This window comes from Physella acuta, unplaced genomic scaffold, assembly GCF_028476545.2.
Source record: "Physella acuta isolate Inbredline_101_S28 unplaced genomic scaffold, ASM2847654v3 ptg001633l, whole genome shotgun sequence".
NCBI lineage: Eukaryota > Metazoa > Mollusca > Gastropoda > Physidae > Physella > Physella acuta.
The window spans coordinates 1-58,860 of record NW_026733147.1 but is presented as its reverse complement, the minus strand read 5'-3'; the positions used below and the strand labels follow the sequence as shown (position 1 = coordinate 58,860).

The window sequence follows — 58,860 nt, the reverse complement described above, 5'->3', positions numbered from 1 at the left end:
AGAGTTTCTTCAAGGCATCTCTTCAGAAGCCCCCACCCCAACACCCGAAGAAAGTCTACCTCCCCAACCCCCGAAGAAAGTCTACCCCCCTAACCCCCGAAGAAAGTCTACCCCCCCCCCAACCCCCGAAGAAAGTCTACCCCCCCCCCCCCCCCCCAACCTCCGAAGAAAGTCTACCCCCCAACCCCCGAAGAAAGCCTACCCCCCCCCCCCAACCCCCGAAGAAAGTCTACCCCCAACCCCCGAAGAAAGTCTACCCCCCAACCCCCGAAGAAAGTCTACCCCCCCCCCAACCCCCGAAGAAAGTCTACCCCCCCAACCCCCGAAGAAAGTCTACCCTTCCCCCCCCCCACACACACACACATATACGACCAGAGGCGTAGCGACCCTTCCCGGCGCCCGGGGACAAACTTTCGATTTGCACCCCCTCGAACTTTTGATTTGCACCCCCCTCCCCCTCAAACTTTCAATTTGTTTTTCCAACCCATTTTGCCCCCCCCCCCCCTACGGTCGGCGCCCGGGGATATATGTCCCCCCCTCGCTATGCCTCTGTATACGACACCCACACACTAACCACACACACACACACACCAACCTCGCACATACCAACATTACACACACACCACCACCATAACACACCCACACCAAAAGACAGAGCCACATCACACCTACATATCTAATCAGAATTTCATCTCTATAAATAGCCCCGATAACAGACTCGAAAGTTGCGGGTTATGTTGATCTAGACCCCGTGTACTTTACTCATGTTGCGATACGTAACACAATACCTGTCTGGAAACCCCCCCCCCCCCCTCCATAATCCCCCCTACCCGTTAATAAAACTATGACACTATAATTACTTTGAGCAAACAATCTATTTTTTAAAACAAAAAAAAGAAACGATTATCTCGAAAGTTCCACTTCGCCTACATAATTTTTCAACAGTTTAAAAAAAAATTATCGTCACCCACGTACGTCACAAACAGTAGCAGGTAACTCTCAAAAACAGACAATAGTTCTCATAAACAAGCTTGATAGTCGCCCTTTTAAGCTTTAGTTTTGAGTCCGTTCTTTTATTTATTTTATTTCTATGTTTGTAAAGTATGGACACGTAATTATCCACTTTCATACAAAATTACATTGTTATGAACAACTTATTTTCAGTTTTTATAAATTAATATTGGTTTGTGAAGGGATATTGAATTTGGCAAAACGTTTGCTTTAAAACGTGTAAGGTTAAAAAATAAAACTTTATTTGATAGTCGCTTAATACAAATTTATAATAAGATGTAGGCATGTAAAATATAAAAGACATTTTTATTTCAATACAAATTTCAACATAATTTTTAACACGTTTTTAACACGTTTTTCTTAACTCAGCTTCGCGTTTGTGTGTTTGTGGATTTGTTTGTTGTTAAAATTGACATCGAAAATTAGCCCACTTCTGATTGCTCTAGAGATCTGAAATTTAGCATGCATGCTACTTTCGCCTAACAATTTCAGATGCAATCATAAAAACTAGCAATTAGAGACCGTAATTAGCTTAATTTAATTACGCCCCAAGGACCATAAAATTGAGGACATGATTTCTAAAGATACCGACAAGACTGGAGGCCTATTGACACAGTTACTTCGGCCCCAATCGATGTGAGCGCGCTGGCCGTGATCGTATAGTGGTTAGTACTTCGCGTTGTGGCCGCGACAACCCAGGTTCGAATCCTGGTCGCTCAAGATTTTTTTAGTCCGTGTATTTATAAACACTTAGTCAAGTCATACTTAATCAAGTCATTAGATAAAGTAGAAAATAAACTATATAAAAAACTTTTTTAAAAACCACGTTTTTCATGTGTAGCAACGGACTAAAAAGGAGAAAATAAAATACTTAAAAAAAACTTTTTAAAAAAACACGTTTTTCTTGTGGACTAAAAAGTAGAAAATAAATTTTTCTTTTGTGCTTCCTCGAGCTGTGCAGGTTCTTGTGATGACTGACAAAAAACGTGGGTCGGGCAGATGGGTCGGGAAATTTGATGGTGAACGTACCCACGTTTTTTGTCAGTCATCACAAGAACCTGCACAGCTCGAGGAAGCACAAAAGAAAAATTTATTTTCTACTTTTTAGTCCACAAGAAAACGTGGTTTTTTAAAAAGTTTTTTTTAAGTATTTTTTCTTAACTCAGCTTCTCGTTTGATTGTGGGTTTGTTGTTAAAATTGACAACGAAAATTAGCCCACTTCTGATTGCTCTAGAGATCTGAAATTCGGCATGCAGGCTATTTTCGCCTTACAATTTCAGATGCAATCATAAAAACTAGCAATTAGAGACCTAAATTAGCTTAATTAAATTACGCCCCAAGGACCCTAAAATTGAGGACATGATTTCTAAAGATACCGACAAGACTGGAGGCCTATTGACACAGTTACTTCGGCCCAAATCGACGTGAACGCGCTGGCCGTGATCGTATTGTGGTTAGTACTTCGCGTTGTGGCCGCGACAACCCAGGTTCGAATCCTGGTCACGGCATGTAGGCTGCTGTGGGTCTCGCGCTGCCAAGCTCAAATAAGAATTTCAGATGCAATCATAAAAAACTAGCAATTAGAGACCTAAATTAGCTTAATTAAATTACGCCCCTTCTCTGTTTAAAGCCTATCGGCCGCTCAAGATTTTTAGTCCGTGTATTTAAAAACACTTAGTCAAGTCATACTTAATCAAGTCATTAGATAAAGTAGAAAATAAACTATATAAAAAACTTGTTAAAAACCACGTTTTTCATGTGTAGCAACGGACTAAAAAGGAGAAAATAAAATACTTAAAAAAACTTTAAAAAACCACGTTTTTCTTGTGGACTAAAAAGTAGAAAATAATTTTTTCTTCCGACCCTAGGGGATCTACCAATGACTGCTCGTAGATTTTGTGCTTCCTCGAGCTGTGCAGGTTCTTGTGATGACTGTTCATACATTTGATGACAAAAAACGTGGGTCGGGCAGATTTATGATTAAAGCGAAAAGCACACAACACACGAATTTTGGAAATTTGATGGTGAACGTACCCACGTATCTATGAGCAGTCATTGGTAGATCCCTTAGGGTCGGAAGAAAAATTTATTTTCTACTTTTTAGTCCACAAGAAAAACGTGGTTTTTTAAAAAGTTTTTTTAAGTATTTTATTATTTTATGTCTAACAAATGTACAAAAGTTGATAGTGTAAAAGACAGAACATCATGTCTCGAACAGGTCAAAAAGCACAGCTTCACATTGGTTTAATAAACCAAGGGATATAACTCCCCTTGACTCCATAAAAAATTCCTGCACTTAATTAAACAGTAGGGAGTTGTTCTCCATTTCTTTTGTCTTGTATAGGATAAGTGAGTGTGGAATATAGAAATAATATATAACACTGTCCTTGGTGTTCTTATATTAGAAAAATTCCGACTATTTATAATGGTTTGTTAAAATAACATTATATACTTTCATATTTTAATATAGATTTTGGAAATAAAAAGTTGCAAACGTATTCTTACAAAGATGCGATTCACCTTTGTTTCTGATGTCCACACTTTTAAAAAAATTGCTTTATTATTTGTGAGAAAAAAAAATGGCTGTATGGCCTATACTATACCAAATGTGTAACCGTTGAAGTGATTTATAACATTATTAGCAGTTTGGGGGAGGGGGTACGAAACGCCCTATTTTTGTGGTACATGTAAAACTACAAGTCGTTACATTATATGCATGTCTAAAACACACGCACTTAAGATAATGGATTTTTAAAGTAATTAGACTTTCAATTACAAATAATTAATGGCTATTTAAAACTCTAAATGTAATGGCTATTTAAAGCAACTGATGAAATAAACTCTTTTAAAAACCAATTAGCTAATTAGATTTAAACACTATGTTGTCAAAACAGAAAACTTGTTTCGGTTTTATCCCGTGTTACGGCGTGGCTGAGTGGTAGAGCTCTCGACTGCTATCCCAAAGGTCTTGAGTTCGGATCTCGGTTCGGACCTGTGACTGTTGGACGTCCCTGAGCCTACTGTTACGTTCCGGGTAAGTTTCAACTGAAGAGACGATTCGTGTTTACTTCAATACCTTTATTTAGTCTCAATTCTTTACACATAACAGAGCAGCCCTCGTCCTAACCGCTACCAACTAACCGCTGACCCCCTACAATCGTTCACTCCCCCTTTTATACCCGCATTCGACCTTGGGATTACAATACATAAACATACAAGGGTAACTACACAGTAGGGTGAACTCAACTCACACACGCACTCTCCCCTAAGCTCGAGACTATTCTACCCTATTCTACCCAGGGGCGTAGCGAGGGGGGGGGTGCGGACCGCACCGGGTGACACCATTTAGGGGGGTGACACAAGGCAAAAAATAGCAAAATATATAGAGAAAAACTTGAGGGGGGGTACAAATCGAAAACTTGAGGGGGGAGGGGTGCAAATCAAAAGTTTGAGGGGGGGGGGTGTGCAAATCGAAAACTTGAAAGTTTGTCCCCGGGAAGGGTCGCTACGCCTCTGGGGGGTGACACCATTAAGTGCCGCACCGGGTGACACCCGACCTCGCTACGCCACTGTTCTACCCTGACCTCAAATGACCCGTAACAACTACCCAGCTCTGATGGGTACCTGACTCACGTAAGGAAAAGTAAAGGCGACTGGGCATAGTGCTGACCACACCATCCCGTTATCAAGATCAGTGGCGTAGGCAGGGGGGGGGGTTAGGGTGGGTCATAACCCCCCCATAGACCCCTCGGTATATATAAAAAGTATGAGGGGGGGGGTGCAAATCGAAAGTTTGAGGGGGGGGGGTGCAAATGGAAAGTTTGTCCCCGGGTAAAGATTGGAACCCCCCCTTGAGACGATCCTGGCTACGCCACTGATCAAGATACATGTGATGATTAGGTCTGGGAGGGGAGATTTACTTTTCTTATTATCTTTTATTGCCCACATTTATAAACGTGTGCGAATAACAAGGTATAACTTGTTCGTTCTTAATTTTTAAGTGTTTGAATGGATCCTATCCAACACAATTAAGTATACGTGTCAACTGATTATGCGGCATTGAGGCCATTGACTCCGATTTCAGCCTGCTTTTCTTTTTTTTGGATTTGCTTCCATAGCCTTTGTCCAACCAAGAACAAACTACAAGACTTTACATTTTAGCAACCATGAGCTTTACCGACTTGACCACGCCGACCCATTAGGTATAATTATGAAACAAAGTTTTCACCATGAAAATCACCATAAAACCGAGGGTGGTGATACCAACCCGATAGCTCTGAGCGCTCACTGAGTTACAGGTACGAAAATCACGTGGTCACTAAATACTCAAGCACGTGATTCCTAACTACCGAAAGTAAACACAAAACGTGATGATGCTTTAGTTTTTCAGAATGTAGACTTTTTTGTCGTCTATTTGAAATTCTCCTTTTCCTCTTTATCTATATTCACTTTTATTATCTAATACGGTGGGAGTATAGATATCCTAATTAATTAACCAGGTACTGATTAAAAACAGACCAAAGTGTACCTAACATACTTTAATTAAATACATTTCACATAAAACCGTATTCAAATCACCCCCCCCCCCCCAACAATTATTTCTAATGAAACAGTCGGGTTACAAATCAACCTACTTAAATGTAAACAAAATGTTGTTTTTCCAATCCACGACAACACAATGACGTAATGGGGTGATCCACTTTATAACACCTGAGGGGAAACATGTGGTTGTGGGTAGCAGTTGAACTACATTTTTTTTACAACCCTTAATTTGTGTTAACTGGCGCTCCATTATCACCACCCCCACCCCAAGGGTAGTTTCTTCAACCCCCTCCCCAAGTCCTCACACGTAGCATCACGTGACACCCAATCACGACGACGCCAACACGTCACGTGACGAACACACCGTACATTTGTACTTCCGGTCTTTTGCTGACGTCACTCAGCACTGACCAAATGGTGGACGTGACTTGCGTCATTGGCGTAGCTAGGGTGGGGTGGGATGGGGCATGGTGACGGGAGGGGGGGGGGGTCTTTGCTTCTCACAACCCAAATCTATTGAAAAATTAAAGCCAAACACACAAAAAAACCTACCGCCTTCCCCACAACCCACTGAGAGCAAAAAAAAAGCCATGTATAAAGCCTAGGTCCATGCGTACTAAAACAACCAAAGCCATCAATGAAAACCAGAATATTCACAAAACCATAAAAACAAAGCTAAAGCCATTTTTCTTGTAAAATACATTTTCATTATTTGTATCACTAGTACCCAAGATAAACGGGCATTTGAAATCTAGCTTAGCTGTTTCAGAGGCGTCTTCCTACAATCGGTCTTTGTATGTCTTAGCTAACTCATACACCCATCACGGCTGGATGGACCCTGGGACGTCCAACTATCTCCATCCCCCGGGATCCAACTTTTTTTTTTCTACTGTGGAGCTGGACTGCTAACCCGTAAGTCTCAAGTTTGAATCCGGGTTCCAGTCAGTAGACCGTCCCTGAGTCCACCCAACTCTGATGGAAAAGTAAAGGCGGCTGGGCATAGTACTGACCACACTATCTCATCATATGCCGAGGTCACAGAAACAAGTGAACTCTACTTCACTTGCTCCATTGACCGTCAGGTTTGAAAGGGAACTTCACTTTACTATGCGACCACGCCATCCCTCCAAAATATTATATCTAACAGTGGTTCTATTTACATACAAGGTTTAGACTATCTTTTAAAAGTGCAACCTATTTTTTTTTTATTAAAAACGCATGTAAAAGAAAAATACGCACTTAAAAAAAAAAAAAACATTACTTAAAAATTCACTTTTATTATTCGTAAAGTGGGATGGCCATAACTGACGCGCAGATTTTTTTGCAACATATTTTCCCATTATATTAATTGGCAATATAGCGAGGGGAAAAATAGATGGAAGGAATATATGATGATCTTTAAAATATAATTAGAAAATTAATTTCTTAATGCATGCTGTTAATTAAGATGTGCCTGGTTTTAGAGGAGGGTTGCGGAGGTGTGTGTTAGCTTCTGAAAACTTGAGATCACGTGTTAGAATGGACGTGTGCATGTGTGTGTGTGGGGAGGGGGGTGATTGAGGGGAGGGGGGCGCATGTTAATGTGTTCTGTGGACTAAACTGCGATGGCATTGTGTAAGAACCTAAATAAACAGAAAACTAATTTGTGCTTTTTGTTGTTGTTTTTTTTTTAAATTTGATTGATCAGTTTGGTTAGAGGCGATGAGAATCAGCGTCAATAGTGTTTCGTAGTATCTAGTAGCTACTGTCATTACAATTTATGTTTTCTGTATCTTTGTCTTTGTAAGGACTAAGAAATAACACTGTAATTCCCTATTAAAATTTCAAGGCTAGGGTTTTACTGTTTTATGTTTCGGTAAGGGTTATAATAAGTTTATTAATATTCTTCTTCATCATCATTTGTTCCCGTTCGTGGCCAAGACACATGGAGCAGATGAAGTAGAGTTCATCTGCTTCAGAAACCTCAGCACGTGAAGGGATAATGTGATCAGCACTATGCCCAGCCGCCTTTGTTTCCCTAACGTGAGTTAAGTACCCATCAGAGTTGGGTGGACTCAGGGACATTATAGTGACTTGAACTCGGATTCGAACTCGAGACTTTCAGGTCAACAATCTAGCTCTACACCTTTATTCAGTAGCAGCTAAATGTTGAACGCCTTAGTTAACAAACACACTGAGCAATGGTTGTCTTTTACTTCTACAAACTTAAATGTTTGTAATAGAATAAATAAATTTGCATTTATTAACAGTATACTTCGATATGTTTATCAGTTAGGGGCATTCAGGCATTTGTCGCATTCGAGCAAGTGTCCATTCGGGCATTTTCGCATTCAGGCATTTGTCGCATTCGGGCAAGTGTCCGTTCAAGCATTTGTCACATTCGGGCATTTGTCGCATTCGGGCAAGTGTCCATTCGGGCATTTGTCGCATTCAGAAAAAAGGCCTTCGGACAAGTGTCTTCGGGAATTTATCGTGGATCCATAAAGTATTACATGGGTCGCGAGTCAGGTAGTGTCACAGTTTATCTGTTACACCTGTCTTCTCACCTGGACTGAGGCGTCAGTTCCGTCATGCTGCCGCTACAGGAGGACAGGACGCTGCTGGTGCTCCTGGACCGGATGGAGTCGCCGCGGTTGATGAGGCCCTTGGGGGTGGTGATGAAAGACCTCAGGGGTTGAAGGCTGTGATGAACATCATCAGTAAAATATAGCAGAAATATCTTTCATTAATTCATAACGTTCACGTTTGCGTGCCAAGAAATAGTTTGGCCCCTAAACCAAATTTATACCGTGTATTCAATAAAACTGAGTTGGCTCAAATAAATGGCTACATCCCAAGAAACATTGGAATGCCTAGCCTAGAAAATTAAACACGGCACCTAACTCCCACATTGAGTTAGATGACTTTTATTACACTTTTGGCTACCTGTCCTTTTCTAACAATAAAAAACCCATTTGAACCTTACGGTTCATGGGGCATGTGAAGTAGAGTTCACCCTTTCCAGTGACCTCGGCATATGCAAGGATAGTACGGTCAGCACTATGCCCTGCTGCCTTTACTTTCCTTAACGTGAGGCAGGTACCCCTGCTGAGCTGGGTGGATTCATGTACGTCATACAGACTCAATCCCTGGATCCGAACTCGAGACTTTGGGATTATCAGTCGAACGCTCTACCACTCGACTGTTACGTCTGGGTTTTGATCAATGCAGAAAACGATCCGAGAAAATGTTCAATACTTTTATTTGTTCTCATCTTTACACATTACACAGCAGCCCTAGTCTCTAGACGCTACCAACGAAAAGCCCCCTTTACAATCGTTCACTCCAGCTTTTGTACGTGCACTCGACCTTAAGATAACAATACCAAAACACCCCTGGGTTAACTCAACTCAACTCACACGCCTCTACCCTACGTTCTACACTATTCTAGCCTACTCTAATCTAACCTACAACTGATACGTAACATATCACATCGTCAACCGCCCCCATTTTTCTCCTGCTGTATTGCCTTCTTCTTCTTCGTTCTTAATTTAGTATACGATGGAGGATTTAAACAACAAGCCATACTTCGTGTATGACCTTGCCCCAGCAACAAAACTAGCACCCACCTGGGACGGAGTGGTCTAGCGGTAGAGAGCTGTCTTGCTAACCAGTAAGTCTCGAGTTCGAATCCGGGTTCTAGTCAGTAGACCGTAACTGAGTCCACCCAACTCTGATGGGTACCTAATTCACGTAAGGAAAAGTAAAGGCGGCTGTGCATCGTGCTGACCACACTATCTCTTCATATGCCGAGGTCACAGAAACAAGTGAACTCTACTTCACTTGCCCCATAGACCGTCAGGTTTGAATGGGAAACTTTTTACTATACCTGTTCTCGTGATCTGTGATGGGAGACAGGTACCGCATGCCTGGCCGGATGATGTCGTTGCGTGTGGGCAGGGACGTGGTCCTGGGCCGCATCTCCTCCAGCTCCACGTTCTCCAGCCGGCGGCGGGGCTTCTTCAGGGAGGAGGATCTGGGCTTCGTTCTCGGGCTCACGTGAAGGGCCGCCATCTTGCGGGTCACGTGACTGCACCGTGTTGACGTCACGTCTGCTAATTCTAAAAATAAAAATAAAAATTATAATGAACATACGTGTATTTATAGATATGTATTTATATAGGCCTATACATGTGTGTATATAAATCTCTCTCTCTCTCTCTCTCTCTCTCTCTCTCTCCCTCTCTCTCTCTTTGTATATATATATATATATATATATATATATATATATATATATATATATATATATATATATATATATATATATATATATATATATAACAGGGATGGAGTGGTCGGATTGTATAGCTCAAGACTGGTAATCTGAAAATCTCGAGTTCGGATCTCGTGCTCGGGTCTGTAGGGCATCCGTGAAGGACCCAGCTCTTATGGGTACCTGACTCATGTTAAGGAAAAAAAACGCAGCTGGACATAATGTTGACCACACCATTATCTCCTCGTATGTCGAGGTCATTATAATGCAATCTTCCCCATGTGTCTTGGGAACGAACGGGAAAAGAGGATGATGATTACTACCTTAATGTCCTATGGTAACTAGACATATATAGTACAGTCATGACTTTATATATAGACATGACAAGAAATATATAGTAAAGTTACCCTCACAGATCGGTGGGTCACTACTGCAGATAAAGTAGAGTTTTTGTTTCCGTCCTCGCCCAATGAACGGATAATACGGTCAGTTCTATGCCCAGCCGCTCTTAACATTACCCGACTTAGATTTGGTCGGACTCTGGGACAAGAGCTTAAATCGAATTAGAGATCTTCGTATTGTAATCAAACGCGTTACCGTTCGACCATACTATATAATGTTATATTACACTATATCACACTCTGTCATATTGCTCAGTACTTAACCCAAATCCTTAGCCTAAACACTAATTATACCTTTAATCCATCCCCAGCCAGAACCTAATCTAAACTTCTAACCTTCTTCTAGTGTTCTTCTGAATCAATTGTATCTAAAACTAGTATGCAATCTACGAAGATCTTTCATGTTAGAAACATGTTTTAAAAATCCAATTTTCTTAGAAAAACAAAAGAAAATTAACTTAATTAACTAAACAAAGGCATTAAATCGAAATATTCTATCGAATCACTTATAAAAATGTTACTAACACATAGCTTTCAAAATTCGTTGTTGCGAACGTTCAGATTAGGCTTATAGGGAAACATTTATGTCGACGACTTACTGGCGTCGCAAGGCGGGTGAGGTTGGGGGGGGGGGGGGGTCAAAACCTGTCGCCCCGAAACCGGTTACTTACACCATTTAGGGAATGATGTCATGACGAAAAATCTAAAACTACAGTCAAAATAATGATTATCCAGTTAAGATAACAGAATGGTAGAGGGAGGGTGGTAACACCGCGCGGACAATACCAAATTGTTGGAGTTGGGTGGGGTGACAGGGTCAGTTGCATCGTTGCAGCGACACCCGACATAGCGGCACCACTGCAATAACATTACAACTTTTAGCAGTCGAACGCTCTACTAATTGACCACGCCTTTCAATAAAAACATTCCCCGTGTAATTCGTATACTAGGTAATAAAAACCAACAGATTTTACTTCTAATGAAGTACTAGATTTGTACTGAAAAGGATCGTGTGATAAAAAACATAGTTCTTGTATCTTTAGTAACAACAGCAGGTCTTTTTGTCATAAACTGTTGTGTTTCCTAATGTAAGAGTTAATCCAATTTCATGTTTTAAAAGCGAATAAGACAAGTGTATATTTACATATTAAGTAAACAGATTTGTGTATATTATTTATTAAAATTTGCAAGCTTTAAGCTATTTTATTATTTTTAACTCTTTCGGATTAATTTTACGCTTTGTCGTATTTTTTTCTCTCTGTGTTTTTCTATTTAAAAAAAAATGAAACAAAAAATTCGCATTTTTTATAAATCAACAATGTTAATCGTTGCTGCGTTGTCAGACGCCATTAACGAGCAAATTGCAGGTGCTTCAAGGTCACCATTCCTCCCCTTGTAACATTAAAAACTCTAACCCACTATTCAACACGTCATCATCCTTGTGATAAATAGACGGAACAATCCGCTGTTGGCGACACACCACAAACAGAAAATTTCCATAGCAAAGATGAAAACTGTTCACGATATTCACTTTTGGGAATACCCGAAGTGTGCGATTGCGTCATGAGTAAAGATCCACAGGGATATTTTTTGGCAGACACATCGCATACAAAAAAAATTAAAATGATAACCACACAAATATAGCCTACATTACACATTTTCCAAATCGTTTTTTTAATCTCATGAATTGTGTAATGTGGTTTACAATATATAAGATGACGCAGGTTTGCAATGTGGGTAAAGGAATGAAAGCTGGTCCTACCAACAACTAAAGCCGTTGAATGTGGTTTTAACAGAAGTTAAAAATAAATATCATAATAATTGGCAATAAGTAGCATCCGAATAAAAGTAAATATCTGTACAATTAGCAGAAAGTAGCATCAGAATAAAAGTAAATATCTGTATAATTAGCAGATAGTAGCATCAGAATAAAAGTAACGATCTGTTTAATTAGCAGATAGTAGCATTAGAATAAAAGTAACTATCTGTATAATTAGCAGATAGTAGCATCAGAATAAAAGTAACGATCTGTTTAATTAGCAGATAGAAGCATTAGAATAAAAGTAACTATCTGTATAATTAGCAGATAGTAGAATTAGAATAAAAGTAAATATCTGTATAATTAGCAAATAGTAGAATTAGAATAAAAGTAAATATCTGTATAATTAGCAGATAGTAGCATTAGAATAAAAGTAACTATCTGTATAATTAGCAGATAGAAGCATTAGAATAAAAGTAACTATCTGTATAATTAGCAGATAGTAGAATTAGAATAAAAGTAAATATCTGTATAATTAGCAAATAGTAGAATTAGAATAAAAGTAAATATCTGTATAATTAGCAGATAGTAGCATTAGAATAAAAGTAACTATCTGTATAATTAGCAGATAGTAGCATTAGGATAAAAGTAACTATCTGTATAATTAGCAGATAGTAGCATTAGGATAAAAGTAAATATCAGTATAATTAGCAGATAGTAGCATCAGAATAAAAGTAACTATCTGTATAATTAGCAGATAGTAGCATTAGAATAAAAGTAAATATCAGTATAATTAGCAGATAGTAGCATTAGAATAAAAGTAAATATCAGTATATTGGTAGATAATTTTAGTGTTGGAAGGGGTCCCCCTCCAACACAATTAAAGATACGTGTCAACTGGTTATGCGCTATTAAGGCAATTGACTCCGATTTCAGCTTGCTTTTCTTTTTGGATTTGCTTCCATAGCCTTTGTCCAACCAAGAACAAACTACAAGGCAGCAGTTGTTTGATTTTGGAGCTGTCTCTCCTAGACGAGTGGCTGTCCCCAGCTAACGAGCCTTATCTGCCCGGTGGCAGATGAGGCTTTACCGACTCGACCACGCCGACCCCTGTGTGTAATCAAATTTAATATGACACCGATAATTTTTTTATAAAAGCCGTTTTCCGGATGTCATTTTTTTTTACCTACTAAAGCAATGTCGCTATGACAGCTAATGCATTAATAAAATAAACGTAATTGATTCCAGTAATAAAAACACATTCTGTTTTCCCAAGTCTATTTCAGTCTCTGGTCCAAATATTTTGACAATGATGAATTGCCACTCTGGGTTACGAAGCGTAGGAATTTTCCTCTCTCCTGATAGTTCCATGTTTGCGCCATTCAATGAAGAATTCCCGGGTTCAATTTATAATTTTTTTTTCTGGAGTTATTTTTAAGCTACCTGTGCTGTTTACTGCAATGACAGTTTAAATATTTCTTGCTTGTTTAGTGAGAGTTGATATTATGACTTCTTCGCTTTCGTTCTTAATTGGGGGGGGGGTGGTGGGGGGTGGCCGGGCGCTCCCTCTACAGCCCCCCCCCCCACGAAATGGAATTTATATAGAAAATATATACTTTTAACAGTGTCCGCCCCCCCCCCCCCTCTCCCGGATATTTTAGTCCGCTCCCCGAAAATTTCAATTGCCCCCCCCCCTCCCCGGAGAAAAAAAAGTCTGAAAGAAACACTGTCATACACGCACCCATACGCACCATATTACAAATCTCTGAAATAGATCTTCATCCCATTCCACATTCTCCTACCCCTCCCCCCTCTCCCAACATTCACGGACCTTAGAAATTAGGCAAGAACCGAACTCTGGGCTTTGAACTCCAGCCACGTAATGCTCACCTCTGTAGCACCGCTCCAGGGTGCCATTAAACCTAATAGAATCTCACAGCTCGAGATTTGCTGCCGCGGATTGAGTCCGCTGAATGTTGACTCCTCGACTCCTGGAGTTTAATTAAAGTCCATTCCTGACTCACATTTTTTTTTACCAAACGCACGAGAATAGTTTTTGACGTGTTTATACTTATTTTGTAAAGCTACTGGGAAAAGTTGTAATAACAACAACTCCCCTAACGGCTGTTATACTAATATACAAATAAGTTCAGAAATGTTATTGATAAACTGTACAGAAAGTGGGAAGGCGTGGTCGAATTGTAAAGCATACCCCTGCTAAGCCAAATGTATAGAGTTCAAATCCGGGTCCAAGTCAGTAGAACTTTCTTAAATCGGTAGTTCTAAAGAGGATTCTTAACTTTTTTTAAACCACTTATCCTGATTTATTTATAGTCGTAACACTTACCCTAATCTTGTCCCTAATAATGTAAGCGGTACCGATTAAAGACTACCCTAACCTCGACACAGTAGTGGGTTACTGGCAGTCATAGTAATGCCACTCTTCCATTTGCATCATTTTGCTTTACTTTCTCGTATACAAGGTATAGCGGAAGTATTGCAATCGTGCAAAAAAAATCGAGATTTTTGCAAATCTCGACGTTTTACACGTCCCTGAGTCGAAAAAAAACCATAGTTTTGCAATTTTGTCCGAATGTCTGTGTAAGTGTGCACGATTACAATACATCCTCTATGCTTCGTATACGACAACGTAAATATTCGAGAAAGTCTATTTTGTATGACACACCCTTTACACTATTTTATTAATTTACCACACTTTTCCCATTTTCACTTCTATATTTTAATGACACTCTTCCCATTTTTGACACTGCTAAAAGCCTTCTTCACCTTCTATATACCCAGACTGACAGTTTGTATCTATTTTGCTACCGTTTTTTTTTACGCCTTACCGCTAGTAGATTCCACAAACAACTTAATTATTCAGACCCCAAGTTATAGCCTGCCGTTCCGCCTTGGCTGACTTAGAACTCTTTTAATATTGACGTGGGGAGTTTTTTCCCCTGTTAAATGTTTAATGGTTTAAAAGGGTTCATTTAAGAGGTGAGAATTTCTCTGTGTGTGTGTGTAGGGGGGGGGGGGTCGTCGTTGTAAGTGGGGAGGGGGTCGTCGTGAGTGGGGCGTGGGGTTTTGTGTGTGTGTCTGTAGGGGGGGCGTTGTAAGTGGGGCGTGGGGAGGGGGTCGTCGTGAGTGGGGCGTGAGGTTTGTGTGTGTGTGTGTGTGTGTAGAGGGCGTTGTAAGTGGGGCGTGGGGTTTTGTGTGTGTGTCTGTAGGGGGGGCGTTGTAAGTGGGGCGTGGGGTTTGTGTGTGTGTGTGTGGGTGTGTGTTGGGGGGGGGGCGTTGTAAGTGGGGCTTGGGGAGGGGGTCGTCGTGAGTGGGGGGTGAGGTTTGTGTGTGTGTGTGTGTGTGTGTGTGTGTGTGTAGATGGCGTTGTAAGTGGGGCGTGGGGCGTCGTGAGTGGGGCGTGGGGTTTGTGTGTGTGTGTATGTGTGTGGTGCGAAACTCGCGGATTGTCGTATTCTGAGCGCTGGGATCGTATTGTGTGGTACGTCTGGTTTGTGTGTGTGTGTGTGTGTATGTCTGTCTGTCTGTGTGTGGCGCGGGGATTTTTGTATTCTGTGATTGTGTTTTTTTATGTGGGGTGCAATGTTTGTAGGGTACAGGGCGCGGACGCCGTTGCGTTGTGGGGTTGTTGTGTGTGGGACGCGGAGAAATGTTCAACAATAGCTTCAGTCTATCAGGCCTAGCTTATCATTAAATTTGTTGTTAAATAATGCTTTGCGCTGTAATAGGTTAGGGGAGGGGGCGACACAGTTGATACAAGGCGATGTTATCACGGGGAGCCATAGTAGAAATCCTCAGTTCAATCAACAATTAGAAAGCAATTGTGCGACGGTTTAGTAATCAATATCATCATCATCATCGTTTCCGTGGAACTTTTGTGGATCATAGGGTCTCAACCACACCTCTCTATCGTACTCGGTTCTGGGCTATTCCTCCAAGTTGGGTCCACGATATTCCGGCTGCTTCGGCTTCTCTTACAGTTGATTTTTTTCCAAGTTGGTTTTGATCTACCAATTTTCCTCTTTCCCTGCGGATTTCAATATATCTATTGCTATAGGATGAGCGTGTCTAGTTTTATCATGCTTTGTCCCAACGACGATACCTTATGAAAACTTTTCCCTTATGAAGGACTATACCTTTCCACTTATATTACACGAGCCGACCCAGGGCGTAGCATACACCGCTATTTACTTGTGTTATTTTCCACATTTCAGTAATTCATAATTTGTGAATTTGACACTACCCTCCCTACCCCTCCTCTTCCCTGTGAATGCTTACAGACGACAATGAAAACATCAAGCATAACTTGTTACCTCCTCTTAGTTTCAAATTATCTGCCCCTACTAGCCGTCATTAATTAGACTCGGCTCTACTTGTAAACATTTGGAGTGAACTACAGCTCACCTGCTATATGCTTAGAGAGCGGGGGAGTAAAGGCGTGCGTTTACGTGGTGTCTAGCATGCGTGGAGTCTCGAATTGTCTCCATGAAGAAAATTATGAACAGACGAGCCGACCCGCGGCCAATCATACGCGCTATTTAGTTGTTTTATTTTCTGAAAATATTTGCTTTAAAACACAAAAACCCTCTTTTCCCCCAACCCCTCCCCCCACCACCGTGAAAGCAGCCTCCTCTTAGTTACCTCACCTAAATTTAAAATCGGTTCAAACTACATTATCTGCCCCTAATAGCCGTCACTAAACCCGGCTCTACGATTGTAAACATTTAGCGTGAACCACAGCTCACCAGACCATGTGGGTTGGGGTGGTTGCGATATGCCTAGAGAGGAAGAGAGGCTGCTAGGAGTCGCGCTTACAGCTTGGTGTTTTCTATGGTCTCCAAGAAGAGAATTATATATAGATAGATAGATAGTCTATTTTGTAAAAAACTGCACGTACGATGATGGACTATACATTTCCCCTAATGTAATATACTTTATGAAAACGGAATGTCTCAAGAGGTTCTATACTTTTTCCAATTATATAACACTGCCTACTTCATGGGGGTGCTAAAACAGTATAATTCTCTGTACTCGTTACACAGTATTATTTTCTGCACTCTTTGAATATATTTCAATGATTAATATAAGCATTTGTGAGATTAATAAGTCGCAATGCCTCCTCGGGTTCCTGGCTTCCATTCTGTTTACCAAATCTGTCGCTTTCTAAAGAGGTGATATTTTTTTATTAGGGATCGTCCATAAATGACGTCACACTATAGAGCGGCTGGAGGGGGATTTCAGAAAGTGTGACGACACGCTTTGCATTAATGTTAGAAACCTAAATAAAGCCGTTGCTTCACGTAGGTAATTATTTTAAAAACTTCAAACGAAAACCAATCGAGGACTGTTCAACGCTGTCCATGCTCAATAAATATTTTAGAATATTTTTTTAAAAATTAGTTTTGAAATGTGACGGGAATATGACGTCACATTTCAAAACTAATTTTAAAATTTTAAAGTAATATTCAACCTGTGAACACCAACATGGACCCGAACTTATCGCCCCCCCCCCCCCCATCCAGTACACAAGCATCCACAAAAGTCGATTTTTTTCGACACCCCCTCCCCACTACCCCCACCGTGTGGACTTCATCAACGGATGACCAACTACACGAGGAAGCTTAAGAATTAGATAGATCACTGCTGCTTTATTTAACTTAATGTTATTTTTTTTATTTAAAGGGAAATAACGTTTAAAACAATACTTGCTTGAACATAAAAACACGATGATCATAGAAGTGAACACAGGAATACCTTGTTTGTCGTAAATTGTATGCACATTATTTTACAAAGACTTTTTATAAAAAAAAATTTATACATCATCAAAGGTTATATGTAGTTTAGTATTTTATATTTAGATAGCCAATTTTAAAACGTACTATTAAATTTGTAAAAATATTAATATTTATAAAATAGTTCATCATGAATCAGTAATCCATGGGCATCGAGGATGGACTTTTTTTCAAACGCCTTTTTAATAAACCGGGAGTGATCTCCCCTAAACTTTCTCGAATATTTTTATATAAAATAACAGGGGATGGGAACTCGGGCTATAGACATGATTTTTAATCAATTTTAAATACTTAAAGTTTTAAAAATAGAATAAAATCTCGTAGACAAATTAATTGCACACCAAGTGAACGCGAAATAAAAAAGCGCATAATAGTGCGCAATATTATTAGTACTTTTAAAATTTACATTAGTTTTTTGAGAAATCGGAAGTAGCGTAAATTACTACTTCTGGTCAACGGAAATTACTCAAAATTTAACAGAAGGTAGAGAATTAGATATTTTACTTACATGTGAAATTTCATTTATCTATCTGAAATAGTACTCAAGTTATAGGCTTTTGAAAAATTCAAAGTAGAAAAAGTACCACTTCCGGTTATCAGAAATCGCTCAAAAGTTGATACGGATCTACGATTTTGATAAAATACTTATATTTGAAATTTCATCAACCTAGCAGTAACGGTACTCAAGTTATCGTGTTTACACACGGACACACAGACAGACACACACACACACACACAGACATACGGACAAGATTGCAAAATTATGTTTTTCCGTATCAGTGAGGTGTAAAACGTCGAGATTTGTAAAAATCTCGATTTTTTTTTTTTTGCACGATTACAATACTTTCTCTATACTACGTATATACGAGAAAGTAAAAAAACGCAACTGTCGTAACTGTAAAAATTTTAAAACATGAATGCTTGTAAATAGTTAATATTTGATTTTCTCTTTTTCATTAATCATTTATAATCAGAATTGTTTATGATGTGTCTTATAAATGTTTTTAATAATTATACATTCAATATATTTTGCAAAAGTATAAAACATTTTAAAATAACATGATTATGATTGTTTCAACAAAAATTGTTCACATAATTAAAGTTTTACTGCATTTAAATTTGTTCATTTCTTGGTTATTTCTTTTTTACTTATAATTCTCATCTCTTCTTTAAATAAATCTACTTTAAGTCTGCTTTAGTCACTGATTCAGAAAGATTAAATAAGTCTAAACCATTTTGTGCCTATACTGTAGCACTGTGTTAGCAACAGAATTTTTACATTACTGTATATTACAATTCTTATTAAATGCAAATAAACAAAAAAAAAGCCTTTTTAAAAAAACATTTTTATTTAGAAATAAATAACATGCAAGCTTGTAAACAAAATATACAATAAATTGATGAACTTATTTATTTAGATTGGATATTAATACATAAAGCGAAGCAAACACTTGCGAAAATATAAAAAAAACACCAATCAAACAGCCCCCACAAATTAAACAACCACACTGAACTTAATTAACACAACTAGAAACCGAAGACAAAAACAGACAAGTAGCAACGGCTAATTGTAGATCGACTATATAGGAACAGAGGCGTCGCCGGGCGGGGGGGGGGGGGGGGTGAGGACTACACCGGGTGACACCAATTAGGGGGGTGACACCATGTCGTAATAAAATACTTTAAAAAAACTTTTAAAAAAAACCACGTTTTTCTTGTGGACTAAAAAGTAGAAAATAATTTTTTCCTCCGACCCTAGGGGATCTACCAATGACTGCTCGTAGATTTTGTGCTTCCTCGAGCTGTGCAGGTTCTTGTGATGACTGTTCATACATTTGATGACAAAAAACGTGGGTACGTTCACAATCAAATTTCCAAAATTCGTGTGTTATGTGCTTTTTGCTTTAATCATAAATCTGCCCGACCCACGTATTTTGAATACCTAATAAGTCCATTAATAACTTACATTGAAAACGATGTTTTTTTCCACATGAATTAATAAGTGGATTGATATAATGTGCACACACATTGACGCCATTATAAAGGCCTATGTAGACTATATATATATATATATATATATATATATATATATATATATATATATATATATATATATATATATATATATATATATATATATCCTTTTTATAAGACTCTGAGTCACTGACCAAAGTACTAGTCCCGCATCTAGTTCTCTAAACCTTCCAAAAATTCTGGTTTTACTGTCCTAATCTAAGACGCTGTACACCTACTTTACACCCATGGGCGGAGGACGTGAAGTATCGCCAGAAAGGAATCTAATCGACATGCCGGATAAGCACAGCAATCGATCCCGTCATGTCGTGATCACTATTTAGTAATCAACACGTTTTACAGTTTTGAAGTGTGACGTCATATCGGGTGTTGGGTCGTGGCTTTTAATGAAGATTAGTAACGATTGGTAGGGAGGGGAAGTAAAAATCTTTAAATATCTTGACGTTGCTTATTTTGTAGATGACCCCGGTGTAGGTGTAAATCCAGTGCTTTATTTACACGCTGCGATGTTGTTGTTTTAATTTGACGTTGTACATGCAGGGTAAGAGTTTTTTGTTTGTTTTAAACTGTTAGCACGTCGGTGTAATATTAGAGGCGTAGCGACCATTCCCGGCGCCCGGGGACAAACTTTCAGTTTGGCGCCCCCCCCCCCCCTCGGGAGCAAATTTTTAATTTGCACCCCCCCCCCCTCAACTTTTCGATTTGCACCCCCCCCCCCCACAAACTTTCGATTTGCACCCCCCCCCCCTCAAACTGCAAAAATGCAACTAAATTGACATTTTAATTTGTTTTTACAACCCATTTTGGCGCCCCCTAAGGACGGCGCCCGGGGACATATGTTCCCCCCTGCCACCCCCCCCCCCCCCCATCGCTACGCCTCTGTGTAATATTCAACCTGTGAACACCAACATGGACCCGAACCCCTCCCCCCCCCCATCCAGTACACAAGCGTCCGCAAAAGTCGATTTTTTTCGACACCCCCTCCCCCCTACCCCCACCGTGTGGACTTCATCAATAAATGACCAACTACACGAGGAAGCTTAAGAATTAGATAGATCACTGCTGCTTTATTTAACTTAATGTTATTTTTATTATTTAAAGGGAGATAACGTTTGATAAAATACTTGCTTGAAAATAAAAACAATATGATCGTAGAAATGAACACAGGAATACATTGTTTGTCGTATATTGAATACACATTATTTCACAAAGATTTTTTATAACAAAATATGTATACATCATCAAGGGTTATATGTATTTTAGTTTTTTATATTTAGATAGACAATTTTAAAAAGTACTATTAAATTTGTAAAAATATTAAAATATCTTTAAAATAGTTCATCCTGAATTAGTGTTAAATGTCTGAAATAATTGGACTGATTTACAAACACTTTTTTAAATTAAAAATAAAATTAATTTAGAAATGAATAACAACAGGGGTCGGCAACCTGCGGCTCGCGAGCCGCATGCGGCTCCTTTGATATCAAGATGCGGCTCTCCAGCTCCTTGCACAAATACTAATAATCTTAATAAAAAAATAAAATGTTTGAAATAAAATAATGTTAGTGGCTCTTTAAAACCAAAGAAATTTTGAAAATTGTAACTTTTGGCTCTTCCGCTTCAAAAGGTTGCCGACCCCTGGAATAACATGATAACTTGTAAACAAAATATACAAGAAATTGATAAACTTATTTAGTTAGGTTGGATATTAGTACGTAAAGCGAAGCATAACACTAGCGAGAATAAAAAGAAACACCAATCAAACAGCCCCCACAAATTAAACAACCACACTTAACTTAATTAACACGACTAGACAAACAACAGAAGACGAACACAAACTAGTAGCAACGGCTATTTATAGATCGACTATATGGGAACAGAGGCGTCGCCGGGCGGGGGGGGGGGGGGGGGGAGGGGGGGTTGAGGACCACACCGGGTGACACCAATTAGGGGGGGGGGTGACACCATGTTGTAAAAAAGAAAAATATATAGAAAGATTTATGAGTTTGGCAGTTCAAATAATGATTAATAAGAGTTAATCCACCTGTATTAACAACTGAATATAGAAATACATCTTTACTATTAACCGTAAACACATTAAAATTGTCTGGAAGAGAGGCAGTGGCGTAGCTAGGATTTTTGGGCCCCTATGCAAAATGTGTTAGTGGGTCCCTCAGAGGCGTAGTGACCCTTTCCGGCGACCGGGCACAAACTTTCGATTTGCACCCCCTCCCCCCTCAGACTTTCGATTTGCACTCCCCCCCCCCCCTCAGACTTTCGATTTGCACCCCCCCCCCCCTCAAACTTTCGAAAAAGGGCCCTTATTTGCCTTGGGCCCCTATGCCTTGCTTACGCTAGCTTTACGGTAGCTACGCCACTGGAGAGAGGGTGGTGTGACACTAACTGCAAAATGAACAGAAGAAAATACACGTTTGTTGAGTATTGTGAATACCTAATAAGTCAATCAATGACTAGGGGATGGGTGACACCAAAATCTAATAACTTACATTGAAAACGATGCTTTTTCCACATGAATTAATAAGTGGATTGATTTTATGTGCACACAAATTGACGCCATTATAAAGGCCTATGTAGACTATATATATATATATATATATATATATATATATATATATATATATATATATATATATATATATATATATATATATATGTGTGTGTGTGTGTGTGTGTGTGTGTATCCTTTTTATAGGAATCTGAGTCACTGACCAATGTACTAGTCCCGCATCTAGTTAACTAAATCTTCAAAAAATTCTGGTTTTACTGTCCTACGCGAAGACGCTGTACACCTACTTTACACCAACGAGCGGAGGACGTGAAGTATCGCCAGAAAGGAATCTAATCGACATGCTGGATAAGCACAGCAATTGATCCCGTCATGTCGTGATCACTATTTAGTATCGAGACGGCCCATCACCGCGTCCGGCAGCTCGCGGTGGGTTAGCGAGTTAATTAAACGATACTAATGAAACGATACTAATGAAACGATACTAAAGAAACGATACTAATGAAACGATACTAAAGAAACGATACTAATGAAACGATACTAATGAAACGATACTAATGAAACGATACTAATGTTGACAAAAGCTGAGCACGGTGGGTTCACGAAGCTTTTTATCGTTTATTTCCGTTACATTGAGCGACCTCCGGTGGGGTTTTCCGCTAAATTTAGCAGCCGTTGATTATGCATCAGCTGTTTAGCCAAGCTTAAATGGAGATGAGTTCAGTCGACGGTAGAGATGGTGTGTTTTTAAACTAAAGCGATGAGCCGCTTTTTGTGAATTATAATTGTGTATATTTTTTTTGGAATATTTTCCAAACGGTTTTGTATGTTGGTTTGTTAGCTCAAGGAATTACTTTAGTTTACATCTATCCTAATATATAATTCCCCATGTGCGCACTTCTCTCTCTCTCTCTGTCTGATCGTAGAAATGAACCCAAGAATAAATTGTTTGTCGTATATTGAATGCACTTTATTTAACAAAGACTTTCTATACCAAAAATGTATACACCATCAAAGGTTATATGTATTTTAGTATTTTATATATAGATAGCCAATTTTAAAACGTATTATTAAATTTGTAAAAATATTAATATTTTAAAAATAGTTCATCTTGAATTTGTGTTATTGTCAGGCAGTGAAATGGACCTATTTTCAAACACCTTTTTAAAAATTAATTTTTAATTTAGAAATAAATAACATGCAAACTTGTAAACAAAATATACAAGAAATTGATAAACTTATTTATTTTGATTGGATATTAGTACATAAAGCGAAGCAAACACTTGCGAGAATAAAAAAAACACCAATCAGCCCCCACAAATTAAACAACCACACTTAACTTAATTAACACGACTAGACAAAGAACAAAAGACGAAAACAGACTAGTAGCAACAGCCATTTATAGATCGACTATATGGGAACAGAGGCGTCGCGGGGCAGGGGGGTGAGGACCACACCGGGTGACACCAATTAAAGGGGGGGGGGTGACACAATGTCGAAAAATTAAAAAAATATATAGAAAGATTTATGAGTTTTAAAAGGGCACAATCTGAATGGTAGAAAGTGATACACACCCCTGCCCCCCCCCCCCATACTTCTCCCCACCGGACTGGCGGATAAATCAAGGTCAGCGTACGCTCATCCACAGAGGTCAATTTTGTGTCATGGAAAATTTTGGAATGATAGATCAGTAAGAGTATTACAAAGACCCTTCTCCCACGATCGTTTCTGTTTATGGCCATGGGTGGCTACAATGTGAACTTATATATATATATATATATATATATATATATATATATATATATATATATATATATATATATATATATATATATATATATACATATATCTAGTTCACTAAACCTTCCAAAAATTCTGGTTTTACTGTCCTACGCGAAGACGTTGTAGACCTACTTTACACCCATGGGCGGAGGACGTGAAGTATCGCCAGAAAGGAATCTAATCGATACGCCTTTGCAGTCCCCTCTCTTCCTCTCTATCAATATCACTACCACCCCCACCCCACCCCACATGATCTGGTGAGCGGTGTTCACTCTGTTTACATTTTACAATCACAGAGACGGGTTTGGTGACGGCTATTAGGGGCAGATAATTTAGTTTGAAACGATTTTAAACTTAGAGGAGGTAACTAAGAGGAGGCTGCTTTCACGTGGGGGGGGGGGGGGGAAGGGGGGTTTAGTGTTTTTAAGCAAATATTTTCAGTGGCAGCATTGGTACTGTCGAATTCACAAATTATGAATTACTGAAAAGTAGAAAAAAAAACAACTAAATAGCGGCGTATGATACGCAGCGGGTCGGCTCGTATATATAATTCTCTTCATGGGACCATAGAAGACACCACGCAGCTTAGCCACCACCCCATTCCCACCTGTCAGGTGAGCTGTTGTTCACCCCGAATGTTTACAATAGATGGGGTCGGGGAATAAGTGACGGCTATTAGGGGCAGATAATTTAGTTTCAAACGATTTGAAACTAAGGGGGGGGGGGGGTATTAAGTTCTGCTTGATATTTTCATTGTCGTCTGTAAACGGCTGCTTTCACAGGGCGGGGTGGGGGGGGGGGGGTTGGTGTCGAATTCACAAATTATGAATTGTTGATAAGTAGAAAATAAAACAACTAGATAGCGGCGTATGCGACGTCGCGGGTCAGCTTGTATAAATGTATTCGGTAAAGCCTTACTGCTAATACATATACTGCGAATCAAACATACAGTTCCCTTTCCGTCCATGGGGCGGGTGAAGTAGAGCTCACCATTTTCTGTGACCTCGACATTTGAAGGGATTGTGTGGTCAGCATTACACCCAGCGCCTATGTTTCCCCTAAACGATTCAGGTACCCATCATAGCTGTGTGGCCTCATGGGCGTTTTACGAACAGAAGCCCGGGATCCGAACTCGAGACTTTTAGGTATGCAGTCGAACCCTGTACCATTTGACCACACTGCCTAATTTTGTCATGATTTAATTTAATTTAATTTAATTTTAATGTATTAAACTAACACAAGTAGCTGAAAAACGATTGCTGTGAATTTTTCTGTTCACCCGTTAATCTGTCTAAATGATGATAAAAGTTTACTCAACTTTGAAAGACATTTTAAAAAGAAATACAACTGGAAAAATCTGAGCACATTTTTATTTTCCTGAACTTATTTCACTGCGCATGTTTCTCGCTGCTTCAAAGGTCATAACCTCTTGACCTAAAATAAACCCGAAGGTCTTATCAGAAATTTCTGACTGTCGGCAGCGAGACGCACCTGAGATAAAAACTCACGCGATGCGCGTGCGGGCATGGCGTGTACAAACACATTACAGGTGAGTACATTGTCGGGTGATAAAACGCACAGGTTTACTCACACCTTGCCAGGTATCTGACCCCGCTCGCGTGACGTCATCGTCGGTAAATAGAATGTGATAAGCAGCTCACAGAAACGAATACACTAGCAACACTTGCATGCCAGGCAATCTTATCACGCTACATGCCTAGTATGTTGAACAAGCATCATTGCTTCACCTAACTAACAATACATCTTCTTCGTTCTTAATTGTAAGGTTGGATTGGATTTTCTCTATCCCCATTAAGTGAGGAATACTTGTCAATATTTGTCAATATTGATTTTTTTTTCAACACAAATTAGTATTATGAGTCAATTTGTTATGCGCCATATAGACTCCGAATTCAACCTGCTTTTCTTTCTGGATTTTGCTTTAGTAGCATATATACACTACATTTTAAAAAAAATCTCTTCTTGATGGGTTGTTTTCCCCAAGTAGCCAGACTTATCTACCCGGGGGTTCGAACTAGGGACTTATAAATTCCCTTCATCATTTTTGTTAACCTTTACAAAGTATTATCGTTTTTCTTATACTCAGGGCAACACGTTGAAATGTACAAGCACTTGTACCACACCCCAAAACACCCCCGCTCCCCTCCACCTTTATCTACATGTAGCAAATCTTCACAAACAAAACATCCATCACCACCTAGGAAATCTTCATAAACCAAACATCATTCAATAACAGCTAAGAAATCTACACAAACAAAACATCATTCATCACCACCTAGGAAATCTTTATAAACAAAACATCATTCAATAACACCAAAGAAATCTTCACATTCAAAACATCATTCATTAAAACATACAAATCTTCACAAATAAAACATCATTCATTAACACATAGCAAATCTTCACAAACAAAACATCATTCAATAACACCAAAGAAATCTTCACATTCAAAACATCATTCATTAAAACATACAAATCTTCACAAATAAAACATCATTCATTAACACATAGCAAATCTTCACAAACAAAACATCATTCATTAACACTAAGCAAATCTTCACACACAAAACATCATTCATTAACACATAGCACATCTTCACAAACGAAACATCATTCAATAACACCTGGGAAATCTTCACAAAACAAACATCGTCAAGGCTATGGAAGCAAATTTAAAACAAAAAAGCCGGCTGAAGTCTATGGCGCATAACAAATTAACACATAATAATTATTTGTGTTGAAAAAAAATCATGTCCAACTATTAATAAAGAAGAAAAGAGGAAAAACGCCTATAAAATCTTCACACAAAACGATGTTCATCAACCCTTAGCAAATCACCGCCTACACAAAATAAACAACATATTTAGAGCTTTTTTTTTCACTTTTCCGAAATTCTACCGCTCGATTATTGCATTTCTCGTCAATCAATCTTAATGCTCATCCCCTCACGACACCCCCCCGGACTCACTCTACATCTTATTTACCACATATCCAAACCATTTTCTATGTACTGATTCACCTCATAATGAGGTTACTTCATTAACACATTGTATGTACTCATAAGTATTCGAGTGTGTACTCGAGTGTAGCTGTACTCGATTACTGGTGTACATTTGTGCACTCCTTTGTGTTAGTATGTACTCATAATTCTATTGTGTATTCGAATACACTCTGGAATCCTACAGTTAAAGCAAAAACTAGTGTGCTATAGCACATACGTATGTCCTCTTAAGGGCCAGAATCTCTTGCACCAAATTTATTTCCCCTTTTTACATGGAATTTTTCAGCTTTCTTTTTTATTTTTTTGTTGTTGGGAATCTGTTATGCAGCTAATAGAATTTTAAACAAAAAAATTATTCTCTAGCTCTTTTCAACGTCTAGCCAAAAACTATATAATTACAGAAAATGTGGCTCAACATGGCTAATTCCTCCCTCTCATTCCTCAACCCTTGCACCCCCTCCCCCCCCCCCCCCCCATCCCCCCACCCCACCCCAACAAAAAAAAAGCTACGGGTTTCAGAAACAACATGTCAAAAGCACGTGCTTACAAAATCGGAAAATCCCAGAAAAGAAAAAAAAAATCAGAGAAATCTAAAACAGAAAAATTATTTCTCTCCGATGTCTATTCCGTATCATGCTATGTGTTTCAGATTTTCAGATGCTAGCTTAAAAAAAAAGAAAAAAATAAAAAAATTTTTTTTTTGGAAATGTGGATAATTTTTTTTTAACACCGGATTAGATCTATCAACGAGCATTAAAAATGGAAAATCGCAAATAATTTTTATGGGTTGGGGCGTGCTGTCATTAATTATACAACAGCGCTTGCTCACGTGGGGTTTTAGCACGTGCTGACGAGAAAATAACCTGGTCGGCAGAACTCAAGCGTCGTTACGAGCCTGGAAGGGGCCCCATCCCCTGTGCCTAGACTGGAACCCATCCCATGAGCCTAGACGGGGATAGACGGGAACCCATCCCATGAGCCTAGACGGGAACCCATCCCATGAGCCTAGACGGGGATAGACGGGAACCCATCCCATGAGCCTAGACGGGAACCCATCCCATGAGCCTAGACGGGGATAGACGGGAACCCATCCCATGAGCCTAGACGGGAACCCATCCCATGAGCCTAGACGGGAACCCATCACATGAGCCTAGATGGGAACCCATCCCATGAGCCTAGACGGGAACCCATCCCATGAGCCTAGACGGGAACCCATCCCATGAGCCTAGACGGGGATAGACGGGAACCCATCCCATGAGCCTAGACGGGAACCCATCCCATGAGCCTAGACGGGAACCCATCACATGAGCCTAGATGGGAACCCATCCCATGAGCCTAGACGGGAACCCATCCCATGAGCCTAGACGGGAACCCATCCCATGAGCCTAGACGGGGACCCATCCCCTGAGCCAGGCCCGGGCCCATTCTCGTCCCATCTAGGAAGAGCTTTTTTTACCGGGTATTTGTTTTGCAGTTACAGAGTCAAGGTAGAAAACAGTTAAATCAGTATGTAAAGGCTCGTAGCCGTTACATTTCTTGACTTTGTTAATAATTCAAAACTGCAGCTAAAATGAGCTTTTAATTTTTTTTTCATTTGTATAAAAAAACTAACACCCCTCCCCTCTTCCTCTTTGCCTACGCCACTGGTCTTCATCATTAAGTTTTGTACGTGAAGGGGAAATAACTCTTAAGTTTCTTAACTCAGGTGATGCGGTGCCCATCTGAAAACTCATTTAACTCCGTGATGTAGTCCTGAGTTTTTTTATTACTTTAAACGGTAATTTGGTTATCAGAGTTAAAGACAGGCAGTGATTATCATAAAGCTACCGTAATCTACGCATTAAGCGAGCCGAGGCTGTTACATTATGGATGGATTGGTGTCATCCTAAGCAAGTTGGTTAAATAGCTGAGACGCACTTTATAAATAAAAAAAACCTCTATTTTGTTAAACTCTCATTCAATCAGATTTACAACACTGAATACTACTTAAAGCTATATCACAACAGAGGCGTCGCGAGGCGGGGGGCGGAGGGTGCGGACCGCACCAGGTGACACCATTTACGGTGGAATCACCAAGACAAAAAAATGAAAAACGTATAGTAGAAAAATGCTTTTTGTCAGTTTAATTAATGACTGAAACCTGGACGTAAACCTGCCATTTATAGAGAAAACAATTTTACATACAGATATATATATATATATATATATATATATATATATATATATATATATATATATATATATATATATATATATATATATAAAAACTGATACTTTGAGGGGGGGGGTGACACCATTAGGTACCGCACCGGGTGACACCCGACCTAGCGACGCCACTATATCACAATCTGATAATTCTTGTTATATTAGTTACTTAGCCACGTAGTTCATTTGGGACGTTTCAAGCATATGCACATGTTTATTAGCATATAATGTATATATATACGCATATTTATGTACATATACGTAGGCCTATATATAATATACCAATACATATAAATGTAAACATATGCATATATATATATATATATATATATATATATATATATATATATATATATATATATATATATATATATATATATATATATATATATATATATATATTAGATATGTGTCTAGGACACAACAGCCCCCGATATACTCCCAAGAGCCGTTACCCCCTGTCATTTTACCTCCCCTCCCAATACACACACGTTAAGAACCCTAAACCTAACATACCCTTAGGCTATCAGTATTGCATCTATCTCTAAAAGACCAGGGGGTAATGTCCAACTAAGTGGGGTAATTGACAGGGGATAATTAACACGGGGGGGGGGAGTAATTGCTCTGTTGGGGTTAGGGTTATGTTCGGGAGATGAGTAATTGACGGTGAGGAGGGGGGGGGGGGGGTTCCTGCTCCCGCTATATATATATATATATATATATATATATATATATATATATATATATATATATATATATATATATATTTTATTTATTTATTTATTTATTTATTTATTTATATATGTATATATACATATATATAAATTCATATTTTTTAACAGCCATCGATTACACCTAACAGTTTAAATTAAAATCGCCTGTTGCGTGTAGACAGAGAAGATGGTCGTTATCTCGTAGACGGTTGCTCGCGCATCACAGCGAGCATAAGATTGTGATAAACACAGAACAATCCATTAGCACCTCATTGCCTCTCTATCGAAATGGGTTGGGGTTTTTTTATTCGATGAAAGCGTAACATTCTCGCACTTCATGCGTTATCTCCCTCTGTTAATAGCTGCCTTCCCTTGTAGCCGTTTGTTTTTCTGGGCTTTTTATTATAAAATAAACAGTGGATCTCAAACAAAAAGTTTTAAAGGGAACAAAATGGTAGATTTAAAAAATAGTTTAGTTAATTTTTTTAAAACCAGAAAAGAAATATTTGTGGGTAATAATAGAATATCTATAAAAATGTAATTAACGAAAAGAAAGAGAGATAAGGGGAGATAACTAATTACTTTATAGATTGTCGTTTTAATTTGCTCTTAGAGCGGGCGGTAGATAATTACTTAAGATAATTGAGATGGAGAGATGGCTGGACCGGTGAAGGGGGGGGGTGGATGAACAGATTCTGTGTTGGGTTTTAAGAAACAGACGGAGAGGACGGGGTGGGGAAGGACAGACAGGTACATGGAGGAATGCAATGAGTTGTTTGAATTACCTGCTGGATAATTAGCAATTGAAACATGAACTGTCTGATCTATCAATCATTATAACGATTAGTTCAATACAAACAGACTGTGTTTACTTAGGTTTAAATTACGTCTCTTTCAATTGACATTCATAAATTGTTCTTGTCATTGTGACAGGTAACGTATCAACGAGAAGTAACACAATACAGTTTAGAAAATGTGCGTTACAGGGAGGTAAATTATCAAAAATGTCTAACCACTTTTCAATGGAATGTTAAGCAACTAGAAAACTACAGTTTTTACGCCGATGAATAAGCGATTGCACAAATTTTAATGGGGTCATTACATTTTCAGGTATTTGGATAGCAAACATCCCATAATCTATCAGTTCGTATACTGCGTCATTGCAAAATCATATCAATGTTTCTCATGTTTCGAATTCTATTTTCTATTTCATCACATATCCTGACTTTGTACATATTAGTGTGTTTCTTCTACATGTAATTATTTAATTTTTTTACTTAAAATATGCATTTTAAATTAGTAACGGATGGCCTATGTTAACACACCAGCGAGCCACCTATTGTCAACGTTGAAAATACATACAATTAGTATTGTGCCAGCTTTCTATTGAGTTGTTATCTGCGAGCTGCCTAAGCTGACATGTTTCACACACCAAGCGGACATCTTCATTGTTGCCTAGGACGTCTGCCGATGTGAAAATAAATCTCCGTTAACTTTTAGTTTGTCGTGCAAAAATTACTAATTCGCTTGCATGTGGTATAAATTATAAATTTGCTTGCTTGGTTATAAATTACTAATTCGCTTGCTTTGGGTAGAAATTAGCGACTTTGAAAAAGTAACATTAACAATAAACTATACTTAAAGTTATTACATTTTGAAATACAATAGGCCCCTAATTACTTATTATACATTGATAATTACTAACTTTTATTGTCCCACTTTTCCCATATGTAAACATAAAACTCGTGGTCGTTTTGTGGTAGTTGTTTATTTAGTTCAAGTGGTTTATTTTGATGTTAGTAGACTGGTGTCCATGGGGTTTATAGCTGGGACACTAATTTAAACATTAAATCCTTGGGAAAAATTCCTAGTCTTGTTGTATAGGCCTATATATATATATATATATATATATATATACTCATCGTCAAATAACGTTTATGAATCAAAAAACCAAGATACAGTTCAAAAAGTCATTTGTACTAATAGAATTTTATTACAGTAGTTTAGTCTGTTACTAGAGATTTATCATATCGAAGATTGAGTGGTGATGGCGTGGTCGATTAAGAAAAGCTCATTGTTGCAAATATTCGAGGTTCGAACCCTTGGACAGATGAAGCTTAACAGCTGGGAACTGCAACTCTTCTAGGAGAAAAAACTCCAAAATCAAACAACTACTGCCTTGTAGTTTGTTCTTGGTTGGACAAAGGCTATGGAAACAAATCTAAAACAAAAAGAAAGCTGAAATAGGAGTCAATGGCCCCCAATGGCGCATAACCAGTTGACACGTATACCTAATTGTGTTGGAGAGAATCCCATCTACCACTAGAATCAAGAAATAAAAAAAAGAAGAAGAAAAACATCGTGATTTCTCTCGAACATTCTAGTTCTTGTTTTTCTTAATAGACGAAAAAAATATATTCCGAGGTCCGGGTCAAGTATGTCCAAATGTTCCCTAAAAACCACGGACTACTTTTTTCACCGAACAACTCCAGACATCGCAGGCGTAGGGATTCGCTACATCTCGGCGGGGACTGAACAAACGCGAGATCTCTTTGTAGAGTTTCACGAAACCCACGAGAAAGCACGAGAACGGTTATACTTTAAGGGTCAGAGGTTATGTGGGTTGTAGTACTGCTGATCCAACACAAACACACCGATCAACGCCTATACTGCGTGTTTGATTCTTCCTATCAACGTTTTTACCCTGGTATTTCTAAAGCACCATCGCAGTTTTTCGTTAGCTATCCTAACCACCAACTTCTTCATGCGTAGTGTAGTGTAGGCCTACGTGTGATCTAATTAAGGGGACATTTGATGCCGATAATTAGTTTAGATGTAATTGCTTTAGTTCAAATAGACCAAAAGTAGTGTAACAGTGTCAAATTAGCTCTTAGATGTTGGGGGTCCTAAAGGCGTATACGTTGAGTGAACGAATAACTAGAGTCGATGGATTATGTCGTAAAAATTGAGTTTTAAGGTAGAATATACTTTGTCAATATTTGTTACTTTGATAAGTAGGCTAATAGATAAAACAAAAAAAGTTCTATTTGAACTGCTTATCGTACTTCGCAGGTGAAGGCTATATATATATATATAGGTTGTATATAGGCGATATATATATATATATATATATATATATATATATATATATATATATATATATATATATATATATATATATATATATATATATATATATATATACGTTTAATTTCTATAAGTACATTGGAGGAAAGCGGGTTCCAATCATTCTACTTTTTAAACAGTAGGAAACAGTAAATACGTCCTTTTATCAGATGAGTATTTAACACAAAAAAAGTACTTTTCAAATAATGCCACCTATCCCATGGACACACGAATGTGAAGGTGAGACTAGGGTGTTTGCTTGTTTCTCAAGGTAAAGTGCAACTAAACAGACACCACTTAGTACGATTGGAATTAACAATTTAATTTCGAATAAAATAGTTCTCTACCAACTTTTAAGTCTTGATCCTTTTGTTGTCTACAGTACATTGAAGAACTGAAATCTTTCAAGGTAGGTTTAAATGTCAAACTTATTTATTCTAGTTTAGGGATATTCCGTCTCATTCTATTTATAGATTTTGCTATTTCCGCTTGAGACACTACGCGTAATGGCGGCTTTAAACCACGTGTTTATTTACAACGACGTCACAGCTAAAAGTACTTTGAGTTCGGTTGTAGCTGAGAAAAACGGAAATGGTTTTGGGAGACCGAAATAAGTAACTGTTCCGCCGCAAAAGATGGCGTCGAGAGTTCAAAGGTTAGAGTGTTAGTTTGATTGTATGTGTCAGCGTTGGTTGGTGCTTTTGGTAAGTGGCGTTTGTTTACAATGAGGGAAAAAAAACAAGCCTTTTAGACAGCAAGTGAGCGATTTATGACGTATAAATACAGTATTGTTTGTGGGTTTTATTATGGTGGGAGGTTAATGCGATGCAAATAAAGGAATGTTAGAAATGTGGGTGGTGTGGTGTAGTGTAGATGTTATGGAGGGGTAGGTTATGGAGCGGTGGGATATGGATAGTGTGAAATGGATAGTGGGAAATGGATAGTGGGATAAGGAGGGATAGTTTATCGGCGGTAGGAAAAGAAGCGATGGGATATGGATAGTGGGATATGGAGGGGTAGGTTATGGAGCGTTGGGATATGGATAGTGGGATATGGATAGTGGGATATGGATAGTGGGATATGGATAGTGGAATATGGAAGGGTAGGGTATGGAGCGGTGGGGTATGGAGGGATGGGATATGGATAGTGGGATAAGGATAGTGGAATATGGAGGGGTAGGGTATGGAGCGGTGGGGTATGAAGCAGTGGGATATGGATAGTGGGATAAGGAGGGATAGTTTATCGGCGGTAGGAAAAGAAGCGATGGGATATGGACTGTGGGATAAGGAGCGGTAGTATAGGAAGCGGTAAGATAGGGGCGGTGGGATATGGAGCGGTGGGATATAAATGGTGGGGTATAAAGCGTTTAGATATAGGGCTTTGGTATATGGAGCGATAGAATATGGAGAGGTAGGATAGGGGGCGTTGGGATATGAAGCAGTGGTATATGAAGCATTGATTATCATGTTAATATCGTAAAGAATGTGAGACAGTTGGAGACTAATGTTACCCAGTACGGGAACTGAGGAGCAACTTGGAAATGATACAGAACTGTAGCACTATTATAGCGTTGGCACCTATATAACAAGGGCACCCATATAACAAGGGGGACCGATGTATCGAGGGCACCCATACAGGTCACAAATATAACGAGGGCACAGATATAACGATGGGCGCCGATATAACGAGGGCACCCATATAACATGGGCACCGATATAACAAGTGCATCGATATAACGATGGGCACCGATATAACGATGGGAACCGATATAACGATGGGAACCGATATAACGATGGGCGCCGATATAACGAGGGCACCCATATAACATGGGCACCGATATAACGACAGCACCCATATAACAATGGCACCGTTATAAAAAGGGCACCCATATAACTAGGGCACAGAGCAAAGTGCAGTGTTACGCAGCGAAATTAGCAGAAAGTGAAGAAAGAGAGTGAAATATACGGAGCATTGGTAATCAACAAAGGGAAATAACTCACCGCAATGGCGTACAAATTCTAATGGTCGATTATTATTTTTACTCGCGGCCTCTGGTAATCAATGCCTGTGATTCAATAGGTGCGGGATGTGGGGTGTGTGTGGGGGGGGGGGGGGGGGGAAAGGGGAGGGGGGGGATAACAACAGCTGCTGCACCGAGTGGCAAAACTCCCCCCCCCTGTAAAACGACAGCCGGAGAAAACATGACGGAAAAAAAAATCGCGGACCAAAATGTCACCGCGTTGTTAGACAATTACGTCGTGTCTGATGATCACAGCTTCACTGTCCAAAGGTTGTGTTCGTCTGTCGTGGTCCAGCTGTCTACAGCCAGCTGTTCCTTCACACGCACCCCCACCCAACCCCCCCCCCCCACTCTCCATTCCCCCCACCAACACCAACACCAACAAAAGCACAACATTATCAGTGTTTCTTTCACACATCTCCTCGGTGGGGCATCCCCCCTTCCTCGAACGAAATATATAAAATATATAATTTATGTAAAATATATATACTTTTGCCAGAGTCTCCCCCCCCCCCCCCCCCCCCCACACACTAACGGACATTTAAGTTCGTCCCCCCCCCCGAAAGTTTTAGGTACTCCCCACCCCAACCCCCTTCCCCCGAGAAGAAAAAAAATCTGAAAGAAACACTGTGTATCATCTAACACGCCCTTGGTTTTAATCTCTATCAAGATTTAGTGCGACGCTAGCAGATAAATAAGATTGCAGCTAGGTGAAGGTCAGGTCTAAAAATAAATAAATTAGTTTAGGTTTTTATTTGGTGCTCGCATTAGTGTATGTTTTGTATATTATGAGGCCAAATTCCAATACTGTAGCATATATCTGTATACACACATAAGCATTGATGTATTACGTTTAACAAAAAACAAAAGCTTATTAAATACCGTTTTATTCCACATAAAATAACTATTTCAGCCTTAAAATTCAATTTAAAAATTGTAAGGGAGTTAAGCGCTGCAACCAAGTTACGTAGCGTCCCTTGAGTCTCAGATTGTTAATTTGATGAGGCCCCCTTGATACCATTATATCACAATTTCCATTTTCTTACAACTTACAGAAAGCAGAGATTGGTTCTTTAGATTTAAAGGGATGATAGGGGAAACCCCTGATACTCTTACGTCATAATGACTAATTACAGTTGATTACAGCTTTAAGAATGATTCAGAGGTCTTTAAAATTTGGAAACAGGAGTTAATGGATTTTTACTATTAGCCTCCTTCTAAGTCAGCCATTAATCTTCTCCCCCCCCCCCCCCCTCCCCGTTCGTGCTCAAAATACACGGGGCAGGTGAAGTAGAGTTTAACTGTTTCACTGTTCTCGGTATACAAGTTAATAGTGCGGTCAGCCGATCTTTTTTTTTTTAACTTGAGTCAGGTACCCATCAGAGCTTGGGGGGGGGGGGGTCAAGGACGTCCTTCTCCAGCTTAGGATCCGTACTCAAGACTTTCGGACTATCAGTCGTAAGCTCTACTTTCCGACCCCGCCGTCCACCAAACGCATCATACATAGGCTATGGGCCTCCTCTATGGGAATATAGGATTTCTGTTGTTTTTTAAGTCGGAGAAAGTAAATATTTGCTTGTTTTTATACTAGCTATAGAGAGCAATGATTTAATAGCGCGATTAAGTGCTTCAAATATCGTTATAAGGAGGGTGGGGGAGGATGGTGTGAGGAGGGGGAAGGGGGAGGGGGGGGGGGGGGTGTGCACGTGCAATAGTTTGACAACACCTGTCACCCGTGGCCCAGGTAATTTTGTCAACAAATCAGATGCACCTGGTGCAACGTAGTTAACATCGTGGGGTAGACAGGCTGACGGCTGTTGATGCTGTCGGCTGTTTATACGTTGGTTTGTTTTTTGTTGTTGGCTCTGTTTATGTTGTTGGCTGTGTTTATACTAATGGGTGTGTTTACGTTAATGGCTATGATGTATAGTGTGTTCTTGGCTGTGCTATTGGGTGTTTTGTTCGATGTGTTGTTGGATGTTCTTGTGCTATGCGTGCTGTTGCTTTGTTGTTTTTTTTTGTTTTTTTTTTGTGCTGTAGGATGTGTTTATACTGCTGGCTGTGCTGTTGACATTTGGCGTTGTGTTTATTGTGTTTGTGCTATTGAATGTGCTGTATGATGTACTGTTGGTTAAGATGAATGTGACCTACTTAGGTCTAGTCATGTTTTATTTTTGGTTTGACATTGTATAATACCTTATATGGATTGATGGTGCAACCACCGGGTTTTTTCCACTGTCTTATTAAGGGTGTCTAAGACTAAGAAATTTTCCATCAAGATCTGATTGATTGATTCAGATCAGATAACCACCCCATAGCTCAGTGGCTAGGATCTCGGCGCGCCACGGCGGCGGCCGAGGTTCGAATACTCGGTGAGAAGCTGAGTATAGTCTATGGTGTCTAGTGGTTTAGTGGCTTAGATTCCTCGGTTCGGAGCCGAGTAGGGTGTCACTGTTACGCAGTGACCTGGATCGCTAGATCCCGGTACCCTCAGGGTGGCCCGTGTGGCCTGGATCGCTAGATCCCTGGATCACGCTCGCCCAAGGTGGCGTAGATCCCATTATTCTCTCACAGATGGCAGTAGACCTTGATCAGGCAGTCCACCTTGATCAAGCGGTCCATTATGACCAGGCCGTCCATTTTGTCCGGCAATAGATTCTGACCATTTGAACGTGAGAGAACTTAAGTCCTGAGTGTGCAATGCTTTCTTAAGTTGTTTTAGTCTTCTAGTATAATATTACTTGTCGCCAAGTGATTCTTGAAGCTATAGCAGTGTTGTGTGACCTGTGGCTATTTTTATACAGTGTTAAAATCTGTGATAGTATTTTTTCTTACGCTTTGTAAGTTGGGTTTTGTTATTTTCTAAATTAAATATTTTATCTCGTTTAACCTAGTGTTCTGCCACAACTGTGTTCGCTTATTAAAGGTTGTATGCAGATTGAATGAGTTGTTAACTTCAATAGTATCACTAGTTTTCCCTAGACATCGAAATCGAGCCCTAGTGTGTTGTTGAGTTAGCGTTCATTCATTTAGGCTTTAAGTCATTTGCATATAACCCCAAAAAAAGAATCCGGGGGCGTTCACCATCTATCTGGCTGGTAGATAGGTAAACGTTACATGAGTGTTCAGAATTTCAACATGGCGTGTATTCAAACGAGGTCGCCGTGGACAGATCGGTTATGCTCATGGCTGCTGAACCATGTTGAGGCTCGATAGCTGGGTACAGCCAATCTTCTAGGAGAGACAACGTCCAAAAGCAAACAACTGCTGCCTTGTAGTTTGTTCTTGGTTGGACAAAGGCTATGGAAGCAAATCCTAAAAGAAAAGCAGGCTGAAATCGGAGTCAGTGGCCTAAATGGCGCGTAGCCAGTTGACACGTATACTTAATTGTGTTGGAGGGGATCTCTTTTAACACTAAAATTAAGAACGAAGAAGAAGAACACGGTCTTTATGCGAACCGTCAACACTTAAATACAATAATAATAAATATATCAATAAAAGATATCACATGTAATAAGTGCGTCCTTTTGTTTTTCTTATTTACACTAGCATTCTCATTATTAAACACAATTAATAAATGAAAGATAAAACAAAATATCCATTATATTTATATCCGTAATAATTAGCCTTTTCGTTAGGTTGTGAGAATCTGTTCAAGTGCGCACCAATTTTACGCACCTGGTGAACGGGAATTCCACAAAACGCGTCTTGTTTTATTTATGTTGTTTATGAACGCACTGTAGGTTCGGACAACGCGCTCAGAGACGCAGAAATTTTTTGAGTGTATAATAATAGCAATCGGAAAGTCCCTGTGGTTTAGAGATTACAACGTTAGCGTTGACGTATAACCGAGTTAGGGGGTTGGGGTGTGTGGGCGGGGACGTGGTTAGCACTTTGTTCTAGAGTTGTTTGGGTGTGTTTGCTATTGGCTATGCTGTTGTTCTCGACTATCTAAAGTGCAGTATGTGAGGAAGGGGGGAAGTTGTTTTCCATATTGGCCTGTGCTGGTTGTGGGATTTTGTGGTCTAGTTATAGCGCTCTTAAGTACTAAGCTAACTGTCTCGGGTTCAAATTCCCAGGGATTAAGCCATGTTTCTCAGTTCTGATAGGTGTCTAATTTCGAATTGGGGGCTAGATATAATTATAAACCTACGATTCTTTCGGATGAAAATTAAAAAGATGAGCTTTTTCTTTTATCCTACAGTCTTGATCATCTTTTCCCTTTCCCCTCCGCACTCCGTAGTGTCTATCCCAATATTACAACCATCCATTATGTCATGGATATTTTTTCTCTTGCCTGCTAAAATTCTACTTCGCCTGTCATAATTGATCATCAGAACAAAAAAAAAAGCTGCTTTGTTAATGAATTCAAATATATTTTTTTAGTCTTAGCTGCGCATAACGTGACCGTGTCCAAAACGGGTAAAAGGCTTGTTTGATTAGCATAATTTAGTCCATTTACTCGAATGTCGGTTACACCAGCAGTTAACTCCTCGGCCGAGTGGGATTTGATGGCGCCTCTTTGACATGGAACGAGAGAAAAAAAGGTTTGCACTCTGTCGAGTTCAGATATTGTAGTCAGTGTTTCTTTCAGACATTTTGCTTCGGAGGGGGGTACCTAAATTTTAAGGGCGTAGGGTGGACTAAAATTTCACGGGGGAGGGAGGCACTGATAAAAGTATATATTTTCTATTTTTATTCTGTCATTATACATTTTCTGTATATATTCTATTTCGCTAAAGGGGTGGGGGAAGGGACAGAGCGGTAGACGTGCTTTAGACTTTAGGCGATGGGCAGATATGCCCGAAAGAAACTTTGGGGGTGTAGTAGTTACACTATAACACCAAACACAGTCTAATGCTAAACAGCTTTGAGACATTCCAATGTGACTGACATCGTCATATGTTAACGATTATATGTTATATGTTCTCTTATAACGCCAAAGCTATAACACAAGATCTACACAAAAACTCATCACATAACACATCATGGCATATGCTACCAACACTCCAATGCCATATGGAATCATCACACATGAGACATGACATTCACTTCCAAAAACTAATTTCACATGACAGCATCACACATTAGTTTTGTTGTCATCTATTGACATCACAGATAACACATGACAATAAACACATAACATCAGGCGATACATGACATCATCATGTATAACCCATCATGATATCTATCGCAAAAAGTTTCAAATGATATCATGACACGTAAAACACCATGACATCTATCACCATAGCTAAAAATAAAAACAGATCGCAACAACACCATGACAAAATAAACCACCATAACAATTGACATAAATATAACTACTCGAACTTTAAAAACACACTGTAAAATACCACGTGACCTCACAAGCTCACCATCTGCTTCAGCTCATTTCGAAATTGCTCAATCTCAATTAGAACATTCATCCCTCTAACCTTTGACCTTTAGACTACAATTTGGATCTCAATTAGAACATTCATCCCTCTAACCTTTGACCTTTAGACGACAATCTGGTGTGTATATCATGACAAAATATGAATATCAAGTGATGGTCATGGAGAGATAACTCCCGAAATCAAGATCCACTGTGGGGATTGGATGTATGTTTGTATGTCTGGATGAATATATTAGATGTATGTATAGATGATTACGACTGTTAACCGGCAAGTTTAGAGTTCGGATCTAGAGTTCGAGTCTGTAGGACGTCTCTGAGACCACACAGTTTCGATAGGTACTTGACTCAAGTTTGGCAGCTGGGCATAGTGCTGACAACACAATCCCCTTGTATGCCGAGGTCACTTAAACAGATGAACTCTACTTCATCTGCCCCATCTGTCTTGTGCTCGAACAAGAAAAAGATGACGATGTATAACCACGTAAACAGAAGATAACACATCCATTGAAAGGACGATGAACCCTAATCCAGCCCTCATTTAAACACTAACCCTAAACCGTACCCTAAAATAAACACTCAACGTTACACGTGTAATTGTTGTGTGTGGATAAACCAATAAAGAGTAAACCACTGGTTGCGCGTGGTATTGAAAGGTCAACACCCCAACCGTGGCCGAAATGGATGTCCAAATTAACCGTTACCTCGCCTTGTGTTATATCTAGCTTTATGCATCGCAGTGCTCAGTCGTTTTCGGCTATACATCCATGTATATATATATATATATAAATATAATAAAATTCTTGCCACGATACTGATGGTTACCCACTATGTTGCTCAAATCTATATATATATATATAATTCTCTTCTTGGAGACGTTAGAAAACAAGCTGAAAGCGCGCCTTGCAGTCCCCTCTCTTCCTCTCTATCGCTACCACCCCCCACCCCCCTCACAAGGTCTGGTGAGCTGTGGTTCACGCTAAATGTTTACAAAACAATCGTAGAGCCGGGTTTAGTGACGGCTATTAGGGGCAGATAATTTAGTTTGAAACTATTTTAAACTTAGAGGAGGTAACTAAGAGGAGGCTGCTTTCACGAGGGGGGGGGGGAGGGGGGTAGTGTTTTTAAGCAAATATTTTCAGTGGCAGCATTGGTACTGTCGAATTCACAAATTATGAATAACTGAAAAGTAGAAAATACAACAACTAAATAGCGGCGTATGATACACCGCGGGTCGGCTCGTACAAAATAAAACAATATATCTATAACTAACTGTTGTAACGGCATTCAAAAGATGTGCGCATTAAGGACACGTATTCTAAATACAAACGTTTTATTATAAAAAAAATATGCTTCATTGTTTATCTTAAGTTTATACATAAATATTTAGTATACATTAAAAAAAATCTTATCACAAAAAGGGTCTGTAACCTTCCATATTTCCATCTACATAAAAATAAAAAAAAATAAAAAATAAAAAAATAAAAAAATAAAAACCATTACATTTTTGAAGCTTGACCTATATTATATTGAAACAAAAACGATGTATGGTATATCGCTTTACTGGAAATGAAAACGTCCAGTTCGATTGTGAGTTTAAAATTAGTTGCAAGCTTTGGTTTGATCCTGGCTGCATAATTGACTTGTTCCTACAGACTTTTATATTTCATGACGATAAACAACGTGACGATATAGGGAAAATGGACGGAATTGATGAAATTCAATAACAATTTTAAAAACATAATCATTGAGTATATGTTATACCAGAGGTTTTTTTTTTAACCGGCTATTTTTCTTTAAGCTATTGGACGTATTGTAAATGGAGGTAAATGAGATGTACTCTCATGCCAATTGAGCTAAACATGTGACAGCTGAGCTTAATGAAAATGACAACTAGTCTGAACATGATCAGGGTTTCTTCAGACTTTCTTCCGAGGGGGGTGCACTTGATATTTGCGGGGGGGGGGGGTGGGGGCGGGGGCGGGCACTGGTATATTTTCTATATAAATTTCCATTTCGTTCGGGAGGGGGGAGGTAGACTTCCCCCCCCCCCCCCCAGAGATACCTGGAAGAAACTCTGAGCGTGACAAGCATTTTTCTGGGTCAACGTAAACGTATGTTTTAGCGTGGTCGAGTCGGTAAACTTCTTGGTCAGTAAACCGATAAGTCTCGAGTCTCGAGTTCGAACCCTCGGACAGATGAAGCTCGACATCTGGGGACAGCAACTCTTCTAGGAGAGAAAACTCCAAACTGCTGGAAGCAAATCCAAAAATAAAAGCAGGCTGAAATAAGTGTCAATGGCCTAAATGGCGCATAACCAGGAAATCCGTTACAACTCTAAAATTAAGAAGTAGCCTTATCTCTAATCCTTATACCCCTGGCCTTAACCCTAATCCGTATCTCATATAGCAATACCGCTATTTAAAAAAAAACATCGATACAACACTGAATTTTCCTGCCTATAAAAAATGTTAAACAAACCAAATCGCTAACAAACAATTTTAAAAAAAGAAAATAAGGAACCGCAACTCTCCCTAGTTGTTAATCGCCACAGCACATAGTTACATCGCCTCGCCCTAATCGCTGAAAGCAGCTTTGACCACACTGAATTTCTCTGCTTATAAAAATATCAAACAAACCAAATCGCTAATGACGAATAAAAAAATTTAAAAAATAATAATAAAAACAGGAACTGCAACTCTCCCCGACTGTTAATCGAAACACACAGAGTTCACCGCCTTTCCTTTATCGCTTAAAGCAGCTTAGTTTAGACTACGCTGAATTTCCGTTTATAAAAATAAAATAAAAAACCAAATCGCTAATAACGAATAAAAAATACATTAAAAAAAACAGGAACCGCAACTCTCCATAACTGTTAATCGCCACACACAGAGTTACACCGCCTTGCCCTTATCGCTGAAAACAACCTTGACTTGTCCAACGAGCTGTTAAACCAGACACTGACAGAGTTACGGCTGTTTAAATCATCAAAGGGGAGTCAATACCCTAACGTTAGCCTCTGACGTCACTAGTGTATCCGGTTATCTCAACATCACTTAATCTACTTTCCGCTTGCTCCTGTAAAGTATATTTAGCATCAATCTACTGGAATACTCGAGTCGCAGCCACCCACCAACTTCAGCTGATGGTGTGAGGTTTCATTTCAGGAATGGTGTGAGGAGGGGTGGGACATTAATCGCCATGAATTTTTTTCTGTTTCTTTCATCCAATTTGTAATATATAAAAAGGTTGTTTTTTTATAAAGTTTTTTTAAAAAGATATTTGTACAATTTTAAAAAAAGTTTTATTTCTTGTTATTAATATAAAAAAAAACAAGCTCTATTTCAGGATGTTTTCCATCGTTCTTCTACATATTATAAATACTCGTCTTTGTAACTATTTCCCCACTCTTACTCTCATTTCCAAATCTCATCCCTGGTAAAGACACATACATCAAATATATCAAATACTCATAGACCCCCCCCCCCCCCCGCCCTCATTATTAATATTAAACAAAACAAAAGTAATAAACTCCTAATATTAGTAATATTAAAATGGTGATAAAAGCTTACCTTTAGATGGCAAGATCTCACACAAAAAGCCGCAATACAATCTAACAGTAATATTGCAGATTGCAGATTTTGATTGGAGACTGGTTGGGAGGGGAGGGGGCAATTTATAATCTCAGCTACACATAATTATTACACAGACCATAGTAAATAGGTGGTTTTGTTCCCTACTAAGTATTATTCAAAATACTTAACCCCTACATCCCAAAATACCCAACCCCTACATCCCAAAATACGCAACCCTTATATCCCAAAATACCCAACCCCTACATCCCAAAATACCCAACCCCTACATCCCAAAATACTGAACCCCTACATCCCAAAATACTGAACCCCTACATCCCAAAATACTGAACCCCTACATCCCAAAATACTGAACCCCTACATCCCAAAATACTGAACCCCTACATCCCAAAATACTGAACCCCTACATCCGAAATACTGAACCCCTACATCCCAAAATACTGAACCCCTACATCCCAAAATATCTAAACCCAACCCAGGGGAAATTATCGATTTGAAATTGATCTTTATAATGTATTGTCTTATGAAGTATTAGATTGAATATTTAACTCTCATAATATGTATTATAAATAATTAATTATATTTGATTAATTAGTGCTTATAAAATATTATAAGAATAATTAGGTTTTATTTATTAATGCTGATGAGCTATTATAAGAACAATTTAGGCCTGATCAATTAAGGCTCATGAGATAATATTAAAATTTATTAGGTTCTCTAGTTTTTAATTAGATGACTGTCTATCCAACAACCACCCGAATTGTGAGTAATATAGTGACCTCCCCTGTTAAAAAAAAACCTTTCACCCTCTTATAAAACACATCTATCAGGGGACATAACTACTTACACTATCTTAATCTTCACACGTAGGCCTACATTGTATTATACACCCAAAATGCTTTATTAAAAGTAAAGCGGAAGTTATCGCCATAAATTTTTACAAATATATTTATATAAGACTACGGGGGAGGATGTCAAATCCGTATATAGATATGATTTTTAATCAATTTTTAGTCACTTAAACTTTTGTATCTATATCTATATTATTTGAAGCAGTGGAACTAAATTAATATTACTTGGCGTCTTCGATTTCTCCTGTTTAAAAGACTTTTATACACCTGTGTTAAAAAAAAAAATAAATAAAAAAAAAAAATATATACACCTGTTAGAAAAAAAAAATAGACACCTGTTAGAAAAAAAAAATAGACACCTGTTAGAAAAAAAAAATAGACACCTGTTATATTCACAGCGCCATCATCAATGTTGTTGCGCCCATTTATCTGATTCCTCTGGAGAAGGCCATTGATAGGAGCGAAGCGTAATGTAAACCATGGCCCCCATCCTTTTTAGGAACATCAGTCACCTTAGACCTGTCTAAGGTGGACTGTCCTGATCTTTTCAACGTCAACACGATGCAAGTCTAGTAGCAGAGGTCTACCTAACCTTAAGGGCCACGTCATTAGGCAACTGATTCGCGAAAAATCTATTCTTCTACTCAACTACGGAAGAGCTGACACATGATTTTTCAGCTCCAATGCCTTCGATGATACCACTATGCACAAGACTACGAAGAATTACGGACCAAACTCTCTCAGTTTCGCAGCCTACGAAAAAAACGGAATCGATAGAACCCTTAGATTGGTCCCACCAACATTTGACAATGACACTCTCAGAAAGGCACTTAAAACATTCAGTATAAAAGAGCCCACAATTTAAACCATACCATTAACAAACAACCGTAGAATAAATATATACCCAAAAACAAAACAAAAAACATTCCATACTATATCAAATTAAACTACAAAGACAAAACAATCGACATTCTAATAGCCATCCCGGGCAGAAAACAAGCCTGCCAACACTGCTCATCAACGCAACACTGGACAACCCAGTGCAACCAACCACACATGAAACCACCGCAGCAGACAACCCCAAAACCAGCACCACGATCAACTGCAAATTCAACAAGTCCTATTACAACAGAGATCGCAGTACAGAAAGCTATCTCTATTCACAAAAGCCCAGTCATGGACACATCTGAAACAACGGTCTTGAAGACGCCAACATCTAAATCAACGGTCTTGAAGACGCCAACATTGGACACATCTGAATCAACGGTCTTGAAGACGCCAACATCTGAATCAACGGTCTTGAAGACGCCAACATTGGACACATCTGAATCAACGGTCTTGAAGACGCCAACATTGGAGACATCTGAATCAACGGTCTTGAAGACGCCAACATCTGAATCAACGGTCTTGAAGACGTCAACATCTGAATCAACGGTCTTGAAGACGCCAACATCTAAATCAACGGTCTTGAAAACGCCAACATTAGACACATCTGAATCAACGGTCTTGAAGACGCCAACATTAGACACATCTGAATCAACAGCCTTGAAGACGCCAACATCTGAATCAACGGTCTTGAAGACGCCAACATTAGACACATCTGAATCAACGGCCTTGAAGACGCCAACATTGGTCACATCTAAATCAACGGTCTTGAAGACGCCAACATTAGACACATCTGAATCAACGGTCTTGAAGACGCCAACATTAGACACATCTGAATCAACGGCCTTGAAGACGCCAACATCTGAATCAACGGTCTTGAAGACGCCAACATCTGAATCAACGGTCTTGAAGACGCCAACATCTGAATCAACGGTCTTGAAGATATCAACATCTAAATCAACGGTCTTGAAGACGCCAACATCTGACCATGGCGAAGCAGCACAACGGCCAACAATAAGCATGTATGCAGTTACCACCCAGATCTCGACACCACAGAAAGAAACGTCCGGTCCTTAAATAATCTCACAACAGCAAACAGTCGTGGAAACATCAACAACAAACAATCGTGGAAACATCAACAACAAACAATCGTGGAAACATCAACAACAAACAGTCGTGGAAACATCAACAACCAAGAGGAAGAAAGATGACAGCCAAGAACCAGAGAAAACATCAAAAAGCAGCTCAAGTTAATGAAGGAAACATAGAGTCAGCAGTGACCACCACGTCCAAAACACCGATTGAAAACCGACTCAACAATTGCATCGACAACCTAAACTGTCGGACCACGGTCAAACCATTTGGTCAAGGAACACTTCGACAAACTAAACTGTCGGACCACGGGCAAACCATATGGTCAAGGAACACTTCGACAACCTAAACTGTCGGACCACGGGCAAACCATATGGTCAAGGAACACTTCGACAACCTAAACTGTCGGACCACGGGCAAACCATATGGTCAAGGAACACTTCGACAACCTAAACTGTCGGACCACGGGCAAACCATATGGTCAAGGAACACTTCGACAACCTAAACTGTCGGACCACGGGCAAACCATATGGTCAAGGAACACTTCGACAACCTAAACTGTCGGACCACGGGCAAACCATATGGTCAAGGAACACTTCGACAACCTAAACTGTCGGACCACGGGCAAACCATATGGTCAAGGAACACTTCGACAACCTAAACTGTCGGACCACGGGCAAACCATATGGTCAAGGAACACTTCGACAACCTAAACTGTCGGACCACGGGCAAACCATATGGTCAAGGAACACTTCGACAACCTAAACTGTCGGACCAACCATTTGGTCAAGGAACACTTCGACAACCTAAACTGTCGGACCACGGGCAAACTATTTGGTCAAGGAACACTTCGACAACCTAAACTGTCGGACCAAGGTCAAACCATATGGTCAAGGAACACTTCGACAACCTAAACTGTCGGACCAAGGTCAAACCATATGGTCAAGAAACACATCGACAACCTAAACTGTCGGACCACGGGCAAACCATTTTGTCAAGGAACACGTCGACAACCTAAACAGTCGGACCACGGGCAAAACATTTGGTCAAGGAATACTTCGACAACCTAAACTGTCGGACCAGGGCAAACCATATGGTCAAGGAACACTTCGACAACCTAAACTGTCGGACCACGGGCAAACCATTAGGTCAATGAAGGAACACTTCGACAACCTAAACTGTCGGGCAAACCATATGGTCAAGGAACACTTCGACAACCTAAACTGTCGGACCACGGGCAAACCATTAGGTCAATGAAGGAACACTTCGACAACCTAAACTGTCGGGCAAACCATATGGTCAAGGAACACTTCGACAACCTAAACTGTCGCACCAAGGTCAAACCAATTGGTCAAGGAACACTTCGACAACCTAAACTGTCGGACCACGGTCAAACTATTTGGTCAAGGAACACTTCGACAACCTAAACTGTCGGACCACGGGCAAACCATATGGTCAAGGAACACTTCGACAACCTAAACTGTCGCACCAAGGTCAAACCAATTGGTCAAGGAACACTTCGACAACCTAAACTGTCGGACCACGGTCAAACTATTTGGTCAAGGAACACTTCGACAACCTAAACTGTGGACCACGGGCAAACCATATGGTCAAGGAACACTTCGACAACCTAAACTGTCGGACCACGGGCAAACCATTTGGTCAAGGAACACTTCGACAACCTAAACTGTCAAACAATTTGGTCAAGGAACACATCGACAACCTAAACTGTCGGACCACGGGCAAACCATATGGTCAAGGAACACTTCGACAACCTAAACTGTCGGACCACGGACAAACCATTTGGTCAAGGAACACTTCGACAACCTAAACTGTCGGACCACGGACAAACCATTTGGTCAAGGAACACTTCGACAACCTAAACTGTCGGACCAACCATTTGGTCAAGGAACACTTCGACAACCTAAACTGTCGGACCACGGGCAAACCATTTGGTCAAGGAACACTTCGACAACCTAAACTGTCGGACCACGGACAAACCATATGGTCAAGGAACACTTCGACAACCTAAACTGTCGGACCACGGACAAACCATTTGGTCAAGGAACACTTCGACAACCTAAACTGTCGGACCACGGACAAACCATTTGGTAAGGAACACTTCGACAACCTAAACTGTCGGACCACGGACAAACCATTTGGTCAAGGAACACTTCGACAACCTAAACTGTCGGACCAAGGTCAAACCAATTGGTCAAGGAACACTTCGACAACCTAAACTGTCGGACCACGGACAAACCATTTGGTCAAGAAACATTTCGACAACCTAAACTGTCGGACCACGGACAAACCATATGGTCAAGGAACACTTCGACAACCTAAACTGTCGGACCACGAACAAATCATATGGTTATTAAGGAACACTTCGACGCCTTAGAATGTCGCATTTGTAAACTTACAATAGAGACAAACCTGCTCAAACATTTTGAAACAAAACACCCAAGGGTACTATTCTACAAGTGTTATATTGTGAGGTTGCAGACTCCGTGTTTACCACAAAGAAACAACTAAAAACACATCTCAAAAGCTGGCACAACACAACAACCCAGCACACAACAAAAGTTTAATTGTAGACAAGCCTCAAACAATGAAGTAACATACATCTACAGCGAAGAAGACGACTAGTCCAACCAACAATGAAATACAACTGCTTTGTTTCAAATGATAACCTACTAACACCACAAGAGCTTAAGTAATCGTAAACTTTTTGTATTAAACCCAACCTTTTAATCTGGTAAAAAAAAACAATCACTAAAAAATGTCACGAACAGTTAATAGGTAGGTCTACGTAAAAAAAAACAACTTATTACAGAACTACTCATTTGATATAATAATAATGTATGAAATTTCATCAACGTAGCTTTAACAGTACTCAAGTTATCGTCTTCACAGACATACATGCATACACACACACACACCAACGCACGCAAGCACGCATACACGCACAAACACACGGACTGAAAAACAAAGCCCAGTTTTTCCGACTCGATTAAGCGTAAAACGTCGAAATTTTGAAAAAAAATGTTTTTATAATTGTTTCCCTATTAAAATAAGTCCCCTACACTCCGTATATGATGAAATACTGAGGTGTAAAAAGGTGAAACCTGTCCAAATTTTGGATGATTTGTGTGCACGATTACAATACATCCTTTATACTCTGTATAGGAGAAAGTAAAAAAAAAACAGAAATACTATAAATTCTTTTAAGAATAAATCCAAGAGACGATTAATTTTTTATGTTTAACCGTAATGCTTGTGACAGCTTATCGAAACCGTGAATAACCGGCTAACAGCTTGGGCGAATGGCCGTAATAAATCACTGCGCAGCCCACGTGATCGGTAGATTACACCGCCACGGAAGTGAAACATAATGGCGATCCTAATCATTACAGTTACGTCATGTTATGTAATAGTGTTCTCTGGGCGTGGTATTTGCCGTGTTGATAACGTTAAATGCCGTGATGTAATCATTGATATATTTTATGAGCGTTAAAATGTCATATTGCAAATGAGGTATTTCATTGCATGTAGTAAAGTGGCCTTGCTCTAAAAAAACATCTATATTTTATGTGTAATTTTAATATGACTGAATGCGAATGTTGCCATGATTCGTTTAGTCTAAATTTGTTGATGAAAATGACGATAGAACTAGCATTTTGTATTACAACGTCCATATCACAACGACGATATAGCCCCCCCCCCCCCCCGAACGAAATGAAATTTATATAATTTATATAGAAAATATATACTTTTAACAGTGTCCGCCCCCCCCCCCCGAAGAAAGTCTACCCCCCCCCCCCTCCCCGAAAATTTCAAGTGCCCCCCCCCGGAGAAAAAAGTCTGGAAGAAACACTGCTGGGCATAGCACTGGCCATATTATTCTTTCATCATTGAAATAGACGAACTCTACTTCGTACTGGGCACGATCGGGAATAGAAGATGATAGTATCCATTTGACAACAACCATATCCATGATCATCACTAACATATCCATATCACCAACTTCATATCAAAACATCCATTTCCATATCAACCAATCCATATCAGTATTGCAGCTCCAGCGTGATCATTGCGTTCAGTGTCGCAGCTACTGATTAATTTCCAGGTAAAAAGTGTGCAAGCAACAATGTCTTCAGGCGCGTGGTATTGTTTGATAGTTTAGTTTCAATATATCTCAGAGTGTGGAAAGGTGTGGTCGAATAGTAGAGCGTTTGGCTGCTAGTCCGAAAATCTCGAGTTCGGATCTCACCTCGGATTTGTGTCTCTAGGACCTTCCTGTATCCAGCAAGTTCTGAAAAGTTCCTGACTCACATTATGGAAAGTTAAGGCGGCTGGGCATAGTGCTAATTACTTTATCCCTTTACATACCGATGTCACTGAAACAACTTCATCTGCCCAATGGATCGCTAGGTCTAAAGAGGAACTTAATACTTTCACATCTTAGACTACTGTTGATGTAGTATACGTTATCCTCTTTATCTCCCCAGTTTTTCCTGTTAATGTTTTCTAAAACTTTTTCGTTAGTTACCGACGTTAAGGCTATTGCTATGGAGGCTGCGTGGTCGGGACGTAGAGCGAATGAATGCAAACTCCAAAAATTTCGCGTTCGGATCACAAGCAGATGAGGTTCTTTAGCCGGGGACAATACACCATTCAGGAGAAAACAACTCTAAAATCTGCTCACCTGGATATTTATCTTGTGTGGATAAGGGTCATGAAATCAAATCCAGAAGGATGATGTTTTGAGTCGGTAAAACTCATGGTTTCTAATCCGAAAATCTCGAGTTCGAACCCTCGGGCAGATGAGGCTTGTTTGCTGGGGACAGCCACTCTTCTAGGAGAGACAAATCCAAAATTAAGCAACTGCTGCCTTGTAGTTTGTTCTTGGTTGGACAAAGGCCATGGAAGCAAATCCAAAAAGAAAAGCAGGCTAAAATCGGAGTCAATCGCCTCAATGGCGCAAAACCAGTTGACACGTAACGCTTAATTGTGTTGGAGGCGTGGTCGAGTCGGCAAAAAGTTCATGGTTGATAAATTCGAACAAAGTCTCGAGTTCAAACCCACTGGCAGATAAATCTCGATCCCCTTCAACGCTATAATTAAGAACGAAGAAGAAGAAGAACATTCCATACGGCGCATAACATATTGCCAAACGATACTTAATTGTGTTGGAGAAGATCTTGAATATTTAAAGTAAGAACGGATTCTTTACATAAAATCTTTTACATCGTCCAAAAATTCTGAGCTATAATTCAAATTCGATTTTAAGGTACGTTAAACCAAAGAGAATATTTATTTTTAAAAATAGATTAGTAATTTTTCTTTTAAAAAATCGATCTTTAATTATTAAGCTTCAACGATTGCAATACAGCATCCCATTAATTTTTTTGAGTCTAATTAATTAAACACGGAAAAACGGTTTTAAAACTTAACAGAGCGTTGCTAAATATACAATTACATAGCGGCTTAACCGACAGGCACTAGACCGTGGCGGAGGTTTAAATTTGATCATTTCACCGAAACGGCGCCGGCTTATAATAAAAATAAACAAATGAGTTCACTCCCTTTGAGCCTTAAATCAATGTATTGAAAAAGTTGACGAGCTTTGGTTATACGCTACATTAGTCAAGTAGGTCGTGTTTTAATGGTCAAGTCATAGGGTTCGGGGCAGTCTGAACTAGGGTTTAGAAAAGGGTTTGGCTTATAGTTAGAAAAGGGTTCGGATGCGGGGTTGACTTAAAGTTAGGTTGGGCTTTAAATGGGGTAAGTTTGTGAAGCGGGGTTCAGAGAATATTTTACTATTGCGTTTCAAACAAGTTAAAAAGCAGTGTTTTGATCAGAGTTTGGATTATACTTTGTAAATCGTAAACGGATTATTATAGAACCTAAACGGTAGAGTACTAGGCTGCTAACCCGAAAGTCTAGAGTTCGAATCCGGGTCCTAGTCAGTAGTTGCAGAGTCCACCAAGTACTGACGGCGGCGTAAAGTGCCAACCACACCTTCCCTTCATGAACTCTACTCCCTCTGCCAAATGGATCGCTATGTCTAGAGTAGATTTTTACTTAATTTCTAATTTCAGAAGAAGCTTTTTTTTTTCTTAAAAAAAAAGGAAATCAATTTAACGATTTATTAATTTTTTATTATTTTTTTTGATAATTAGACGATGATGTACTTTAAATAGCCTATATCTTATTACCCACGTAATATCAAGGGACATGATATTGTATCGAGGGCATATGGACTGTTAATATAGCAGCACTTTAGAGCGAAGTCTTGGTTAAAGATTAGCTTGAGGTTTGCGGTAATGTTTAATGTTAGGGCTAATTTCGGTGCTATTCTCACGGTTGATGTCAATTTACTTTGTGAGTTAATTAAATTTTGAGGATTATATTCCAATAGTACATGAGAACAATATAACCAAAACACCTCATCGAAGACATCTCAAGAAAGTAATTACAATTCTGTATTTAAGTAACCATGGTAACGACATTTCACCACGATAAAAAAAAAAAATTCAAAATCTATGAAAATCTGCAACAGTGTGTGGTCTCTATCGAGCGATCTTCGTAATACTTTTGTTTATGTTTTCATCCAAGCAGCTAACCGTGACGTCATATATCCCCTCCTTTCCCCCCTCCCCCGGCCTTATAAAATCCTTACGCACCTGTCAATCGTCAACTCACCTTGTAATGTTTACGTACCCCCTCCCCTCCCCACACCTGTTTACTCACACTTAAATCTCTATTAGAAAAAACCCTGGCCCATTCATATTCTCACATCCACGCCAACTTCAACAGGATTCATTCTTACAGACGACATCAAAACGCTTTGATTTTCTCCAACGGTTTTTTTTATAAACTAGAAGACGTGATCCCGCTGTTGTGATACAGTGTAGATCAGGCTTTGATAAGGGAGGCTATCCGGGCGTAAAGGGATATAACTCACGACCCAAGTTTCAGGTTACTTAATGAATTACGCCGCCTGTCTTTAGAGCCGGGGATCGTGTGTTATAATCTTTCAGGTCGATTTATTAGTTGGGTTGTTTACAACTTTACAACTCTTCGGGGGGGGGGGGGGGGGGGGGGGGAGTGCGAAGAAAGTCAACCGCCCCCCCCCCCCTTGAACGAAATGGAAAGTCTATAGAAAATATATACTTTAGTCCGCCCCCGTTTGACGTCATATTTAGTTACAGGGGCTTCGCCTGACTACTAATTTAGTTTCTTCGAGTACAAAAGTTTTGAAAAAGTCAAATTAGCTTCAGACGAACCCTAATGATATAGTTAGGTTTCAAAGAATTTTTTTTTTGTGAGTCGGTTAAAAAATAGAACTCTCGGAGCTAAAACGTCAATGATTTAACTCTAGCCAGCCATCACACGCATTAAAATATAGAACTCTCGGAGCTAAAATGGCAATGTTTTAATCCTACACGTTCATCAAATTGGTTAAATATAGAACTCCTGGAACTATATCGACAAAATTTGATTATAGACCATATTCCGCATTCACCATCAAATTTAGATGGCGAACTCAAGGTGAATATAAGTGTATCATGTGATTGGTGTAATTAATGCTGATATTCAGAAGCGTCATTTATTGTGATTGCTTACATGTTCTATTTGTTGTCTTGTAAAAGAAAAATGAATGAAAGACTTAGTTTAGTAGTTCATATCTTCATTGTATCGTTTTGTTTTTAAAAAAATGAATGAAAGACTTAGTTTAGTAGTTCATATGTTCATTTTATCGTTTTGTAAAAAAGAAATGATTGAAAGACTTACTTTAGTAGCTCATATGTTCATTGTATCGTTTTGTTAAAAAAATATGAATGAAAGACCCACTTTAATAGCTATACGTTCATTTTATCGTTTTTGTTTTTAAAAAAATATGATTGAAAGACTTACTTTAGTAGCTCATATGTTCATTATATCGTTTTGTTAAAAAAATATGAATGAAAGACTTACTTTAGTAGCTCATATGTTCATTTTACCGTTTTGTTAAAAATATGAATGAAAAACTTATTATAGTAGCTCATATGTTCATTTTACCGTTTTGTAAAAAATATGAATGAAAGACTTACTTTAGTAGCTCATATGTTCATTTTATCGTTTTGTTAAAAAAAATGAATGAAAGATTTACTTTAGTAGCTCATATGTTCATTTTACCGTTTTGTTAAAAATAAGAATGAAAGACTTACTTTAGTAGCTCATATGTTCCTTTTGTTGAAGCTCACAAAGATCACAATTTCATGAACATGTTGCGGCCGTGCCTGAAAGTAAAAACACAGGTTAAGACAAATTTAATTCCTACCGACTAAAAATATATAACTACAATTTTTTTAATTGTTGACACTAATGAGCAGAAAATTATACTCGAGCAATGTCGTTTGAGTTGCACTACTGATGTAAAATAATTCAGGTTCACTGTTTCAGGCGTCTCTTCGAAGGGGCATACCCCGCCCTTTGAAGCACGTCTACAGCCTCACCCCCTCTCCGAACAAAATAGATTTTATATACTAAATACATACTTTAAACAGAAAATTTACGTCCGCCCCCCCCCCTACACCGGAAGTTTCTAATCCCCCTCCCCTTCCGCGGAGAAAAATGTCAGAAAGAAACACTGTTCAAGTTTGTGAAATTGTCGATAAAAGTGATTGTGCCAGCTTTTCTCTAGCATTTAAAGCTACAAAATTCTGAGTTAACATACAGCTAAGTCAAGACTACTCGTATAGGTTAATCAAACGTGGTAATGAGTCCACCAATATTAACTAACAATGTTATTTCAACGCCAAAGGTAGACACATGTAGGCTTTAACAATCTAGTTCTAGAAAAGACAGAGCAGTTTTAAAGCAAGCGGGATATGAAATCTATGCAGTGTTTCTTCCAGACTTTTTTCTCCGGGGGGGGGGGGGGGGCACTTGAAATCTTGGGGGGGGGCGGTAAACATTCTTCGGGGGGGGGGGGCGGACACTGTTAAAAATATATAATTTCTATATAAATGATATAAATTTCATTTCGTTCGGGGGGGGGGGGGGGCGGTAAAAAATGTTCGGGGGGCTTCACCCCCCCCCCCCCCCGAAGAGATGCCTGGAAGAAACTCTGAATCTATAACCTTAATGTCTTTATACTTGTGTCTTGTGGCTATTTAAATATGATTCTATTGTTTATTGACGTATATAGTTGATAACATGATCCCCATCTTTTTTATGCTCTTACGCTAATCTTTAATCTAAACGTAACCACAAAGGCCTACTCACTACTTAAATAAATGTATGGCGAAGCGGCAACATTTTGTGTAAACAGCATTATCTATCTCTGTTTCAGGAGAGGACTTAAAAGTTTAACAATTGTGTCTTGCTTTCGGACTACGAACGCCTCGAGTTACGAACTTCCCCGGCTGGGAACATAAATAACAATAGTCCATCGGCTGAACCAACAGCTTTATCTTTTAATACATGGTTTAGAGGCTTTCACCTACTACACCTCCGGGCTCATGATTAGCTCATGGAAAATATTTCCTAAAGCTACGCAGACCTTGATAAAATATTCATGCGTAATCATAGCCGGCTCTTAACCACATTATAAATAATTTGAAAGATTATATTGATTAACTTAATAAGCAATGCTTTAATATTAGATTTGTTTATTTTGTTAAATCAATCCCAAAGCAAACCCTGTGTTAATTAAATTAATTCCTTTACATATATACCGTGGTTATGAAATTAGATTTTAAATTTCTAATTTTTTTATTGGCTCTTAAAATGCCGGGATAAGCTAGTAATTGAAATTTAAATCGTGGTTAACTTAACTCATCGTCATTACTTTAATTACTGTATAATTTTATTGAATATGAAGACTCTCTATGCTTATTAAAGTGGCAAGATTTAGTAATTGGTTTTAAAATAAGATTTAGTCCTGAGACTGAGACATCGCATTGATCAGATTCGTTCCAAAATTGGATCAGCCAAAAGAATATTTGAACGTTTACTTTATCCACTTAGTAGATTAAAATAACTAAATAAATACAAAAAGTAAGTAAATGTTTTTAAAAAAACTTTTTTTTTTAAGAAAACGCAAAATAACGAATATAAATCAGAATATAATGAAATTATTTTGTAAAATAGAGACTGGATTGAAACTTAAGGATTAAAAAAATAAGTGTCGCTATTAGTGCGAACATGGAGGGCGAGGTGGGGGGGGGGGGAGGTCCTGGTCTAATGGTAGAACATACAACTGCTAACCCGAAAGTTTTGAATTTGAATACCGGGTTCTTTTCAGTAGATCGTCGCTGATTCCAGCAATGACCGGTACCTAAGTCACGTTAGAGAAAGTAAAGGCGGATGGGCATAGTGCTGACCACACAATCCGTTGATATGCCGAGATCACAGAAACAGGTGAACTCTACTTCACCCGTCCCTATAGACAGTTAGGATTGAAGGCTACTTTACAATAGCGAACATGACTGTCTATTCTTGTAGTTGCTTAAATTCCTATTCCTCTGGTTATATATTGCCTGGGTGGTATCCTGCTTGACTATGTATTCGTTTCCCATCCTGTTTGTCTATTTGCTTGTTTGCCAACCCTCTTTAATATTTGACTATATGACAACCCTCATGAACATTTGTCAGTTTGCCAACCCTATTTAACAATAAATTGCCTGTTTTCCAACCTGCTTTTTTTGCCTCTTTGTCAACCTGTTGTTTATTTGCCTGTTTCCAACCTGTTGTTTATTTTCCTGTTTTCCAACCTGTTTTTACTTGCCTCTTTGTCAACTTGTTGTTTATTTGCCTGTTTTCCAACCTGCTTTTTATTTGCCTCTTTGTCAACTTGTTGTTTATTTGCCTGTTTTCCAACCTGTTTTTATTTGCCTCTTTGTCAACTTGTTGTTTATTTGCCTGTTTTCCAACCTGTTTTTATTTGCCTCTTTGTCAACTTGTTGTTTATTTGCCTGTTTTCCAACCTGTTTTTATTTGCCTCTTTGTCAACTTGTTGTTTATTTGCCTGTTTTCCAACCTGTTTTTATTTGCCTCTTTGTCAACTTGTTGTTTATTTGCCTGTTTTCCAACCTGTTTTTATTTGCCTCTTTGTCAACTTGTTGTTTATTTGCCTGTTTTCCAACCTGTTTTTATTTGCCTCTTTGTCAACTTGTTGTTTATTTGCCTGTTTTCCAACCTGCTTTTTATTTGCCTCTTTGTCAACTTGTTGTTTATTTGCCTGTTTGCCAACCTGCTGTTTATTTGCCTGTTCACTAAACTGACAGCCCATCAGAGACAACAAAAACGTCATCTGCGTGCTTCAATTTAACAAAATGTGTTTTTACTGTAAACAACCAAATTGTGTGCGTGTGTTTGTTACAAAGAAATGTTTTTGTAAACAATCGAATTAAACGATCACTGGATAGATCGATATCATTTTGAATGAATTACAGCATTTTTCTGTTGTTTACAGTAAAAGGACGTTAAATGTTCGTCTTGACGTTTCACAAAAAATGACGTCTGAACGCCAGTCATGAAATTAACTAAAGCTGCCGTCAAAGCAACCGTCATGACGTTACACAACAAGACGTATGTAGACAAGTCTTGACGTCACTCGCGTTGACGTCTAAACGCCAGCACGAATGCCGAAACATCATGAAGTCTGAGCGTCAGTTGTGACGTCACATGCGTTGACGGCAGAGGCGCGAGCCTCAACGACCCACACAATGACGTATGAACGTCAGTCGTGACGTCACATATAGTGATGTTTAAATGCCCAGTTACAACACTTGATTGCCTGAAATTGAGTCAGAGGCGTAACGACCCCTCCCGGAGCCCGGGGACAAAC

At 39.1% G+C, this 58,860-nt stretch overlaps 1 protein-coding gene across 1 annotated transcript; it reads right to left on the bottom strand.

Moving 5' to 3' along the window:
• Positions 1–8,117: 8,117 nt before the first annotated feature.
• On the bottom strand, positions 8,118–35,203 carry LOC131929462 (uncharacterized; the record flags this gene model as incomplete). The annotated part of the gene is given in 3 exon segments (XM_059285690.1): positions 8,118–8,235; positions 9,423–9,654; positions 35,189–35,203. Coding segments are annotated over 2 exon segments (303 nt in total), but the record flags the coding sequence as incomplete, so codon positions are not given.
• Positions 35,204–58,860: the final 23,657 nt, after the last annotated feature.